Below are 72089 nucleotides of genomic sequence, written 5' to 3' on the forward strand. Positions count from 1 at the left end.
ACAACGGCACATACCACAGAACTATAAGGAGGCGCCCCGTCGATGTGACAAAAGAGAACTTTAGCCGTTTGGAAAAATATCTACGGTTATTGCGCTACTATTAAAAAAGTTAAACCGGTATTAAATAAAGGTGATCACGTCAGAATTGTGCGCTATAAGGGGGCTTTCACAAAGGGGTATGAACAAACCTATACGGACGAGATATAAAAAATTTACGCTGTAAACACTAGGGGCCTCAGGCCCCTTTATAAGTTGAAAGACCTGCCCGACAAGTTCATTGAAGGCTCGTTCTACCCGGAGGAAGTCCAAAAAGTAACCCTCAACAAGCTACGGGTTTACAGGATAGAAAAAATACTGAAAAAGAAGAAAGTTCGGGGGAAAACTTTGTGTTTTGTAAAGTGGATAGGATACCCTGACAGGTTTAACTCTTGGGTGCCTGAAAAACAGTTGATGAGTCTGTAAGCTATGGAGGACGGATCATTTTTTATCACGCTACCCTGCAACGCATCCGCCAAACTTTATCCCGAAAACAGCATCGCCGATTACACCACTAAGTTAGCAAAAGCGGTCCATCTTCGTGGTCCTTATGAAGTGGCTTTAGTGGAGATTCAGTAACCACATACGTGGGAAACCTTTGGCCCTGGAGATAGTGTATTCTACATCGCGCAGCACGACGAGCCGATCAGCAAGCTTTTTGTTTAATTGGGTTATTACTCCAATATGCACGAGCTCATCAAAGCCATTAATAGCAAACTTGAAATATATATATAAAAATACCTCCCGATCAACTGCGTCTAAGATACGACAATATTGACAGAACCGTTTATGTAATGAATTTACTATTATACAAGTTCATGCCTTGTGTGAAGTCGGGGAATATTTTAGGGCTGCCGGTGCATTTGCAAGCTCCGTTGCTCAAGAATGTAGACACCGAGCACACCGCTCTCTGCTACAAAGGACCCGGCTTACCTGTTTTAGAACATCATGCTGGTGGGGATTGCTCTAGTTTCATCAAAAGAGAAAAAAATTAATCCCGAAATTAAACATCAACTTGTTGGCGATAGTTACGCACAACTTTTAAGAACTGTCAAGTTAGTCACGTAAAAGTATCACCGCCCAGACTATATACCTGTTTGTAAACATCATTTTGACTCGGTTACAATATCGATACTCACGGATCAGGCTAAACCTGTTAAATTCAAATACTGTAAGACTATTGTCCCAGAGAGTTTACGGTAACCCGGAGGCATATGCGCATTATTACATAATGCAAGCGGGTCATGGTTTGGATGGATTTCACCGTACAGAATTCATGCAGGGTTCTGGCCTCGCCGGGTTATTTCGGAGTCTGTTCCGGCGTGTCGTTCCCCTATTTAAGAAAAGAGTGGAGCTTGTAAAGCCGCACGTGAAAACAGCCGCCCATAACACTGCGTCGACAGCCTTTATGGATCGTTTAAATAGGTCGACGCAAGGCCAGGAGGGCTCTGGTGTCGTACAAATACATAAAAAAAGCGTAAAAGAAAACGTGAACACGCTGCCAACTTACCAACTTTTATGAATTAAGTATCACAACCTAAGAGACGTTGCCGCCAGAAAACAAGAAGTCGTTCACCGAGCGACATCTTCTAGTCAGACGCTATGGCTTTCGTGCATGACACATCCGCCGAGTACGCCAAATCAGAGTTGGACATCTTTTAAATACCGCCTACTCAAACAAGCATTGAAAAATCACTTTATGTAGAGGTGCAACCAATCGCCTCAATCACTGACAATGCACCTTTGGAATTCTACATCCCGGGCAGTGGTGAATATTATTATGACCCTAATAATACATTGTTACACGTCGTTTGCAGAATCGTTAGTCCTGATAACACACCCATACCAGAAGGATCTCGTGTTGCACTTATTAACTACCCTATAGCGAGTCTTTTTAATCAACTGGATATAATGCTCGGCGACACGTTGATTTCAAGAAGCGACAAACTTTATATGTATAGAGCATATATAGAGGCCCTAATAAATTATAATTCACAAAATTTAGCGTCCCAATTTACAGCCGGTTTATTCTATAAAGACACAGCGGGACATCATGATATCTGGGTTCTCAACAAGCGTAATGTCGGTTTCAGCAAGAGAGCGCGGTATTCCGCACGCTCTAGAAGTGTGGAATTAATGGGACCCATTTACACCGATATATTTAATCAACCAAAGTTAATACTGAACGGTTTAGATCTAAAGATAAAATTGACCTTATGTTGGCTGAGGCGCCCCATTTTAAAGTAAAAAATACAGCACGCTTCCCTGTTTGTCAAAAGAGTACAAGTATTGCCTGCTGTAAGAATTGGTCACAGTCGCGCTCTGTTAACATCTAACGCAAAGTACTTGATCGATTGGGCGTCGCTTAAAGTGTATAGCGTACCTGCCGGTACTCGCATATCTAACCACGAGAACATTTTTCTCGGAAACCTACCAAAAACAGTAATACTAGAGTTTGTGGATAACGAATCATTTTCCGGGAGTTACCAAAGAAATCCTTTGTGCTTCAACCACTATAATGTGAATTATGCAGTCTTATATTTGGATGGTCAACAGATACCGGCAAAACCTTTTCAACCCAACTTCCAAGATGAATCAGCTGTTCGTGAATATATGGCCCTAGTACATATTTTGGGGAAACACAAGGCTTGTCCGTGGATTGGCATGAGTTTTTGAACGGTTACACTTTTATCGCCAGATCAAGAGCCCGGCGGTCATTTCTCTCTTAAAAACTGGCAATCTGAGAGCTGAAATTAGATTTGCAGAATCGATTGCGAACACAATTAACATGATTGCATATTCAGTTCATGAAAATATTATTTAAATAAATAATCGGCAGGAGGTATTATGATTTTCAATAAACATGAATAATTATGAGATTGCCTGTGTTATTAAAGCTGATATTAACGCCTGGCACATATTTAAAGGTGTATTTCTGTGCGATTTATTACCGGGGGGTAAAATAATTGACAGGCCCACGGCATACATTGTAAATACGGATAATTCGTTTCAGCGGGGGAAGCATTGGATTTTAATTATATTATACCCGAATGATGTATCATTTTTTTGGGATAGTTATAGTTTATCACCCGCAAATAAAAAATTTCCTGGCGACTTTATGCAGTTTTTTATATAAAAATTCTAAGACTATAAGGTATCAAAACAGACAAATACAAGACGCTGTCAGTACGGTCTGCGGCCATTACTGTATCTATATCTTACAATGTCTCATTAAAGGAATGTCTTTTGAAAATGTGTTAAAAATGTTCACTAACGATTTTAGAAAAAATTACTGTATTGTGCGTTCATTTGTAACAAAACGCATGAAATGCTTATGTATACGATGCTGTAATTACAATCAAACATGTCTGTCCCTACGGGACAGTTGTAAATAAGGAAGATTAATATAGCTTTATAAAACGGATTAAATTTGTCATTGTTTGATTTTTAATGCTATTATTATATTAAATTAATATCACACAATATAAATTTAATATTAAGCACTATAAATTTAATATCAAGCAATATAAATTTCATATCAAGCAATATAAATTTTAATATCAAGTACTATAAATTTAATATCAAACAATATAAATTTAATATCAAGCAATATAAATTTAATATCAAGCAATATAAAAGGGTAGGGGGTATCTGTATAAAAGGGGGCGTGGTACCTATCACTTTGCAGTTTGAAGAGACATATACCCCTTACCACTACTCACAGCCCAACGCGCTTTTCGCGTTCTGCTTTCTCAATTGAAGTGGCTTCAATGGTGTCGACACTGGGTATATATAGGTAAACAATTATAAAAGGCAAGTGGAAAAAGTGTTCATGGATTGGCCCAAACATCTGAACACAATGAGTAGACACATAAGGCAGATGGAAAATCAATTATCATGCCCCACCCCACCTGAGCATATTCCCCTCTCACCTGTGGATGGACTATTAATGGGCGCCGCTCGTTATATGGCGCATTTATCCACGCACATGCCTGTCCCCCGGCCCAGAAGAGGCAGGTCACGCGCAGCAGCCTGCCATCCGCTTTGTCACGGAGAGGAGGACGTGACATCACACAGTAAAACAGGCGCCCGGCGGCAGCCCTTTTAGGTGAGGGCAACTGGAACAGCTGAGGAAACACAGAAGGACTGGTAGAAAGCCAGCTGGGCGACGATATACATATACAGCCAGATCACATAAACTCAAATCGGGTGCATGGGGGATGACATAATTCCACTGATAATATATACATAAGAAATCATGTCATTAAATGAAAGAAGGAATCAAAAAGTCAAAGATAGTAGATAATGTACAAAAGTAGTGCAAAGATAATCATGGTTGCCACTGGATATACTTTGTATTATAATAGAGCAACTGAATAGATGAAAAAGATGAAAAGCAAAAATGAATGGCATGCATTAATTGAATGTCAACCCAATTAATAAAAAAAAAATATAAAATATCTTACTTTACCGATGAACGGCAATTAGACCCAAGTTTTTCCTATTTTTACACGAAAGGCTTTTCAACAGATATGTGCAACAATAAAAAGATAATTATATTTGTATTTCGCCAGTAATACATAGCAAACTTGACCAAAAATATCTCACTTTACAGCTGAACTGCATTTAGACACAAGTTTTTTTTTCTATTTTTACACAAATGGCTTTTCTACATATAAATGCATCAATAAAAGTAGAATATATATGTATTTCACCAGTATTACACGGCAAACTGGGCAATAAAATATCTAACTTCGCGGCTGAACGGTATTTAGGCACAAGTTTTTTTCTATTTTCACACAAAAGGCTTTTCAACAGATAAGTGCAACAATAAAAGGCGAAAATATTAGTATTTGCCAGTATTTCATGGCAAACTGGGCTATAAAATATCTAAGTTAGCCACTGAATGTCAATTAGACACAATTTGTTTTCTATTTTTACACAAAAGGGTTTTTTACAGTTAAGTGCAACAATGAAAGTAAAAAATATTTGTATTTCCCCAGTAATACACGGCAATTTGGGCTATAAAATATCTCACTGCACATCTGAACAGCAATTAGACCAACAGTTTTTTTCTATATATTTGCCTTTCATTGTTGCACTTATCTGTTGAAAAGCCGTTTGTGTAATAATAGAAAAAACTGTTTGTCTAATTGCCGTTCAGAGGTGCAGTGAGATATTTTATAGGCAAACTGGGCTGTAAAATATCTCACTTCACTAACGGCAATTAGACACAATGTTTTTTTCTATTTTTACACAAAAAGCTTTTTAACATATAAGTGCAACAATGAATGGCAAATATATTTGTATTTCAACACTAATTCACATTAAACTGGGCTATAAAATATCTCACTGCACCGCTGAGCGGCAAAGATATTTATCTTTTTTCCACTAATACACTCAAAAAAGGGCTTTAAAATAGATAACTGCACCGCTGAGCGGCAAATATATTTATCAATTTTTCAATAATACACTATTTTGTTGACGGACAACGGTTCACGGACCCATTCAAGTCAATGGGTCCGTGAAAAAGCACGGATGCACACAAGATTGGCATCCGTGTCCGTGATCCATAGCCGTAGGTTACTTTCATACAGACAGATCCGAAGATCCGTCTGCATAAAAGCTTTTTCAGATCTAAGTTTTCACTTCGTGAAAACTCATATCCGACAGTATATTCTAACACAGAGGCGTTCCCATGGTGATGGGGATGCTTCTAGTTAGAATACACTACAAACTGTGTACAAGACTGCCCCCTGCTGCCTGGCAGCACCCGATCTCTTACAGGGGGCTGTGATCCGCACAATTAACCCCTCAGGTGCCGCACCTGACAGGGTTAATTGTGCGTATCATAGCCCCCTATAACAGATCTGGGGCTGCCAGGCAGCAGGGGGCAGACCCCCTCTCTCCCCAGTTTAAATTTCATTGGTGGCCAGTGCCGCTCCCCTTCCTCCCTCTAGTTTAATAATTTGTTGGTGGCACAGTGTGCGCCCCCCCCCCGCCCCCCTTCCTCCCTCTATTGTAATAATTTATTGGTGGCACAGTGTGTGCCCCCCCGTCCCCCCTCATACTTACCTGCTGGCTGCTGCGATGTCTGTGTCCGGCCGGGAGCTCCACCTACTGGTAAGTGACAGGTCTGTGTGGCGCATTGCTAAATGAACTGTCACTTACCAGTAGGAGGAGCTCCCGGCCGGACACAGACATCGCAGCAGCCAGCAGGTAAGTATGATGCTTCTACTATTGTACTATTGCTAAGTAACCATGGCAACCAGGGCTGCAGTAGCGTCCTGGTTGCCATGGTTACCGATCGAAGCCCCAGTGATTAAACTGGGACTCCGATCGGAACTCCGCTGCCACCAATGATGGGGGGGGGGGGGACATTGGAGGCCGCACACTGGCCACCAATGTTGTTAATGCTATAGAGGGAGGGGGGGCCGATGGGAGGCGCACACTGTGCCACCAACAAATTATTACAATAGAGGGAGGAAGGGGGGTAGCGGGGGGGGGGGTGCACACTGTGCCACCAACGAATTATTACAATAGAGGAAGGAAGGGGGGGCAGGGGGGTTTAAGCGCACACTGTGCCACCAACGAATTGTTACAATAGAGGGAGGAAGGGGGGGGGGCAGGGGGGCACACACTGTGCCACCAACAAATTATTACAATAGAGGGAGGAAGGGGGGGCGGGGGGGCCGCACACTGTGCCACCAACCTATTATTACAATAGAGGGAGGGGGGGCCGCACTGGCCACCAATGATATTCAAACTGGGGAGGGGGGGGGGTCTGCCCCTGCTGCCTGGCAGCCCTGATCTCTTACAGGGGGATATAATACGTACAATTAACCCCTTCAGGTGCGGCACCTGAGGGGTTAATTGTGCTGATCACAGCCCCCTGTAAGAGATCGGGTGCTGCCAGGCAGCAGGGGGCAGTCATGTACACAGTTTGTAGTATATTCTAACTAGAAGCGTCCCCATCATGAATCGAAGCTGACGAAGTGGAATTTATTCCGAATTTCAGGAAAAATTTGATTCACACCGAATGCAAATTTCCTCGCACTTCATAGTAACGAATCACATTTTTCCTAAAATGGCTGCTGCACGTGTGAGGACATAGAGAAATTAAGTCTGTTAAGGCGGGATCACACATACTAACATGCATGCAGCCAATCAGCAGACATCCATCCCTGTGATGTCACTGTCGGATATGAGTTTTCATGATCTAACTCATATCGGACAGTATATTCTAACATAGAGGCGTTCCCATGGTGATGGGGACGCTTCAAGTTAAAATATACCATCGGATTGGAGAAAACTCCGATCCGATGGTATAAAAGGGACTCCTGACTTTACATTGAAAGTCAATGGGGACGAATCTGTTATCTGTTTGAAATTGCACCATATTGTGTCAACGTCAAATGGATCCGTCCCCATTGACTTGCATTGTAATTCAGGACGGATCCGTTTGACTCCGCACAGCCAGGCGGACACCAAAACAACTTTTTTTTCATGTCCGTGGATCCTCCACAAATCAAGGAAGACCCACGGACGAAAAAACGGTCACGGATCACGAACCTACGGACCCCGTTTTTGCGGACCGTGAAAAAATACTGTTGTGTGCATGAGGCCTAATAAGAACGGTTTGCTGGAATTACAGAGTTATGTAATGGCAATTTGTATCGCCAGTCGGAGCTGCAAGGTGTAATAGGATTGTTCCTATTAACCAAACTGTCACCTCCCCGACTGAACCCTGTTCAACAAAAATGCAGTGGAATGAGTCCTTGCTATCGTTTCTGTACACCTTGAATAATCTTTCCCTGCACTTGTAAATAATTTTTTTAGCACAATGACGATTTTTCTAGCACCGTCCCTAGCACCTGCAGACACGTCTCTCCCTGCACTAAGTACGCTGGTGAATGGCAGAATCTAAGATGGCTGCCGTATTTATACGGCAATGACATCACAGGGATGGCTGTCTGCTGATTGGCTGCATGCATGTTAGTATGTGTGATCCCGCCTTAACAGACTTAATTTCTCTATGTCCTCACACATGCAGCAGCCATTTTAGGAAAAATGTGATTCGTTACTACGAAGTGCGAGGAAATTCGCATTCGGCGTGAATCAAATTTTTCCTGAAATTCAGAACGAATTCCACTTCGTCAGCTTTGATTCGCTCATCTCTAATAGACATGGGTGGTATGTATGAACTCCTTACAACTTACAATTGTTTTGCAGACTATATTTTATGTGCTTTGGGACTCAATTTTTGCTACATCACTATTTGCTGCAAAGTCACAAGAAAGTGGTTGTGTGTTTTAATTATGTAGATTTTAAAAACTTAGAACCGGTGTGCCATCTAAGGTATAGATTTATAACATGTGAGTGATGACCATACTGTACACTATATCGCCTCTGATCCAGTGTTTCTAAAAGCTCTTTTTGAAGTATACACGTGTGGTATATATGAGCTTTGGCACACCTTAATATAGTATTTTTACATTTTTTTATGTGTAACCATCTGCATGGATGTGAGTTTAGCCAGAGGAGAGCTAAGGAGCAGCTTCTGACATGCAGCTAGATAGCCCAGGATCCTAGCTTGCCACCAGGAGAAGGGTTTGCCTTCTGAGAAACCTAGTTCCTTAAAGATGCAGTGCAGAGACAAGTTTATTTCAGCCAAACAGAGAGCTGAAGGGCAGAAGGATATTTCTACAGCAAGGAGACATATACCAGAGGAAGGTTTCCAGCAATAGGGCATACGGGCCTTGGAGTAAGCAAGAGAGGATCTGAGGAAAAGTGCAGCCTGATCTGTAAGTGTTTTTGCCCTCCGAGTATCTTGCAAAGACTTTGCTTGCCATTATTGTAAAACCTGCCTGTATTCAACCTTTTTACATGTGGAACTAACCAAAGAATGTAAATAGTTGAACTGTTCAGTAAAAGGAAGTTCTGGTTCACTGCAACTTGTGTTCCTCAATTATTACTACAATAAATCGGTGAGCCACCGTTACCAGCACTGGCGTCACAAACTTAAAGGGATCTTGCCACCGGCAGATTAAACCTACAACACCCAGGGCACCTCACCTACCACCCGGTTTGGTCCCTATACATAGAGAGTGCCCCAGCGGATCCATGTGCCAACCTCTCCATCACTGCTATATGCCTGCCCAGGGTATATAAAAACTGTGAGTACCAAAAACACCCTTGGTTAGTAACTACCCCTGTGACCTCACCATCGCTCACCCTGCAGGGCTGCGTACTGCATACAGGCCATTCTGAGATTGTTTTCTCGTCACATATTGTACTTCATGACACTGGTAAAAATAAGTTTAAAAAAACATTTTTATTTATAAAAAAAATACCAAATTTACCAAAAACTTAGCAAAATTTCCAAATTTCCAAATTTCAATTCCTCTACTTTTATAATAGATAGTAATACCTTCAAAAGTAGTAATTACTTTACATTCCCCATATGTCTACTTCATGTTTGGATCATTTTGAAAATGAAATTTTATTTTTTAGGGAGGTTAGAAGGCTTAGAAGTATAGAAGCCAAACCCAATTTTTAAGGACCAGTTCAGGTCTAAATTCACTTTGTGAGGCTTACATAATATAAACCACCCAAAAATTACCCAATTTTAGAAACTACACCCCTTAAGGTATACAAAACTGATTTTACAAACTTTGTTAACCCTTTAGGTGTTCCACAAGAATTGATGGAAAATGGAGAGGAGATTTCAGAAATTCACTTTTTTGGTAGATTTTACATTTTAATCCATTTTTTCCAGTAGCAAAGCAAGGGTTAACAGCCAAATAAAGCTCAATATTTATTACCTCAATTCTGTGGTTTACAGAAACACCCCACATATGATCGTAAACTGCTGTACGGGCACACGGCAGGGCGCAGCAGGAAAGGAATGCCATATGGTTTTTGAAAGGAAAATTTAGCTGAATTGGTTTTTAGATGCCATGTCCCATTTGAAGCCCCCCTGATGCACCCCTACAGTAGAAACTTAAAAAAGTGACCACATTTTGGAAACTACGGGATAAGGTGCCAGTTTTGTTGGTACTATTTTGGGGTACATATGATTTTTTATTGCTTTATATTACGTTTTGGCGCCGTTTTTTTATTTTATTTTTACAGCGTTTACCTGAGTGATTAGGTCATGTGAATTTTTATAGAGCAGATCGTTATGCACGTGGCAATACCTAATATGTCTAGTAACATAGTAACATAGTACATAAGGCCGAAAAAAGACATCCAGTTCGGCCTGTCATCCTGCAAGTTGATCCAGTGGTTCCCATGACGTAACAGTACGTCAAAGGTTGGGAAGGGGTTAGTTAAACCTTGTTTATTACAAAGTTATGTGAAGAAAAACATTGTTGTTAATAGTCCCTCAAGGCAGCTGCAATCATCGGGTTTTCTGCTTTCAGGAGATATAGTCAGGGCCATAAATATTGGAATATCGACATAATTCTAAAATTTTTGGCTCTATACAATGGATTTGAAATGAAACAAACAAGATGTGCTTTAACGGTAGACTGTCAGCTTTAATTTGAGGGTATTTACATCCAAATCAGGTGAACGGTGTAGGAATTACAACAGTTTGCATATGTGCCTCCCACTTGCTAAGGGACCAAAAGTAATGGGACAATTGGCTTCTCAGCTGTTCCATGGCCAGGTGTGTGTTATTCCCTCATTATACCAATTACAATGAGCAGATAAATGGTCCAGAGTTTATTTAATTTCAAATCCATTAAGGTGGTGTATAGAGCCAACATTTTTAGAATTGTGTCGATGTTCCAATATTTATGGACCTGCCTGTATATAGGTTTTGGTGGTGCACTTGCTTTTCAAGGTGTGTAGTCCCTGTGTTTTATAGGTTATTACTTCTTTAAAATTTCCAGCTTAAAACCATATTTGTAGTATTTCCAGTACTGGTGAATTTATGAAGATTTGAGCAAGCAAATTAATCCTAAGTGGATTGTATGAACTCTGCACATGTTTAATGGTTATTTTTAAGACGTGTGGTTGGAACGGATTGGGAACTCAAAGTAGCCCTGGAAAAATAATGTAATAGTGGCTCCATGTTGTGGGTGGAGCCAACTGGGTAGAAAGTGTGACCAAGCCAAGTATGTGGGGTCAGCAAAACAGCCTATTTCGCACCTTAGTGACAAATCATTTTTGTTATTTTCTCTTCATGTTCCAAGAGCTATAACTTTTTTTTTTTTTTTTAACCGTCAATGTAGCTGTAGCCATCATATCTCCAGAACTACCATATAAATTCTTGGAGCAGCTGTACCCATGTCTGATAAACCACTCCATACATTTCGGGGCTTCACGGGGCCTTAGATTTTTTTGTAACACCAAAACATGGCTTAGTGCCATTCATAAATGACCCTCATTATTCCTGAAGGTCCGAATGCACAGATTTCCTTATCTTACTTGATTTATTGAATGATGCAGTAAATTGCTAGCTTATAAAGGGCACTGACACATATAGTGGTCCTGCCGCATTTTTGGCGTGGTAAATAAATGCAAGCAGTGTTTGCAAAAATATACCTGCAATGATTGTACATTTTCTTCCAGTAAACACAGTAGACCTAAATTACATTAATCTAACTAGTTTTAATTAATGTAATTGTGTTTTCCCTTTGTTGGAAGTAAACACACCATAAATTCAGGTATATTGTTACAAAAACTGCATGTGGTTTGGTGCATTATTATTATTATTTTTTTGCTGCACCAAAAAAGAACAGCACAGCTGTGATGTGTACAGGCACCCTTTGACCTTCTCTAAACCTTTGAATGCAGTTGTCTAACTGTTCAATGTTTCAGTACTTTTTGCACAACTTGCTCATCTCTAACAAGAAGCTTAACAGCAAAATTCATAACAGGTGTTTGATCCATGAATCACCTAATACATTTCAATTGGTTCAATTAGTATTGGTATTTAAAGAGTCCTCCTCATCATGCTGTTCAAATTTTGACATCATGAGACCAAGACGACACCTAACAATTGATCAGCAGTAACTTGCCATTGTGAGGCTTCAAGCAGGATGTTCTCAGACAGAAGTGGCCACTGAGCTTAGAATGTCACAGACTGTCATCAACAGGTTACAACAGAGATACAGAGAGACTAGAATAATTGCAGAAAGGCATAGAAGTGGATGTCCTTTGGCCACATCTCACACTGATGAACGCTTCATTATGAACAATGCCATATGGAACCGGATGATGAATGCCACACAACTCCAGTCACATTTAAGGGTGGTGAGAGGCACCCAAGTGTCACGTCAGACCATTTGAAACCATTTACATCAGCATGGTCTTCATGCTAGTTGAACTGCAAGGGTAACTGACAACACCACCAGGCATAGGCATCATCGTCTTACATGGGCCAGGGAGCATCTATGCTGGATGAGGGACCAGAAAGTAAATTAATGCTGAGCAGAAATGAGTGCTATGCATCAGCCACAGACAAGCCTTTGGTGGTGGTGGTGTTACAGTGTGGGCAGGTGTGTCTAGTCAATACAGAACCGCCCTACACTTTTTGAATTGTACAGTGACAAGCCCATACTACTTGAATAACATCATTAATCCAGTCATTGTGCCTCTGCAGCCCTAATTTCATCTTCATGAATGACAATGAGCCAGCTCATCAAATTTCGCAAAATTAGGGAATGGCTGCAGGAGACTGGGGTACCACAAATAGAGTGGCCTGCACTTTCTCCAGACCTTAATCCAATTGAAAACCTATGGGATCAGCTGAGTCGCAGTGTAGAGGCTTTAAAGTCTGTACCCCAGAACCTCAATGACCTGAGGGCAGCTCATCAGGAAGAGTGGGATGCCATGCCTCAGCAGACAAAAAGTAAACTTGTGAACAGCATGATACATTGTTTTCAAGCTGTAATTGATGCTTAAGGCCACATGACAGGTTATTGTTTCAATAAATTGTTTGAGATGAGGAAATGGCCATTGCATGCTTCTACTTAAATGCCCTACTTTCATGATATAATATCTCTGTAGCATGAACTTTCTAAGTTTTCTGAAAGCCAAATCTCTCTCTCTCACACACAGTGGATTTAAAAAGTCTACACACCCCTGATAAAATGTCAGGTCTCTGTGATGTAAAAAAATGAGAGAAAGATAAATCATTTCAGAACTTTTTCCACCTTTAATGTGACCTTTAAACTGTACAACTCAATTGAAAAACAAACTGAAATCTTTTAGGTAGAGGGAAGAAAAACTATAAAAATAAAATAATATGGTTGCATAAGTGTGCACGTCCTCAAAAGGTGCTTCAACAAAGTACTAGTTGAAGCACCTTTTGATTTTATTACAGCACTCAGTCTGGGTATGAGTCTATCAGCATGGTACATTTTGACTTGGCAAGATTTTCCCACTCTTTGCAAAAACACTCCAAATCTGTCAGAAAGCGAGGGTATCTCCTGTGCACAGCCCTCTTAAGATCACCCCACAGATTTTCAATCGGATTCAGGTCTGGGCTCTGGCTGGGCCATTCCAAACTTTTAATCTTCTTCTGGTGAAGCCATTCCTTTGTTGATTTGATGTATGCTTTAGGTCGTTGTCATGCTGAAATATGAAGTTCCTCTTCATGTTCAGCTTTCTAGCAGAAGCCTGAAGGTTTTGTGTCAATATTGACTGGTATTTGGAACTGTTCATAATTCCCTCTAGCTTAACTAAGGCCCCAGTTCTAGCTGAAGAAAAACAGCCCCACTTCACTGTGGGTATGGTGTTCTTTTGGTGATGTGCAGTGTTGTTTTTGTGCCAAACATATCTTTTGGAATTATTTCCAAAAAGTTCAACCTTGGTTTTATCAGACCATAACTAGAGACAATACACTGGCTGCAGGGCAGGCCAGCACCTCCAAGGGCTAAAGAACAAGCTTGGGCCATGTGCCCAATTTGGAGACCCAGAAATTGCAGGGGCTGACCCCTGTCAGTCAGTTCGTGTAGGAGTGTGCACACCTAATGCCCCACCATGACGTACGTCCCCGTGATGTTCACGATCTAATTTGATATCTGCTCTATCAACTTTCGATGTTCTTTTATGCGCCTACGATGGTGATCACGGGGGGCGGGGAATCAGGGTTCCAGGCCAGAGAGGGAGCGTGAGAAAGAGAGACCACATCCAAGGGATGATTCATTTTTTCTAATTTAAAATTATAGAGTTGAAATATGGGAGAAATTATTAAAGCGTAAAAGTGTGAAAACTTTTCAAAGGTTAAGCATTGAATGAAAGGATGATATTAATTACTGAATAGTATATTACATTTTATTCCCTATGTATAGCAGGTGTTTATTCACGTCTAAAATTGTATAATGTCAACCCAAGAATGTAACAGAAAAATTATTGAAATTTATTAAGCTGTCAACTCGGTAGAGGAGGGGTATATTACACCCAAAAATTGGTGAATGTCACCAAAAAATGTAACTGACAATTTTTTTTTTAAACCTGTCTACTAGGTATAGGAGTGGTACATCACTCTCAAAAATTGGTGAATTTCACCGGAAAATGTAACTGAATATATATATATATTTTTTAACCTGTCTACAAGGTACAGTATAGCAGTGGTACTATACACACAAAAATTTGTGAATTTCACCAGAAAATGTAACTAACAATTTGTTTTTCCGGTCTACTAGGTATAGGAGAGGTACATCACACCCAAAAATTGTTAAATTTCACCAGAATATGTAACTGCCATTTTCTTTTACCAGTCTACTAGGTATAGCAGTGGTACTATACACCCAAAAATGTTAATGACAAATATACGGATGGAGTATAGTTAACACTCCTGTTTTCTGAGATTTCTGAGTTGTGTACTCTAATCTAACACCTTCAATTGCTTTTCAATGGCTTTTGTCTCAAGATAACGCAATGAGTTAAGAATAGAGTTGAGCGAACACCTGGATGTTCGGGTTCGAGAAGTTCGGCCGAACTTCCCGAAAATGTTCGGGTTCGGGATCCGAACCCGATCCGAACTTCGTCCCGAACCCGAACCCCATTGAAGTCAATGGGGACCCGAACTTTTCGGCACTAAAAAGGCTGTAAAACAGCCCAGGAAAGGGCTAGAGGGTTGCAAAAGGCAGCAACATGTAGGTAAATCCCCTGCAAACAAATGTGGATAGGGAAATGAATTAAAATAAAACTTAAATAAATAAAAACTAACCAAAATCAATTGTAGAGAGGTCCCTTAGCAGAGAATCTGGCTTCCCGTCACCCACCACTGAAACAGTCCATTCTCAGATATTTAGGCCCCGGAACCCAGGCAGAGGAGAGAGGTCCCGTAACAGAGAATCTGGCTTCATGTCAGCAGAGAATTAGTCTGCATGTCATAGCAGAGAATGAGGCTTCACGTCAGCCACCACTGCAACAGTCCATTGGCATATATTTAGGCCCAGCACCCAGGCAGAGGAGAGAGGTCCCGTAACAGACAATCTGGCTTCATGTCAGCAGAGAATCAGTCTTCATGTCATAGCAGAGAATCAGGCTTCACGTCACCCACCACTGTAAGAGTCCATTTTCATAAATTTAGGCCCAGCACCCAGGCAGAGGAGAGAGGTCCCATAACAGAGGATCTGGCTTCATGTCAGCAGAGAATTAGTCTGCATGTCATAGCAGAGAATGAGGCTTCACGTCAGCCAACACTGCAACAGTCCATTGGCATATATTTAGGCCCAGCACCCAGGCAGAGGAGAGAGGTCCCGTAACAGACAATCTGGCTTCATGTCAGCAGAGAATTAGTCTGCATGTCATAGCAGAGAATGAGGCTTCACGTCAGCCACTACTGCAACAGTCCATTGGCATATATTTAGGCCCAGCACCCAGGCAGAGGAGAGAGGTCCCGTAACAGACAATCTGGCTTCATGTCAGCAGAGAATCAGTCTTCATGTCATAGCAGAGAATCAGGCTTCACGTCACCCACCACTGTAAGAGTCCATTTTCATAAATTTAGGCCCAGCACCCAGGCAGAGGAGAGAGGTCCCGTAACAGAGGATCTGGCTTCATGTCAGCAGAGAATTAGTCTGCATGTCATAGCAGAGAATGAGGCTTCACGTCAGCCACCACTGCAACAGTCCATTGGCATATATTTAGGCCCAGCACACAGGCAGAGGAGATAGGTCCCGTAACAGACAATCTGGCTTCATGTAAGCAGAGAATCAGTCTGCATGTCATAGCAGAGAATCAGGCTTCACGTCACCCACCACTGCAACAGTCCATTGTCATAAATTTAGGCCCAGCACCCAGGCAGAGGAGAGAGGTCCCGTAACAGACAATCTGGCTTCATGTCAGCAGAGAATTAGTCTGCATGTCATAGCAGAGAATGAGGCTTCACGTCACCCACCACTGTAAGAGTCCATTTTCATAAGTTTAGGCCCAGCACCCAGGCAGAGGAGAGAGGTCCCGTAACAGAGGATCTGGCTTCATGTCAGCAGAGAATCAGTCTTCATGTCATAGCAGAGAATCAGGCTTCACGTCAGCCACAACTGTAAGAGTCCATTTTCATAAGTTTAGGCCCAGCACCCAGGCAGAGGAGAGAGGTCCCGTAACAGACAATCTGGCTTCATGTCAGCAGAGAATCAGTCTGCATGTCATAGCAGAGAATGAGGCTTCACGTCAGCCACCACTGCAACAGTCCATTGGCATATATTTAGGCCCAGCACCCAGGCAGAGGAGAGAGGTCCCGTAACAGACAATCTGGCTTCATGTCAGCAGAGAATCAGTCTGCATGTCATAGCAGAGAATGAGGCTTCACGTCAGCCACCACTGCAACAGTCCATTGGCATATATTTAGGCCCAGCACACAGGCAGAGGAGAGAGGTCCCGTAACAGACAATCTGGCTTCATGTCAGTAGAGAATCAGTCTGCATGTCATAGCAGAGAATCAGGCTTCACGTCACCCACCACTGCAACAGTCCATTTTCATAAGTTTAGGCCCAGCACCCAGGCAGAGGAGAGAGGTCCCGTAACAGAGGATCTGGCTTCATGTCAGCAGAGAATTAGTCTGCATGTCATAGCAGAGAATGAGGCTTCATGTCATCCACCACTGCAACAGTCCATTGGCATATATTTAGGCCCAGCACACAGGCAGAGGAGAGAGGTCCCGTAACAGACAATCTGGCTTCATGTCAGTAGAGAATCAGTCTGCATGTCATAGCAGAGAATCAGGCTTCACGTCACCCACCACTGCAACAGTCCATTTTCATAAGTTTAGGCCAAGCACCCAGGCAGAGGAGAGAGGTCCCGTAACAGACAATCTGGCTTCATGTCAGCAGAGAATTAGTCTGCATGTCATAGCAGAGAATGAGGCTTCACGTCACCCACCACTGCAACAGTCCATTGGCATATATTTAGGCCCAGCACCCAGGCAGAGGAGAGAGGTCCCGTAACAGACAATCTGGCTTCATGTCAGCAGAGAATCAGTCTTCATATCATAGCAGAGAATCAGGCTTCACGTCACCCACCACTGTAAGAGTCCATTTTCATAAATTTAGGCCCAGCACCCAGGCAGAGGAGAGAGGTCCCGTAACAGAGGATCTGGCTTCATGTCAGCAGAGAATCATTCTGCATGTCATAGCAGAGAATCAGGCTTCACGTCACCCAACATTGGAACAGTCCATTGGCATATATTTAGGCCCCGGCACCCAGACAGAGGAGAGGTTCATTCAACTTTGGGTAGCCTCGCAATATAATGGTAAAATGAAAATAAAAATAGGATTGAATGAGGAAGTGCCCTGGAGTCCAATAATATATGGTTAAGGGGAGGTAGTTAATGTCTAATCTGGACAAGGGACGGACAGATCCTGTGGGATCCATGCCTGGTTCATTTTTATGAACGTCAGCTTGTCCACATTGGCTGTAGACAGGCGGCTGCGTTTGTCTGTAATGACGCCCCCTGCCGTGCTGAATACACGTTCAGACAAAACGCTGGCCGCCGGGCAGGCCAGCACCTCCAAGGCATAAAAGGCTAGCTCTGGCCACGTGGACAATTTAGAGACCCAGAAGTTGAATGAGGCCGAACCATCAGTCAGGACGTGGAGGGGTGTGCAAATGTACTGTTCCACCATGTTAGTGAAATGTTGCCTCCTGCTAACACGTTGCGTATCAGGTGGTGGTGCAGTTAGCTGTGGCGTGTTGACAAAAGTTTTCCACATCTCTGCCATGCTAACCCTGCCCTCAAAGGAGCTGGCATTGACACAGCTGCCTTGGCGACCTCTTGCTCCTCCTCTGCCTTGGCCTTGGGCTTCCACTTGTTCCCCTGTGACATTTGAGAATGCTCTCAGTAGCGCGTCTACCAACGTGCGCTTGTACTCGCGCATCTTCCTATCACGCTCCAGTGCAGGAAGTAAGGTGGGCACATTGTCTTTGTAGCGTGGATCCAGCAGGGTGGCAACCCAGTAGTCCGCACAGGTTAAAATGTGGGCAACTCTGCTGTCGTTGCGCAGGCACTGCAGCATGTAGTCGCTCATGTGTGCCAGGCTGCCCAGGGGTAAGGACAAGCTGTCCTCTGTGGGAGGCGTATCGTCATCATCCTGCCTTTCCCCCCAGCCACGCACCTGTGATGGACCCGAGCTGCGTTGGGTGCCACCCCGCTGTGACCATGCTTCATCCTCATCCTCCTCCACCTCCTCCTCATCCTCGTCCTCCTCGTCCTCCAGTAGTGGGCCCTGGCTGGCCACATTTGTACCTGGCCTCTGCTGTTGCCAAAAACCTCCCTCTGAGTCACTTTGAAGAGACTGGCCTGAAAGTGCTAAAAATGACCCCTCTTCCTCCTCCTCCTCCTGGGCCACCTCCTCTTCCATCATCGCCCTAAGTGTTTTCTCAAGGAGACATAGAAGTGGTATTGTAACGCTGATAACGGCGTCATCGCCACTGGCCATGTTGGTGGAGTACTCGAAACAGCGCAACAGGGCACACAGGTCTCGCATGGAGGCCCAGTCATTGGTGGTGAAGTGGTGCTGTTCTGTAGTGCGACTGACCCGTGCGTGCTGCAGCTGAAACTCCACTATGGCCTGCTGCTGCTCGCACAGTCTGTCCAGCATGTGCAAGGTGGAGTTCCACCTGGTGGGCACGTCGCATATGAGGCGGTGAGCGGGAAGGCCGAAGTTACTCTGTAGCGCAGACAGGCGAGCAGCAGCAGGATGTGAACGCCGGAAGCGCGAACAGACGGCCCGCACTTTATGCAGCAACTCTGACATGTCGGGGTAGTTGTGTATGAACTTCTGCACCACCAAATTCAGCACATGCGCCAAGCAAGGGATGTGCGTCAAATTGGCTAGTCCCAGAGCTGCAACGAGATTTCGCCCATTATCACACACCACCAGGCCGGGCTTGAGGCTCACCGGCAGCAACCACTCGTCGGTCTGTTGTTCTATACCCCGCCACAACTCCTGTGCGGTGTGGGGCCTGTCCCCCAAACATATGAGTTTCAGAATGGCCTGCTGACGTTTACCCCGGGCTGTGCTGAAGTTGGTGGTGAAGGTGTGTGGCTGACTGGATGAGCAGGTGGAAGAAGAGGAGGAGGAAGCCGAGAAGGAGGAGGTGGCAACAGGACGCAAAGAATGTTGCCCTGCGATACTTGGCGGCGGAAGGACGTGCGCCAAACAGCTCTCCGCCTGGGGCCCAGCTGCCACTACATTTACCCAGTGTGCAATTAGGGAGATATAGCGTCCCTGGCCGTGCTTACTGGTCCACGTATCTGTGGTTAGGTGGACCTTGCTACAGATGGCGTTTCGCAGTGCACACTTGATTTTATCGGATATTTGGTTGTGCAGGGAAGGCACGGCTCTCTTGGAGAAGTAGTGGCGGCTGGGAACAACATACTGTGGGACAGCAAGCGACATGAGCTGTTTGAAGCTGTCTGTGTCCACCAGCCTAAATGACAGCATTTCATAGGCCAGTAGTTTAGAAATGCTGGCATTCAGGGCCAGGGATCGAGGGTGGCTAGGTGGGAATTTACGCTTTCTCTCAAATGTTTGTGAGATGGAGAGCTGAACGCTGCCGTGTGACATGGTTGAGACGCTTGGTGACGGAGGTGGTGGTGGTGGTGTTGGTGGTACATCCCCTGTTTGCTGGGCGGCAGGTGCCAACGTTCCTCCAGAGGCGGAGAAAGAGGCCGAGGCGGCAGCAGCAGAAGAGGCCGAGGTGGCAGCAGCAGAAGAGGTAGCAGGGGGAGCCTGAGTGACTTCCTTGGTTTTAAGGTGTTTACTCCACTGCAGTTCATGCTTTGCATGCAGGTGCCTGGTCATGCAGGTTGTGCTAAGGTTCAGAACGTTAATGCCACGCTTCAGGCTCTGATGGCACAGCGTGCAAACCACTCGGGTCTTGTCGTCAGCACATTGTTTGAAGAAGTGCCATGCCAGGGAACTCCTTGAAGCTGCCTTTGGGGTGCTCGGTCCCAGATGGCGGCGGTCAGTAGCAGGCGGAGTCTCTTGGCGGCGGGTGTTCTGCTTTTGCCCACTGCTCCCTCTTTTGCTACGCTGTTGGCTCGGTCTCACCACTGCCTCTTCCTCCGAACTGTGAAAGTCAGTGGCACGACCTTCATTCCATGTGGGGTCTAGGACCTCATCGTCCCCTGCATCGTCTTCCACCCAGTCTTGATCCCTGACCTCCTGTTCAGTCTGCACACTGCAGAAAGACGCAGCAGTTGGCACCTGTGTTTCATCATCATCAGAGACATGCTGAGGTGGTATTCCCATGTCCTCATCATCAGGAAACATAAGTGGTTGTGCGTCAGTGCATTCTATGTCTTTCACCGCTGCGGAAGGGCTAGGTGCATGCCCTTGGGAAACCCTGCCAGCGGAGTCTTCAAACAGCATAAGAGACTGCTGCATAACTTGAGGCTGAGACAGTTTCCCTGGTATGCATGGGGGTGATGTGACAGACTAATGGGGTTGGTTTTCAGGCGCCATCTGTGCGCTTTCTGCAGAAGACTGGGTGGGAGATAATGTGAACGTGCTGGATCCACTGTCGGCCACCCAATTGACTAATGCCTGTACCTGCTCAGGCCTTACCATCCTTAGAACGGCATTGGGCCCCACCATATATCGCTGTAAATTCTGGCGGCTACTGGGACCTGAGGTAGTTGGTACACTAGGACGTGTGGATGTGGCAGAACGGCCACGTCCTCTCCCAGCACCAGAGGGTCCACTAACATCACCACGACCATGTCCACGTCCGCGTCCCATACTAGATGTTTTCCTCATTGTTATGGTTCACCACAACAACAAAAATATTATTTGGCCCAATGTATTGTATTCAAATTCAGCGGGATATAAATTTGAGGCCTAGTATTTAGGCGCTGGGTGACCGGTATGGATTTACTAACAGAATTGGACTTGGAAATGCACAGTAGCGTGTGTGTGAAGTTATTCTGAATGACCCTATGTGCACCTTGAATATTATATACCCTTTTAGGGATAGATTTCAAATAGCTCTGATATAGCAGAAACCACTAAATTATGAAATTGCTAAATTGGGAATTGTATTTCAACCCAGAACAAAAAATGTGCTTTGACGGACACTAAATAACTTTCCCAGCCACAACAGGACAGCGGTAACGAGAGATTTAGCGGGATATAAATTTGAGGCCTAGTATTTAGGCGCTGGGTGACCGGTATGGATTTATTAACAGAATTGGACTTGGAAATGCACAGTAGCGTGTGTGTGAAGTTATTCTGAATGACCCTATGTGCACCTTGAATATTATATACCCTTTTAGGGATAGATTTCAAATAGCTCTGATATAGCAGAAACCACTAAATTATGAAATTGCTAAATTGGGAAATGTATTTCAACCCAGAACAAAAAATGTGCTTTGACGGACACTAAATAACTTTCCCAGCCACAACAGGACAGCGGTAACGAGAGATTTAGCGGGATATAAATTTGAGGCCTAGTATTTAGGCGCTGGGTGACCGGTATGGATTTGCTAACAGAATTGGACTTGGAAATGCACAGTAGCGTGTGTGTGAAGTTATTCTGAATGACCCTATGTGCACCTTGAATATTATATACCCTTTTAGGGATAGATTTCAAATAGCTCTGATATAGCAGAAACCACTAAATTATGAAATTGCTAAATTGGGAATTGTATTTCAACCCAGAACAAAAAATGTGCTTTGACGGACACTAAATAACTTTCCCAGCCACAACAGGACAGCGGTAACGAGAGATTTAGCGGGATATAAATTTGAGTCCTAGTATTTAGGCGCTGGGTGACCGGTATGGATTTAGTGACAGAATTAGACTGGGATATGGCCAAAAAATAACCACACTATTGCTGGTTAAATGCACTTGGTGACGGGCGCAGCTTGCCCCTGATGTAGTATATGGCCAAAAAATGAAGACTATTGCTGGTTAAATGCACTTGGTGTCACAGCTTGACCAACCACACTACTGAGGGTTAAATGCACTTGGTGACGGGCGCAGCTTGCCCCTGATGTAGTATATGGCCAAAAAATGAACAGACTATTGCTGGTTAAAATGCACTTGGTGTGATAGCTTGACCAACCACACTCCTGAGGGTTAAATGCACTTGGTGACGGGCGCAGCTTGCCCCTGATGTAGTATATGGCCAAAAAATGAACAGACTATTGCTGGTTAAATGCACTTGGTGACGGGCGCAGCTTGCCCCTGATTTAGTATATGGCCAAAAAATGAACAGACTATTGCTGGTTAAATGCACTTGGTGTGATAGCTTGACCAACCACACTACTGAGGGTTAAATGCACTTGGTGACGGGCGCAGCTTGCCCCTGATTTAGTATATGGCCAAAAAATGAACAGACTATTGCTGGTTAAATGCACTTGGTGTGACAGCTTCACCCTGATGTAGGCTTTAGCCAAAAAACAACCACACCATTGAGGGTTAAATGCACTTGGTGACAGGCGCAGCTTGCCCCTGATGTAGTATATGGCCAAAAAATTAACAGACTATTGCTGGTTAAATGCACTTGGTGTGACAGCTTGACCAACCACATTACTGAGGGTTAAATGCACTTGGTGACGGGCGCAGCTTGCCCCTGATGTAGTATATGGCCAAAAAATGAACAGACTATTGCTGGTTAAATGCACTTGGTGTCACAGCTTGACCAACCACACTACTGGGGGTTAAATGCACTTGGTGACGGGCGCAGCTTGCCCCTGATGTAGTATATGGCCAAAAAATGAACAGACTATTGCTGGTTAAATGCACTTGGTGACAGGCGCAGCTTGCCCCTGATTTAGTATATGGCCAAAAAATGAACAGACTATTGCTGGTTAAATGCACTTGGTGTGATAGCTTGACCAACCACACTACTGAGGGTTAAATGCACTTGGTGACGGGCGCAGCTTGCCCCTGATGTAGTATATGGCCAAAAAATGAACAGACTATTGCTGGTTAAATGCACTTGGTGACGGGCGCAGCTTGCCCCTGATTTAGTATATGGCCAAAAAATGAACAGACTATTGCTGGTTAAATGCACTTGGTGTGATAGCTTGACCAACCACACTACTGAGGGTTAAATGCACTTGGTGACGGGCGCAGCTTGCCCCTAATTTAGTATATGGCCAAAAAATGAACAGACTATTGCTGGTTAAATGCACTTGGTGTCACAGCTTGACCAACCACACTACTGAGGGTTAAATGCACTTGGTGACGGGCGCAGCTTGCCCCTGATGTAGTATATGGCCAAAAAATGAACAGACTATTGCTGGTTAAATGCACTTGGTGACGGGCGCAGCTTGCCCCTGATTTAGTATATGGCCAAAAAATGAACAGACTATTGCTGGTTAAATGCACTTGGTGTGATAGCTTGACCAACCACACTACTGAGGGTTAAATGCACTTGGTGACAGGCGCAGCTTGCCCCTGATGTAGTATATGGCCAAAAAATAAACAGACTATTGCTGGTTAAATGCACTTGGTGTGGCAGCTTCACCCTGATGTAGGCTTTAGCCAAAAAACAACCACACCATTGAGGGTTAAATGCACTTGGTCGCAGCTTGTGCTGGCGCACCACAAGACACAAAATGGCCGCCGATCACCCCAGAAAAATGTGACTGACAAACGGTCTGGGCAGCCTAAAAACAGTGAGCAATTGAGTATCAGCATCTCAATGATCCACAGCTGCAGATCGATCAATAATCAAGTACTTTGGAGGAGTTAATCTGCCTAATCTCTGTCGCAGCCGCAACCTCTCCCTACGCTAATCAGAGCAGAGTGACGGGCGGCGCTATGTGACTCCAGCTTAAATAGAGGCTGGGTCACATGGTGCTCTGGCCAATCACAGCCATGCCAATAGTAGGCATGGCTGTGATGGCCTCTTGGGGCAAGTAGTATGACGCTTGTTGATTGGCTGCTTTGCAGCCTTTCAAAAATCGCCAAGAAAGCGTCACAAAAGCGCCAAGAAAGCGACGAACACCGAACCCGGACTTTTACGAAAATGTCCGGGTTCGGGTCCGTGTCACGGACACCCCAAAATTCGGTACGAACCCGAACTATACAGTTCGAGTTCGCTCATCCCTAGTTAAGAAATTTGAGTTAAGAGCTGGAGTGATAACCCTGCTACATCTGTATTTATATTTTTTTAACCGGCCTAACAGGTATAGCAGTGGTACTATACACCTAAAAATTGGTGAATTTCACCCGAAAATGTAAATGACAAAGTAGTGAAATGATATAAAATAAAACACGTACAAAAACAGAATTAAAAAAAATTATTTATGAGGTGGAGTTCCATATGGAGTAGGAGTTTGAGGAGGCGGTGGACATAGCGGTGTAGGTGGAAGCGGGGGGTGGAGGAGGATGAGGTAGCCAACACAGGTTTTTGGTTTTAATTAAATTTTTTTAAATTAGGGTACACCCCAAAATATATAAAATACAGACATGAGCAATTGCGCTGTAGTATAACAATGGCTGGTTAAGGCCGGTATACATGTCTATTCTGCACAAGGTACGGAAAAGTCCTGAGGGATCCATGCCTGGTTCATTTTAATGAACATGAGCTTGTCCACATTGGCTGTGGACAGGCGGCTGCGCTTGTCTGTGATGACTCCCCCTGCCGTGCTAAACACACGTTCAGATAATACACTGGCTGCAGGGCAGGCCAGCACCTCCAAAGTGTAAAGGGCAAGCTCAGGCCATGTGCCCAATTTTGGGACCCAGAAGTTGAAGGGGGCAGACCCGTCATTCAGTACGTGTAGGCATGTGCGCACAAACTGCTCCACCATGTTGGTAAAATGCTGCCTCCTGCTAAGACGTTCCATATTAGCTGGTGGTGCTGGTTGTTGTGGCGTGCTGACAAAGCTTTTCCACATTTCGGCCATGTTAACCCTGCCTTCTGAGGTGCTGGCGGTGCCCCAGCTGCGTTGTCAACCTCTTCCTCTGTCTTCGCCTTGTGCTTCCACTGTGCCCCCGCTGTCAGGTGGGAATGTCACCAGCAGCGCGTCCACCAGCGAGCGCTTGTATTTGCACATCTTACGATCACGCTCCAGTGACAGAATTAAGGATGGTATGTTGTCCTTGTAACAGGGATCCAGCAGCTTGGCCACCCAGTAATCAGCACAAGTTAGAATGTGGGCAACTTAGCGGTCGATGCAGAGACACTGCAGCATGTAATCGCTCATGTGTGCCAGGCTGCCCAGAGACAATGAAAAGCTGTTCTCTGTGGGAGGTGTATTGTCTGTGTCCTCTGTATCCCCCCATCCACGCACCAGTGATGGCCATGAGCTGGTCTGGGTGCCACCCTGCTGTGAACATGGTTCCTTCTCATCCTCCACCTCGTCATCCTCCAGAGCTGTGCCCTGGCTGATACAATTGTGTACCTGGCGTTTGTGGGTGCAGGAACCCACCCTCAGAGCCACTTGGGAATGACTGGCCAGAAACCCTACGAAATGATCCCTCTTCCTCCTCCTCCTCCTGTGCCACATCCTCTTCCATCATCGCCAGGAGCGTTTTTTCAAGGAGGCATAAAAGTGGGATAGTAATGCTGAGAACGGCGTTATTGGCACTGGCCATGTTTGTGGAGTACTCGAAACAGCGCAACAAGAAACATAGGTCTCGCATGGAGGCCCAGTCATTGGTGGTGAAGTGGTGCTGTTCCATCGAGCGACTCATCCATGCGTGCTCGCACGGTCTGTCCAGCATGTGCAAGGTGGAGTTCCACCTTGTGGGCATGTCGCATATGAGGCGGTGAGCGGGAAGGCCCGCATTTTATGCAGCAGCTCTGACATATCTGGAAAACCAGAAGCGGAGAGAAGAAAACCAAGAAATTTAATCTCCGGAGCCACAAACACACATTTTTCCAGTTTAGCGTACAATTTATTCTCCCGCAGAATCAGCAAGACCTGACGTAGGTGGTCCAGATGAGTCTTGAAATGAGGAGAAAAAAAATCTAATTTCTACATTAAATGATAAAAAATGCTGTTCACAAAATGTTGGAAGACGGCCGGAGCATTCATCAAACCAAAGGGCATAATCAAATTCTAGAAATGACCCTCAGGGGTATTGAAGGCCATCTTCCATTCGTCCCCTTCCCTGACCCCGACTAGGTTGTAAGCCCCTCTTAAATCCAACTAAGAAAAAACTTTAGCTCTAATAATCTGGTTGAACAGGTCCGGGATCAGAGGAAGCGGATATGGGTCACGAATTGTGATACGGTTCAGCTCCCTGAAATCCAGACAAGGTCTTAAAGAACCATCTTTTTTCTCAGCCTTTCTCAGGCTCTCAGAGATATAAGTACGCATAGCGACTCTTTCAGGTTGGGAGAGATTGTATAAACGTGATTTTGACAGCTTGGCACCTGGGATGAGATTAATAGGGTAGTCGTATTCCCGTTGAGGGGGCAACTCCTGGACACCACTCTCGGAAAACACATCTGAAAATTCTGAGAGAAAAGATGGTACAGTCTTGGTAGAAACCTCTGAAAGAGACGCCGTGAGGCAATTCCCTCTGCAAAACTCATTCCAACCATTTATTTGCCTTACTTACCAATCAATGGTGGGGTTATGTTTAGTGCGCCAGGGTTGCCCCAACACTAGAGGAGTTGGTAATCCGCTTAGGACGAAACATGACATATCCTCAACATGAGTCACCCACAGTCAAATGGATATTGTGAACTATGCCCTTTAACGATTTTTAAAAAAAGTGGAGCGGAATCATTAGCAAAAACAGGTATATCCTTTTCCAAAGTGCATACCTGGAAACCATGCATTATTGCAAATTGATTATCCATGAGATTGACAGCTGCTCCACTATCTACAAAAATCTCACAAACAATGTTCTTGCTGTCTAGCGACACCCTGGCAGGTAGGAGAAAATGGGAACTACAAGCAAACGGCAAACCTTAAATTTCTGCATCAACCTTGCCAATAGTAGCAAATGGAACGTTTTTAGAGGGTTTTTTCATTTTTTTTTTTTTTTATTACCCCCATGAATCTCCTAGAGGGGCAAACATTAGGCAAATGATTTATACCCCCAAAACTGAAACAAACCCTCCTCTGAGAGCTGAATACTCTACCATCAGAGGCAATCAAACCCAGCTGCATGGCCTCCTCCTCAGAGGGGATTGAGACAGACTGAGACCCCTGCGCACTGAATGAGACAGCCCCACTGTCTTTGGGCTGAATATGACAGGAATAAGTAGTCTCCCCTCTCTCTATAAGACGCCTGTCAATACGAACAGCTAGAGACATGGCAGATTCTAACGAGGCTGGTCTCTCATGAAAAGCAAATGCACCTTTCAATCTTTCCGAAAGACCATGGCAAAATTGACTTCGGAGTTCAGCATCATTCCAACCAGTATCAGCTGCCCATCTCCGAAATTCAGAATAATATATCTCTGCGGACTGTTTACCCTGGCATAAAAGATGCAGTTTAGATTCAGCCAGAGCAATACAATCCGGGTCATCATATATCTACCTCAGGGCTACAAAAAATTCATCCACCGATCTGAGGGGCCGTGCCCCCACCGGCAGCGAAAAGGCCCAAGACTGAGCATTATCCCTGAGCAGCGAGATGATGATCCCCACCCTCTTCTCCTCATCACCAGAGGAAAGGGAAAGTAGGTGAAAATGGAGTTTGAAAGCCTCTCTAAAGCGAACAAAATTCTCACTACCCCCGGAGAACGTATCCGGAAGCGAGATCTTAGGCTCGGAACAAACTCCATGAACGCCAGCAGAACCGGTCACCTAAAACTGAGACACAGTTTTACGGAGATCTGCTACCTCCAGCGAAAGACCTTGTATGCGGTCGATCAAGGCTGAAACCGGATCCATGCTTAAGACTATTACGGCGGTTTATAGTGTCACGGATGATGTTGCAGATAGCTGGAACTTATGAATAAACGTCCGACTGGCTTGATCCCAAACTAAGGAGCATATAGGTGAGCCCTATAAAACCCTAAGAGCTTTCCCTGACTGCTATGCCCGTGCAAGGGTCTCAATGGTAGACAATTGCATGCCCACGTACCTAAGACTGTGTGACACCTGAAAACCATATAATAGTGAGGGGACACGACCACCGGCTCCCTGCACTTAAAACGGACAGAGTCAGGGTCACCTAGAATTAAGCCAGCAAGGAAACAACAATACATTAAAAGACTTATATGACCAAACAGCAGCAGCAGCCTTCAGCAGTGAACACTTCATCACAAAGTAGTATAAACCGCAAAGTGAGGCAGTATAGGAGGGAATATAAAGGGAGACGATTAGTCTAAATAGGTGACACCTGGGAGAAGGAAAGGAGATGATAAAGTGAAACCAAAACAAAGAACGTCATGCAAGAGGTAAAGGACGTCTGCCAGACCTTCTTACAAAACTGGCGGTGACAACGGTTTGAACCAGTGTAGGCCTGAATTCAATATTAGTGGACTAAATGGTGGTATTTCAAATGCCTGAATCAAACCCCTGTATGTAGAGGGTGTATCTCACACTGTCTGAACCAGTGTAGGCCTGAATTAAATATTTATTTGCCCAAAATGGCTGTATTTCAAACGGCTGTATTTCAAATGCCTCAATCAAACCCCTGTATGTAGAGGGTGCAGTGGCGCACCTACAGGGGGGGGTCCAGCGGGTCTGGACCCCCCCTAGAACAACCAGCCCAAATTTTTTTTTTTCATCCTCCAGGGCCGCACCACAGGCGGCGCGGCCCTGGATGTAAATTGCGGGCATTTGCGGCGGCGGTGGTGGGGGGCCGTAGGAGATGAGCGCTTCCATTGTGGAAGCGCTCATCTCCATATCTAATGCATCTATATCGCTGTCCTTAGGACAGCGATACAGATGCCTGTGCTGCGGCAGAGCAGGGGAGGGAGAGGCGTGTCCCTCCCCTGTTCTTCTGATAGGCCGCAGGCACTAATGCCTGCAGCCTATCAGAGGCCGGCTCTAGCAGCGCGATGACGTCATCATCGTGCTGCCTGAGCCGGGCAGCACACAGCAGGGACACAGACCGGAAGAGGCTGCTGGAGGTAAGTATCAGTGTATTTTTTGTTGTTGTTTTTTTGGAGGGGGGGAGCTGGCACTATGGGGGCACTAAAGGAGAGCGGGCACTATGGGGGCACTAAAGGGGAGAACGGCACTATGGGGGCACCAAAGGGGAGCTGGCACTATGGGGGCACTAAAGGAGAGCTGGCACTATGGGGGCACTAAAGGGGAGAACGGCACTATGGGGGCACTAAAGGGGAGCTGGCACTATGGGGGCACTAAAGGGGAGAACGGCACTATGGGGGCACTAAAGGGGAGCTGGCACTATGGGGGCACTAAAGGGGAGAACAGCACTATGGGGGCACAAAAGGGGAGAACGGCACTATGGGGGCACTGAAGGGGAGCTGGCACTATGGGGGCACTAAAGGGGAGAACGGCACTATGGGGGCACTAAAGGGGAGCTGGCACTATGGGGGCACTAAAGGGGAGAACGGCACTATGGGGGCACTAAAGGGGAGCTGGCACTATGGGGGCACTAATGGGGAGAACGGCACTATGGGGGCACTAAAGGGGAGCTGGCACTATGGGGGCACTAAAGGGGAGAACAGCACTATGGGGGCACAAAAGGGGAGAACGGCACTATGGGGGCACTGAAGGGGAGCTGGCACTATGGGGGCACTAAAGGGGAGAACGGCACTATGGGGGCACTAAAGGGGAGAACGGCACTATGGGGGCACTAAAGGGGAGCTGGCACTATGGGGGCACTAAAGGGGAGAACGGCACTATGGGGGCACTAAAGGGGAGCTGGCACTATGGGGGCACTAAAGGGGAGAACGGCACTATGGGGGCACTAAAGGGGAGAACGGCACTATGGGGGCACTAAAGGGGAGCTGGCACTATGGGCGCACTAAAGGGGAGAACGGCACTATGGGGGCACTAAAGGGGAGAACGGCACTATGGGGGCACTAAAGGGGAGCTGGCACTATGGGGGCACTAAAGGGGAGAACGGCACTATGGGGGCACTAAAGGGGAGCTGGCACTATGGGGGCACTAAAGGGGAGACTGGCACTATGGGGGCACTAAAGGGGAGAACGGCACTATGGGGGCACTAAAGGGGAGCTGGCACTATGGGGGCACTAAAGGGAGCTGGCACTATGGGGGCACTAAAGGGGAGAACGGCACTATGGGGGCACTAAAGGGGAGAACGGCACTATGGGGGCACAAAAGGGGAGAACGGCACTATGGGGGCACTGAAGGGGAGCTGGCACTATGGGGGCACTAAAGGGGAGAACGGCACTATGGGGGCACTAAAGGGGAGAACGGCACTATGGGGGCACTAAAGGGGAGAACGGCACTATGGGGGCACTAAAGGGGAGCTGGCACTATGGGGGCACTAAAGGGGAGAACGGCACTATGGGGGCACTAAAGGGGAGCTGGCACTATGGGGGCACTAAAGGGGAGCTGGCACTATGGGGGCACTAAAGGGGAGAACGGCACTATGGGGGCACTAAAGGGGAGAACGGCACTATGGGGGCACTAAAGGGGAGCTGGCACTATGGGGGCACTAAAGGGGAGAACGGCACTATGGGGGCACTAAAGGGGAGCTGGCACTATGGGGGCACTAAAGGGGAGAACGGCACTATGGGGGCACTAAAGGGGAGAACGGCACTATGGAGCATCTGGTGGTACTTTTTTTTGGGTGGCACTTCTTACTGGCACATTATGGGGGAGAGGAGCACTATGGGGCATCTGGTGGCACTATAGGGGCATTATTTGGGGGCACTAAGGGGAAGTGGGGGCTCTAAAGGGGCCTTTATTCTTATTGGCACATTATGGGGGCATTATGGCATTTGGTGGCACTAAGGGGACATTTTTTACTGGCACATTATGGTAGGCACTATGGGGGAGAGGAGCACTATTGGGGCATATGGTGGCACTTAGAAGGGGCATTTTTTACTGGCATATTATGGGGGACACTATGGGGAAGGGGGAGAGGAGCACTATGAGGGCATTTACTGGGGCACTATTTAGGGGTATTTTATACTGGCATACATTATGGGGACATTAGCTCAACAGCGGGCACTAAGCGGGGGTATTTCATGTACTGTCATATTGTAGGGAGAATTATTAGTACTAGAAGGTATTATGCGGAGCTTTGCTAATACTGGGGGGCTATGAGGAACATGATTACTAGTATGGGCACTATAGGGGCATTATTACTACTAAGTGTGCTCTGGCAGAGAATTATTTCTATTTTGGGGAGCCCTGTTACTTTGGGGGCACCCTGCCACGTTTCAGCTTAGCACAATAATTTTTGGGGGACAATATCTTTATACTATTAGTGTCTGGGCGCAGTTATTTTTTTAGAGCACTGTGTGCCAATAATTGTTGAAGGGGGCACTATCTGTGTGGTAGTAGTATTTCCAGGGGGACTGTTTCTGCAGTATAGTATTGGGGGCACAGCGGGCACAGTATTGGGGGTGGCAGGAAAGGGTGTTCAGAAGAAGATGGAAATGTGGGAAACTAATGTCTGTTTGTTAATCTCTGCAGAGACGGGAGATGGCTGAAAAATCATCATGGCGGTCTGGTCTGAATGGAGAAGATGAGGAAAGAGAACGTCTACAACAAAGGTGACATCACTGGATGTAAGAGTTATGAGGCGCTATGTAGGAGATAAGATGCTCCGGGTCCTCCCCCTGCCATTTGCAGAAGGAGGATTCAGAGCTGGGTGAGGACGGCCAAAGGGGGCAGCAGTCCACGGGCTGGTGGCAGATGGTGGGGGGGGGGGCCACAGGCCTTGAGCAGGGTCTGGGGAGGGAGGAGAGCGGAGGAGCTTTCTGGCTGTAGTCTGCTGTTTATTGTATAATGTGAAGCTGGCAGTGCAGCCAGGACAGACCCTCCCCCTCTCTCCATATGGTGTGTAGAGACAGGCCGCAACTATGTCAGCTGTACAGTGTTTGTTGGGAGTGGCCTATTATATGTAGGAGGGGCTTTTAATAATGGGCGGGGCCAAAAAATTATTGATTTCCTGCTGAGCTTTTAGGATCGCCAAGTAAAAGAATCAGCACAACACACTACACCCCCTCCCTGCAGTTTTAAATATAAAGGGGGCTTTGAAAAATTGAATTAGCACAGCGCACTACCATGCCACATTTTTTTGCCTTTCGGACCCCCCCTAGACAAAATTCCTGGGTGCTCCCCTGAGAGGGTGTATCTCACATTGCCTGAACCAGTGTAGGCCTGAATTGAATATTGGTGCACCAAATAGCAGTATTTCAAATCTCTGACTCTAACCCAAATGTATTAAGGGTGTATCTCACAATGATATCTGTCAGAACTATTGGGTATGAATAAAGTCCATAAGTATAAGGCCTATATAAGAGTATGGACATGAGCCTAAGGGACAATCATTTTGTCTTATTTTAAAAGGCAGGATGAGATTATTTTTTTTACTCTGAAATTGCTAACCTAAGGTTTACGATATATACCAAAGTGTTTACCTAAGTCTGTTTTGTGAGAAGGAGATGTCCCAAGGTCTAATGAAATGTATTTGCCTAGATAAGACAATGTATTAGAAAGATGCTGAGTTCTGATGATTTTCAATGAATAGAAGGACTCTAATCTTTCTTTGTGGTTTTTATATTAATCAATGTAGGAGTAGATTGATTTTATATTATCAATTTTAATAGGCGTACCGAATATATAGTATATATATATAAGAGTATGGTCCTTATAGCTATATTCAGTTTTAAGATTAGAAACGAGGTACAAATTCCTCTGTCATTTTTAGAATCTCTCTCAGGCTAACACACAAATTAATTATTTCTTTCCTTGAGATTTTCTTGAATGGAGAAATGTGGACACAGGTGATCATGAACAAACCCTGTCGCTTCCAAGAACAATGAATTGAGAAAGCCCTGTTTATCTTGATTTAATTAGGTCTGGTCAAAAGATTTAAGGATAAACCAGGTGGTTGACGAAGTATAAAAGCCATTGTCTATTCAAGATCTTCTCAAGGTTTTGTCTGAAACCTTAGATAACATTTATTGCTAGTATATTAGATAAGAGAAAGAAGTGAGTGGTTCGATTTTTTTTGTTTGGAATACTAGTGCCATCTAGTGTTAGGGTAAAATACTAGAGGGAGGTTATATTGATTATTAAGTGAGGTCACTAGTTAATGATAAAACTTGGCCAAGCCCTTTCTAAGATAGGATAAAAAGATGGTATGGGCTGACAGAAAGGATCGATCTCTAGAGCTCCCTAGCTCTCCCTCTGAACATCATCAAAAGACCAGATCCAGCCCTGACCACCATCAGTCATTGGAGGCAGCCATCTTAGATCCATTGAAACTGATTTCTGCTAGCTGACATTTTGGTATAGTATAACCTTACCTATATTTTATAGGATAATTAATTAATATAATACATATCTATATATATATTCAATTAACCATACTTTGTGTATAGTATCTGTTTTGGAATAAGATTGGGGATGTACCTGCAGCATCATCCTGAAAATTAATCCAATACAGGGAGATTGAAAATATACTAGTGAAAGCACGGTATTATCTCCAAGGAACTGAATTCAGTTCTAGACCAGTATGGTTGATAATATATATATATTTATATAGATAAAAGATAAACCAGATTTGGGTTTAATCGGACATTTGTCGGCTGAGAGAAATCAAGTACTAAATTGAGTTTAAATATAATTGAGGGGTATTATTATAAGAAGGAATAATTGTATATATATATGTTCTCAATTATTTTTGTCTTTATCACTATTTTGCATATCATTGATTGAATTTTATTATCACCAATTTTATTATATATATTATTTTGCGCTATAAATTGTATTAATAAATTACATATATATTTTGTCTGTAACTGGGTTTTGTCTTCAATTCAACGCAGATCACAAGCTTGTTTTAGCTTGATATTTATGATAATAAGTTAGAATCTCCTTTATTACCGATTTTAATTTATTCACATAAATAATATAGACTGTCAATCGGAGACAGCATAAATATTCCGACATTAATCTGGAGGTTCCACCGAGATCTGCTTGTAATAGAAACAAAATTTTGGGGTGCAAAATATATATTTGATAAAGTTATTGTGGTACTTGTAGTGCAACAAGTAAAAATATGTCTGATAACAATGGCGAGGCTAGCCAAGGCATGCAGGCTGCTGCTGCAGTGGTAAAGACTGATATGCATGATAGAAAGACTCAAGAATTAATTGAATATATTGTGATGGGTCATATGCATGACAGGTTGGATATTAAGAGAGAGTTAAAGGATTGGAGGGTTGAATTGGAAAAGAGAGCTGTAGAATATGCAGATGATGTCTGGTCTGATAAATCCCGGTTTGCTGATTATCTCTGTCACATTTCCCAAGCTAAACATAAGAAAGATAAGGATTCATTAATCCTTCAATCTTGGCCTGAATTTGTATATTTAGTTATTGAAATAGCAAAGCAATTAGAAAAAGCAAAATATAAAAATGTTGAACAGACATATGAAATTGATAAATTTCAAAAAGATCTATCTGAAATGGAAAATAAGGCGGCCTTGGTTTCTGGTGAATTAGCACAATGGTCTGCTAAATTATCAGAATATAATGACAGAGACAATTAACAGCAAGAGGTTATTAGGACTCTGGAATGGAAATTAAGTCAGGCTACTAATCAACTGTCTAAATGTCAATTGTCTATGGTGGATCTAGATGAGGAATGTAAAAAGTTGTATAAGGACAATAGAAATTTACAAACAGAGTTAGATAACCGGGATCTTGACCCTCTTCAATTCAGACAGCCTAAGGATTCTAATAGAGTGAAGGTAAAATATTCCAGGGGGGAATCAGATGCAGAAAGTAAATATGACAACCCCTTTAATGGAGAAGAATTAATGGCTCTGAGAGAACATTCTCTTCCTAAATTAAGACCGATTTCACCTCCTAGGTCCTCTAAAAGTTCAGTACAGAGATCTTATCAACCCATGATAGATACTACTAAAGTGATCAAGTTTCTCAAGGAAACTGTGGGTCAATTTGCTAAAAAGGGATCACCCTCCATAATAAGTAATTTGGAAATATATGAGGAGGCCATGAAAACTTTACATTTAGAACAGGACATACAGAAACTTGAATTTATTACCTGGGTATTCGAACCAAAACACCGGTATTTCTTTAATTCCCTTAGAGATATGGGTAGGGATTCTTGGTCAGATGTGGTCGCAGAAATAAAAACTGAATTTGGTCCCTATAAGTCCGCTACGGCTGCAAGGAGGGCCTTATATACCCTGAAATGTAGACATAATCAAAGTCCCAGGGAATTTTTGTCAGTCCTCAAAAATGCCTATAGTTTATCCGAAAAAGATCCCAATTTTGAAGGTAGTGAATTCATCCAGTTATTTTATGACGCTTTGCCCAATAAAATAAAATTTATTTTGGCTAGGGATTACCATCCCAGAAAGACTCTGAATTGGTTACTCACTGAGAGTACAACTCTGTACGCTGCAATACAAAATTGTGATGAGTCTCCTGATAGAAAATTTAAATGAGCGAGTGAGGAAATAGCAGAAACTCACATAAAAAGAGATCAGGGAAAATTTGAAAGCCCTAAAAGAAGTTATGCTGATGTGTTAAAAACTCCTAGACCTTCCCAGCCAAATAAAATTCAGCTTAGGCCAGATGGGAATAATGGTCCAAATGTTGCTGAAAAGAACCCAAACCACCAGAAGGAGTTTAGAAATAGACGGTTCCCTCCTTTTCAAAGATATCAAAATAATTATTATAGGGGATATCAACGTAGGCCAGAAAGGGCTCAAAGTGGTTCTGAGTCAGATGGTTTTGGGAGATCACAATCATATCGGTACCAAAATCAATCTCCCAAAGATTATGGGAGAAAGAGAAGTAACCTATATGATCGAATGGATCAAATCCAAGATCAGTTTGGTATGTTGATGCAACGGATGGAGGAATTGTCTAAAACAATCACTGCTAACCCTAAAAATCCTTTTTTAGGGGTAACCCCTCCTGTAGAGAATCCTCCCCAAATATAAAGGGGGAGAAGCAGGTAAGTATGTCAAATGTTGCAGAGGTTGATGATTTAAATGTATGTAAAGTGGAGCAATCTAATATAATTGTCTTTCCCTTTAAAAGGAATTTAACCCTTACAAAGCCACATGGCAAGGGGGAGGGGAAACCTGTTTGTTCTGTCTTACAGCACACAAAGTCTTCAGCTGCACAGAAGAAGGTATACGATCCTGCTAATAAAAGGAAGGAGGAGGAGTCGAGGACAAGTATAATTGCCAAGCAGGAAAACAATTTCAATAATCATGCCAAATATCTTTGTTCCATACAGGAAATAGATAATAGATATTATATGAAAGTTGAATTATTTGATAATTTCTCGCCAATAATAGCCTTGATAGATACAGGTAGCCAAGCAACTTTATTATCTTTAAAGTATTTCCAACAATTGCAGGATGTATCTTCTAACAGGTATAAGTTAAAAAGTTTTAATGCTAACCTGGTAAGTGTCTCAGGCAATGCCCTCAAGGTTTTAGGTAAAGCTTGGCTGGATTTTAAAGTAGGAAACAAAGTAATTAGCTATCCTACATTGATCGTGGATATGCCCATTGATAGATTAATTATTGGCATCGATTTCCTGAAAAGATTAAGTCCAGTTATTGATTTTGTTAATAAGGTGATATGGTCTCAAGTGAGGATGCCCATTAATTATGAACAATCACAATCCTATCACAATAGGCGTAACTGCCATGTGATAGAGGAAAGGCCGGATTCAATTGAGGTACATTTCCGAAATAGCCAAGTCCCTGATGTCTCTTTCCTGCAAATCACTCCAAATTCCACTAGAGGTGAACAAGAAGATAACACCATATGTGTGTCTCCTGAACGAGTAAAAGATGTCTTTTTGGAAGGGGATGTTCTTACAATCCACCTACACCCAGAAACGACTGACCCTACTGGGTTTAATGGTCACGAACAATTCCTAGTGGGAATGGAAAAGGTGGATGATGAGATGTTCCCAGTACAGGTGAATGACTTAGGAAGAACAAAGAGGGCTAAATTGGATTTGCGCCATGAAAACAGTTATATTAGTAGGGATCTACTAAATCAAGTGGCCAATTCTAAAGTGATTCGATATCCAAATCCACAGGATAATTGGATACATGACTTAGATAATGATTCTGATGATCATAATATAATTGCAAAATGTATATTAACCATTTCTATTGCAGGAAAATCGGCTACTCATTTATTCCTGGTGCTTGATGAACCCAGATATCCTATGTACATTGGCAACGATATTTTACATCGTTTTGCTATCCATGTGGATATAGTGAATTCCACATTGTGGACAAGATTAAAAGGGAATCCTGATGGTTTTATGGATGAACATGAAGCACTCAAGTCATCCCAGACACTGCCTTATGCAGTCAGTGTATTAGTGCCACCAGATATAATCATCCCTCCAGGTACTAATAATTTCCTGTTACCCATTCAGGTGTCAAAAGGCCAAAAATTAAAGAATGGTGATGCATTGATATGCCTATCAAACAGAATGCAACTATTAGGTATTTCAGTAAATCATACCCCTATGGTGAATTTACAAACCTTTAAAACCCAAATAATTGTGAACAATGGTATGCCAAATGAAGTTCATTTGTCTAAAGACACTATCATTGGTATGGCATTAGATTCAGATTATTATACTTTTGGGTTTCAGAATATAATTATTGGCCTAATACCTGAATCGTATCTAACAGAAGAACAATTGGTTGAACAAACATTTTATTCTTCTCCTGAAGGATTGTTCACCATTAGTTCAGTATATCCTTTTAATCTTGAAGAAGGTACCTGTAAGGTAGAGGAATCATACAATCAATGAGCAGGAAGCCCAGGAATATCATGAGTTTGCTGAAAAAGCAGGTAAGTCAAATCATGACCTCACTGACAGGTTGGAGGAAACCTATGAAATAGGTCAACCAGAAGTTTTCCCAGGGTTTATGGAAATGGTCCAGCAACAAATCTCATTAGCTGATGGATGCTCCAATGACCCAGAGCGACAACAACTAAAGGAAGTTCTTTTAGAATTCAAGGATATCTTTGCTAAAGATTCCTTTGATTGTGGTCTGACTGACATACACATTGCCAGGATCCAGACTGATCCTGAGGCACCTCCCGTTTATATCAAGCAATATCGTCTTCCACTAGCTTGTTACGACTCGCTAGCGGAAATAATCCAAAATCTCAAGGAGAGAGGTATTATAAGACCAGTGCACAGTTCTTATAACAATCCTATTCTTGGAATTCTTAAACCGAATGGTCAATGGCGTTTATGTGCTGATCTTCGTCAGCTAAATAAACGTGTATATATGTCCGGCTGGCCCATGCCATATATAGACCAATGCTTGGTACAAATGCAAGGCGCTAGGATCTTTACCACCTTAGATTGCGCTCAGGGATATTGGACCATCAAAGTGAGCCCTGAAGATCAATACAAATTAACCTTTACTTTTGGTAAAAAACAATTTGCCTGGACTAGACTACCGTTTGGGTACATAAATTCAGGTCAAGAATTTGCGGTGTTTTTACATAAGGCTATGCCTGATGCCACAGAAAGAGGGAATTTAACTTATGTAGATGACATTTTGATGAAAAGTACTTCATTTGACCACCATATCCAAGAAATTAGGCATGTACTGAATCAGTTGAAAGAGGCAGGTGTGAATTTTTTTTTACAGAAAGCCCATTGGTGTCGAACTAAGGTAAATTTCCTTGGACATGAGGTTACCTGTGAAGGCCTGAATCTCCAGAAGAAAAAGGTGGAGGCTGTTATGAAATCTAAAACACCTACCAACATTAGTGAATTAAGATCATTTCTGGGTATGATGAATTACTCCCGTAAATTCATTGATAACTATGCTGAGATTAGTAAACCATTGCTGACATTGTTAAAGAAAGGTGTACCCTGGACATGGGGGGAGGATCAGGAACAAGCTATGTCTGAGCTTAAAAGGAGACTCACCCAAGCCCCATGTCTAGCTTATCCAGAGGGGGGTAAACCCTTTTATCTGGAAACTGGTTTTACAAATCTTAGTATTAGTGCTGTCCTATGCCAAAAGCAGGATAAATTGCATAAAGTTATAGCTTATGCAAGTAAATCACTGTCACCAGTAGAAATAAAGTTTAGCAACTGCGAAAAAGCTTTACTAGCCACAGTCTGGGTGCTTCAAAACTTTAGAAGTTTTGTACAGGGTGAGAAAATCATTGTTGAAACGGCCCATCAACCCCTACAATATCTACAGAGTGATAAAATTAGGGATGGTAACTTGTCTAACAGCAGGATCACTGCTTGGACCTTGTCTTTACAAGGATGGCCGTTGGAAGTTCAGTATAAGCAAAATAAAAAGTGTCCAGTAGCCCAAGGACTTGCTGAACTGCATGATTGCGCCGCTAATTCTCAAACAGAAGAGCTGGTAGATGATTTTCTAGAGGAACAAAAATCTTCCCCTTACAAAGTGTATGAAGACGACTATTGCTCTCTACTCCCCTGTGCGTACATAGATGGTTGTGCTTACCACACCATTTTAGGGGACGAAAGAAAACTAGTGACAGGAATTGGTATTACGTGGATAGATGGGTGCCCGAGTATTTCAATAGGTTACAGTATTGGTGCTAAGAGTAGCCAGGTAGCCGAATTAGCAGCTGTCTACCAAACCGTTAAAATTGCTATAGAGCACAATATAAAGGAATTCGTCATAGTTAACGATTCAAATTATGTGCGGAACAGTTTTGTAGAATATATGCCCACATGGAAGAGGAGTCATATGTTACGGTCCAATAACAAACCAGTGAAACACTCCAAGTTGTTTTGTGCCATAGATGAGCTAGTCCGAAATAATGATCTAACCATTTATTGGAAAAAGACTAAAGGTCATTCCAAAACCCAAAATAAAGATAAAGAGGGTAATGACCTAGCTGACAAACTAGCCAAACAAGGAGCCATAAATGGTGATCATGTGAATATAGATCATCTACTAGAGATGATTCCCATTGACGCTATCACTAGACAACAGGCTAAGGCCCAAACTGAAAATAGTACAGTTCAGTGGAGCCAAGAATCTTCTAGTGAGGATCTGATCAAAAGCCAGAAGGAAGATCTTATATTGGGAATCTTCTATAAACATATTGAGGATCCTAATAATAATCCCATATCGGAGGATAATTATACCCAAAAAGAAGACCTCCGATTACTTATGAAATCCAAATCCCAATTTAGTATTCAGGATGGGTTATTAATGAGAACCTCTAAAAATGGTATTCAGCAGTGGGTAGTTCCTACTACATTTAGAGGTTTAATGTTACAGCATGCCCATGATGCACCTACAGCTGGTCATCGTGGAGAAAAGATTACATATGAGTCACTACGTGATTATGCCTACTGGCCTCATATGTTAAAGGATGTCCAGAGTTATTGTCAAGGTTGTTTGGTATGTGCGCAATTTCAATCGCAAGGTCCTAAACATCGTGCTCCACTTCAGAAGAAAGGTTTTTCATTACCATGGTCTGACATCCAAATCGATTTGATTGGTCCTGTTACCCGGTCATCCCGAGGAAATAAATACATGTTAACCGTCACTTGTGTGTTTACAAAATGGGTAGAGTGTCTACCGGCCCGCAATAACACAGCCGAGACCTGTGCATTTTTGTTGATTAACCATGTATTTTCCAGATTTGGGTTACCGTTAAGGATTGATTCAGACCGTGGATCACACTTTGTAAGTGAGGTAATGGCGAAGATGTGGAAGATGTTGGGTGTGAAGAGAAAATTACACATTGCCTATCGTCCAGCATCTAGCGGATCCGTTGAGCGCTATAACCAGTCTATTGTCAACATCCTTAAGAAATATGTTAAGGAGTCGGGTAAAGACTGGGATATAAGGTTACCATTAGTACTCATGGCCATTAGAGCTACTCCAAGCACGGCTACCCAGATGTCACCTTTTGAGCTGATGACAGGAAGAAAGAATGGTACTTCCTCAACATCTGTTATATCGCACATCAGATCATAACCTGATCAATGCAGCCACGACACATCAGTATGTGGAGGACCTTCGTAAGTATCTTCAACACGCGTTTGCTTTCGCGCAGAAGAATCTTGAGAAAGCCGCCGTAAGTAACAAAACTTATTATGACTTGAAAACTACCAAAAAGGAATATGAGGTAGGAGATAGAGTATATCTCTATAACTTTGCCCGGGATCGGGTAAAAGAAAGAAAATTTCTCCCATCATGGAAAGGTCCGTATGATGTAATTGATAAAATATCGCCTGTAGTTTATAAGATGAAAATTAATACCAAAAATGGTTTCATCGAGAAATGGGTCCATGTAAATCAATTGCGAGTATGTCATCCGAGATCACAACTGAGAATCATAGAAGATGACGCTGAATAAGAGAATGAATAAGGATGCGTTAATCTGATTTCTCTCAGTTCACAGATGTTCAAATTCTGGTGTTTCCATATAAAGCATTTTACATAGCAACGCTAGGGAAACTGTATATCTCAAAAGAAAAATATATATATATATATTGTATTCATACTTTTATTTTCTTTTATAGAAAAAGGATGGGCGGAACCAGACGTGTTTCCTGGCGATGATGATGACAACAAAGATACAGATATCGTGCAGATGGTGTTGATTCGAGAGGTCCAATTAAAGACGGAACTAATCATCAACCCAAATCTACAGTCGTGTTTCAGATGTCCCAGGATTGTGAATGATGGCTAAGAAGATTGTACTTCAAGAATCTTTGCGAAATTGGATCCAAGGACATTCATTGGATGAAGATACCGGATATCACTATTTTAGCTTGGGAGAGGAAACAAATTGGTACATTATGCATGGGAACAAAGTCACAGTCACAATAATGGCATGATTGGTGCCAAGTTTTGCATTTTCTTACATGCTAAAACCATTGGACACAGGATCTCTGTGATAATATACTTTTCCAGGATTGACTTTATGATGCGACAAAAGACTTGATAAAATATTGATGAACATGAAAATTCTTCCGACCTTCTCCCAGTTAGGTCTTAAGGGGATCCTTGACTAACGTGGGAACGGTTGCCATGCAGATTTGTTGCTGGTGGCAACGTGTAGTTTTTGGTTTGCACATGCAATTCCCCTTTAAGGTGTGCCTCCATGCTGTTTGGTGTGCTAGGGGTTAATCTTCTTGTTAGTGGGGATTAAGGTGTGTCTTGAATGTGGCCGCAAGCTTGATTTATACCTGTTGCTTGCAGGCTGGGGGCAGTGGTTCTACAGACTCGTTTGGTGATGGAGCTTCTGCTCCTTGCCTGGGTGATTCTGCCCAGTCCTTGAGGGCCACCTTGTTGAAAATAAATTGTCCTCCCTTTTGTACCCTGCTTGTACCTTTACCCTCACTTGTTGTATGTGTGGTGTGGATTTATGTTCTAGGTGTGTGTAGCGTTTTGTTGGTTGTTACATGTCTGGGCTGTTGTTGGTGTTGGTTCCTGCATGTATGCTATACGTCACCCGGTATGTTGATATCTCCGTGAGGGGGCTGGTTTCCTGGAGGGGTGAACCATAGGCCTACGTATATGCAGCACTGCTTGGGGCTGCCATGCACTGTGTGAGCGTGGAGGGCTCTGGCAGAGTTGGCATGCTGGATTCCTGTGTGGGTTGTTTTTTCTGTACCTGCTGTTTGCTCATGTTCGTATACTTATGCACGGGTTCCAGTTGTGGAGGCTTCGGCAGGTAAGTGATTTGTCTTGTTGTTCCTACCTGCCGATCCTCTAGCTGTGTATGGGCTTCCCTTTTCCCTGATGCTAAGCCATTTGAGACTCCTGTTCATCCATGTCTGGGAAGAACAGGTCGTCTTTCCCCTGCTCCTATGTGAGGGATTATCAGGGCGACTCAGAGCCATAGGTATCCTGGTATAAGCCGTCCTACCATCCAGGTCCGCTAATACGGTGAGGCGTTAGGGTGAGGATTAGGGACGCAATAGGAGGTGACCTGCTCCCTGATTTCGGCATCCTGGCCTAGTTGCTATTGTCATCCCTGTACATTGTACGGTGTGTGTGTGTGTGTGTGTGTGTGGGGGGGGGGGGGGGGTTTCCCCTACTCCCCATTGTGATATAATGTTGCTGTAGGCCTCTTGGTAGCCTCCCAGACCAGTTTTCTTCTTATCTTTTCATCAATTTTGGAGGGACGTCCAGTTCTTGGTAATGGCACTGTTGTGCCATATTTTCTCCACTGTCTTCACTGTGTTCCATGGTATATCTAATGCCTTGGAAATGCTTTTGTGCCCTTCTCCTGACTGATACCTTTTAACAATTAGATCCCTCTGATGCTTTGGAAGCTCTCTGTGGACCATGGCTTTTGCTGTGGGATGTGACTAAGACCAACTAGAGCAGCTGAACTTTATTTGGAGTTAATCACTTTAACCACTTCGCCCCCAAGCTTAAACACCCTTAATGACCAGACCACTTTTTACAATTCTGCACTACACTACTTTCGCCATTTATTGCTCGGTCATGCAACTTACCACCCAAATTAATTTTACCTCCTTTTCTTCTCACTAATAGAGCTTTCATTTGGTGGTATTTCATTGCTGCTGACATTTTTACTTTTTTGTTATTAATCGAAATTTAACGAAATTTTAGCAAAAAAATGAAATTTTTCGCTTTCAGTTGTAAATTTTTTCCAAAAAAATGGCATCTATATATACATTTTTCTCTAAATGTATTGTTCTACATGTCTTTGATATAAAAAAAATGTTTGGGTAAAAGTTATAGCGTTTACAAACTATGGTACAAAAATGTGAATTTCCGCTTTTTGAAGCAGCTCTGACTTTCTGAGCACCTGTCATGTTTCCTGAGGTTCTACAATGCTCAGACAGTAGAAAAACCCCACAAATAACCCCATTTTGGAAAGTAGAAACCCTAAGGTATTCGCTGATGGGCATAGTGAGTTCATAGAACTTTTTCTCTTTTGTCACAAGTTAGCGGAAAATAATGAATTATTATTATTATTATTTTTTCTTACAAAGTCTCATATTCCACTAACTTGTGACAAAAAATTTAAACTTCCATGAACTCACTATGCCCATCATGAAATACCTTGGGGTGTCTTCTTTCGAAAATGGGGTCACTTGTGGGGTAGTTATACTGCCCTGGCATTTTAGGGGCCCAAATGCGTGCAAAGTAGTTTGAAATCAAAATCTGCAAAAAATGTCTCTCACCCAGCATAGGTATATGTAAAATGACACCCCAAAACATATTCCCCAACTTCTCCTGAGTACGGCGATACCACATGGGTGACACTTTTTTGCAGCCTAGGTGGGCAAAGGGGCCCACATTCCAAAGAGCACCTTTTGGATTTCACCGGCCATTTTTTACAGATTTTGATTTCAAACTACTTTGCACGCATTTGGGCCCCTAAAATGCCAGGGCAGTATAACTACCCCACAAGTGACCCCATTTTGAAAAGAAGACACCCCAAGGTATTCCGTGAGAGGCATATTGAGTCCATGAAAGATTAAAATTTAAAAAAAATTTTTTTGTCACAAGTTAGTGGAAAATGATGATTTTTTTTTTCCTTAAAAAATCATCATTTTCCACTAACTTGTGACAAAATTTTTTTTTTTTAAATTTAAATCTTTCATGGACTCAATATGCCTCTCACGGAATACCTTGGGGTGTCTTCTTTCCGAAATGGGGTCACATGTGGGGTATTTATACTGCCCTGGCATTTTAGGGGCCCTAAAGCGTGAGAAGAAGTCTGGAATATAAATGTCTAAAAAAATTTAACCATTTGGATTCCGTGAGGGGTATGGTGAGTTCATGTGAGATTTTATTTTTTGACACAAGTTAGTGGAATATGAGACTTTGTAAGAAAAAAACAAAAAACAAAAAATATCAATTTCCGCTAACTTGTGCCAAAAAAATGTCTGAATGGAGCCTTACAGGGGGGTGATCAATGACAGGGGGGTGATCAGGGAGTCTATATGGGGTGATTACCATTCAGACATCCGTATGTGCTTTGCGGATCCGATCCATGGATCGGATCCACAAAACACATACGGACGTCTGAATGGAGCCTTACAGGGGGGTGATAAATGACAGGGGGGTGATCAGGGAGTCTATATTGGGTGATCACCACCCTTTCATTGATCACCCCCCTGTAAGGCTCCATTCAGACGTCCGTATGTGTTTTGCGGATCCGATCCATGGATGCGTGGATTCATAAAACACATACGGACGTCTGAATGGAGCCTTACAGGGGGGTGATCAATGACAGGGGGTGATCAGGGAGTCTATATGGGGTGATAACCCGCCTGTAAGGCTCCATTCAGATGTCCGTATGTGTTTTGCGGATCCGATCCATGGATGCGTGGATCCGTAAAACACATACGGACGTCTGAATGGAGCCTTACAGGGGGGTGATCATCCCGTATAGACTCCCTGATCACCCCCGTGTAAGGCTCTATTCAGACGTCCGTATGTGTTTTGCGGATCCGATCCATGGATGCGTGGATCTGTAAAACACATACGGGCGTCTGAATGGAGCCTTACAGGGGGGTGATCAATGACAGGGGGGTGATCAATGACAGGGGGTGATCAGGGAGTGTATATGGGGTGATCACCCCCCTGTCATTGATCACCCCCCATTATGGCTCCATTCAGACGTCCGATCCATGGATGTGATATCGCCGTGTGCTCCTTTGTCTCGTTCTCACAACCGAAAACGACCGCCAGAAGTACAATCGGGAAATCCCTGGTGTAGTGTGCGTCGATGTGTGCGCAATTCCTCCAAAATAACATCACAGAGACGTTCTCAAGTAGGTTCCAATAATGTGCCTCCCTCCCAGCGGCTAGGCGTGGTTTATTTATACCAGAAGATGGGAGGTGGTCTTACAATTATGACCAATGAGGAGACAGGTTATGGTATGAAGTAATTGGCTGGAAGGCGGTCTTACAATCATGACCAATGAGGAGACAGGTTATGGTATGAAGTGATTGGCTGGAGGGCAGTCTTACAATCATGACCAATGAGGAGACAGGTTATGGTATGAAGTGATTGGCTGGAAGGCGGTCTTACAATCATGACCAATGAGGAGACAGGTTATGGTATGAAGTAATTGGCTGGCGAAGATGTGAATGATCGCGCAAACTTATGTTCGCGCGTTCACACACATATTCGCGCCCTTTCCGTTGCCGCGCTTATCCTCGTGGATGAAGAAACCCCCGCTTGACGGTCCCTATCCCTCCCCCCTCAGCCGGCACTGGTATCCTGCAGTAATACCAGGCTGGGCACAAATCAGCTACAGGTCGGGACGACCGGACCATCGTGTGAAAGTCTCTGCGGACCATCGTGCGAAGGCAAACAAATCTGCGCATCTCCATAGGATAGATGGCGACCATACAGCGAACAATAATTTTTCCACAACAGTTCCCCCCTTTTTCGCCATATGTCGTCATTTCAGCGGCTTCCTAACACTACAGTCACTAAAACCAGACCTCTAAAGGGAATAAACATGTAAAAGGGGGACATGCTACACTACAAATGAACTAACAAGAGGAACCTGGCCTATCATTCTTGGGCCTCTTCGGTTGCTTGACCGCGACGTCCGGTAAGTGTCGTGACAGTGAAAAGTCTCTAAAGTGTCTCTAAGAAAGAAATGCCTTCAAAGGGAAGGGTGATTGTCCATGACAGGTCCTCCTGGAGTAAGAATCTGGTTGCTCCAGGCGATGGTTCTCTGCGATCATAACGTGGTCCTCTGAACGGCTCCTCTCGACTCGATTCATCAAGCAGCAGGTCATTCTCACCGCCACATAGAAAAGAAATAGAAAACACAGCAGTAACAAGACATACACTCCTATTTTCTTAAGCCATGATCCTATAGAGAACAACATATCACCGAAGCCCCCCAGACCTTTAAAGGGGTTCCAACCTTCATCTGCAATCACACGTGCTTGCCCCTGGAACGCCTTAACTTTATCTAGATGGGCCTGAATCTTGTCACCGGTATCTTCTACCCAGGTGCAGCAATCCTCCCCGATGAATTCACAGAAACCCCCCTTTTCAGCTAAAAGATAGTTGAGGGCCATCTTCTCCTAGAGGAGAAGAGTTTTTAACTGTCCCTGTTCGGAGGAGACTTCTCTCATGGCTTCGACTGTCTCGTTGAACATCTCATCCACTATGGTAGAAAATTAGTTCAGCCGTTTCATAATTTCTATACCCCATCCGGTCCATGCCGGAAACCATGCCCAAGCACGGTCCCCTGCAGAGAACAGCTCCCTCCTAGTCCTTCTTCCCATACTCACCCTCCTATGCACCATCAGATCCTCGAGGCCATCAGCAATGTAGGAGGTGGGGACTAACCTGACTAAGGAGCATGACCCTCTAGCATTTGTGGGAATGACTCTGTAAGCAGCCTGCCCACACAAGAAGTAATAGGGCCCAGTTAGAGAGACCCAAAGGTCATTAGGGTTCCGGTTACGGGAGTTGAGCAACAGCTGGATGGATAAAGGGATTGCTGCACCGTCCTGAATGTCACACCCTCCCCCCCCCCCCCGCAGATATAGTCGTGTCTGGTGGTTAGGTTGTTACGATCAGGGATTCTATGGTCGATATATGGACAGTGATCCCAGATGGGCACTTGGCCCGACCAATGGACTTAGCTCCAAATCCAGAGCTGATATTAAAACAAATCTGGGGTCGCCCTAATCGCCCGGATACCCACACGGGTCTACTAAGCCTACTACAAGTCTCAGGGCTGAAATCAAGACCATAAGTGACGTTACCATCTAAGAATGTATGGTTGAACTCTAAGGATAGGTGACGCTCCATAGATTTACCTAAAGGGTTGATTTTTCTCATGCCCACCCTGATGTCATAAAGGGCATGAACTGCAGCCATGGCCGGGAGGCTCTGACCCGGAGGTGGTTTGGAGCACACCCAGCAGTTGGATCTATTTGCAGTCTTTGCTAACTGCAAATGCATTCTGAATAACAGATTCGGATGTGACTCCTCATAACATTTTCCAAAGTGCATTAGACAGGAAAAATAAAGGAATACGAGGTACCTGATCATTGCGCTTTGTGGTCCAGTAGTTTCCTGTAATGGCTGGCATGGATCCATCCGTCACGTTCCTCGACCTTGAGGGAGGTTGGTGTTGTAATTAGAACCTGGTATAGCCCGGTATATCTAGCCTCCAGTCCCTGGTGCTGATGTTTTTTAACGACCACCCAATCGCCTGGTTGTATGGAATGCAAACCAGTTATAGATTCTGGATCAGGAATAGATTCATAAACTCTCTGGTGTATCTTTTGGAGTTCCCGTTGAAGAGACTGCACATACCCCGTCAGCTGAGAGTGTAAAGATGACAGCTGCTGGGGAAAGTACAACCCTATCTTTGGTCTACTCCCGAACAGAATCTCATATGGGGACAGCCCATGAGGCCGTTTTGGTGCATTGCGCACAGAGTAGAGAGCAATGGACAAACACTCGAGCCATGGTTTACCCATGTCAACAGAGATTTTAGAGATCTTGTTCTTGATAGTACCGTTTAGTCTCTCCACCTTGCCACTGCTTTGGGGATGGTAAGGAGTATGGAGACCCTGATTGATGTGGAGAGCCTCACATATCTCCTTGAAAACTTGTCCCGTAAAGTAAGTCCCCTGGTCGGATTCAATTGTTTCGGGTACTCCCCATCGACAGACAACCTCAGAAAGGATCTTTTTGGCGGTCGTTGTGGCATTAGCTTTATTAACGGGCCAAGCCTCCGGCCATCCAGAAAACATGTCTACACAGACCAAAGCATACTCGTGGGGCCCACTCTTAGGCATGTTGATGTAATCAATTTGGATTCTCTGGAAAGGGTATTCAGGTTTTGGGGAATGTTTATTTGCGGTTATAGCCGGTCGTCCAAGGTTGTGTAAAGCACAGACCAGGCAAGCACTAGAAAATTTGGTGGCTGTGGTGGAGAATCCTGGAGCTATCCAGTACTCTTCCACTTGAGCACACATGACAGTTTTGGACTGGTGACTGGGGTAGGGAGCTAAATGGGCCATCATTGGATACAATACTCTTGGCAAGCACCACTTACCACCGAGTCCCCAGATCTTATCAGCCCCCTCCGTTGCCCCAAACGCTGCCCATTTCCGCTTCTCTGAGTTCTCTGTCTGAGCCTGCAACTTCTTGAACTCATCCAATGACACATCAGCGGGTTTAGCCAGCATTAGTGTCAGGGGAGGGGGGGTCTAGGGCTCCTTCTTTAGCAGCCAGATCTGCCATTGCATTGCCCCTAGCTTCCATGGTGGTCTCTGTGGTATGAGCCTTGACCTTTTAGATAGCCACTTCTAATGGGAGGGTAAACGCTACGAACAATCTATTGATTACTTCGGCGTGCTTCACAGGTTTCCCCAAGCTAGTGAGGAATCCTCTGGCCTTCCAAATTGGACCGCAATCATGGGCTATTCAGAAAGCGTACATTGAATCAGTGTATACATTGATCCTTAATCCTTCATGTTTCTCACAGGCTCTGGCCAATGCGTGTAATTCGGCCTCTTGGCCCGACATGTGGCTGCTGAGTGAGCCTTTTTCTACTATTTTGTTGACTGTTGTTACACCGTAGCCCGTGTGAGGCTTACCATCTGATGTGTAATACCTGGAGCCATCTACAAAAAAATGTATTGCTTCCGGAAGGGGAGCTCCCTTGACAGGGCTAACTGCTTCTGTCTCAAGCTCCATGAGCTCGAGACAGTTGTGATCTTCTGCGTTTTCAGTCATGGTCGTGTTAGCGTCGGTCGCAATCCTTTTGTCCTCCCTCTCTTCTTCCGAGTCTGATTGGGTCGGGAGAAGAGATGCAGGATTGAGGATGGTACATCGTCTTAGTGTAAGGTTAGTAGGGGTGAGGAGAGCCAATTCATATTTGGTCAAACGGGCGGCCGAAAGATGTTTGGTTTGGACCTGGTTAAGGATCTCTTGGACAGACTGTGGGGTGAAAAGGGTCAAAGGGGAATCTAAAACTATATCACCTACTTTGTGCAATAGTACAGCGCAGGCTGCTACAGCTCGGGCGCACCCAGATGACCGGATCCAGTTCAGTTGAAATGTACATGATGGGTCTATACCTGGATCCGTGTAATTGGGTCAGTACCCCAGTGGCATGCCCTTTACTTTCGTGACAGAAAAGGGAAAAGGGTAGGTTGTAGTTGGGAATACCTAGTGCCGGGGCTCTAGAAAGTTCCTGGATCAGATCCTGGAGGGTTGACTAGTTTTCATCAGTTAATTGAAATGATGTTTGTGACGGAAGAGCATAGAGAAGACCCAGTTTGGATGAGATGTTAGGGATCCAATCTCTGCTATAAATGATTAGACCTATAAGGGCTCTCAACTGTCGGGCATTACGAGGTCGAGTAAAGTCTCTGAGAGTCTCTATACGTTGCATTGTCAAATGTCGGGTTCCTTTTGAGATACAGTGGCCTTGAAAAGTAACCTTCTCCATACAAAACTGCAATTTCTCCTTGCTAGCCTTATTCCTAGTGGATGCCAGATGGTTAAGCAACGAGATGGTATGCCTATAGCATGACTCCTTATGTGGGCAACAAACCAGCAAATCGTCCACATATTGCAACAGGGCGACCTCCGGATTCTCTGGCACCCACTGATCTAATACCACCTTTAACTTACAACTGTATTCTGACAGGCTAGTCATGGACCCTTGTGGTAACCGGGTCCATGTGAGTTGTTTACCCTGGAATGAAAAAGCAAAGAGATATTGACACTGGGGATCCAGTGGTACAAAGAAAAAGGCATTGGACAAGTCGATGACACTAAAGTACGAAGCCTTAGGAGGGATGGAAGCAATTAATGTGTGAGGATTAGGCACTAACAGGGCATCACTGACAATTATTTTGTTAATGGCTCTGAGATCATGGACTAGTGACTTCCTGGCCCTTGGCTGATTTCTTTGCCACCGGAAATAGAGGAGTGTTACATGGGGATTGAGTTGGGGTCAAGACCTCGATTTGGAGATACCTGTTGATCTGGATTTTGATGCTGTCCATCTGCGTTATGCTCAGCGGGTACTGCGGTAATCTTGATAATACGCAATCGGGGTCAATCCGTATAGTGGCTGGAGGTACCGGCAGCAGGCCGATGTCATACTTGTCAACCCCCAAAGTTTAGGATCTACCTTGGCCAGCACGTCCAGGGGCACAAAGTTACCAGGTTCTCCAGTATACGGAACTGCCACCACTGCACACAGCAGCTCGTCTGTGAGTGCACTAGTAGCCACAACACCCTCCGGGGTATAGGAGATTTTGGCCTGAATTTCTGACAGAATGTCTGCCCCCAAAAGGTTAATAGGGACATCATCTGAGATCAACAAAGATCTAATTGCCTCTGTGTGTTGGCCTAACTTACAGTGCAATGGTTTAGTCTCTCTGAGAGTCACTGATTGACCTGTAAGTCCAACGGTGGGGGTAGTCTTGCCAGAAAGTGGAATCCTGCCTCTGAGGTCTTGGGTTTTTAGGACAGTTCTGGCTGCGCCGGTGTCAATGAGGCAGGATAGAGGGTATGGCAATTCCTCAAGAAACAGATTGACATGAGCTGACAACGGTTTGCCGTTTCCCTAGCGGGCTGAGCTGTTGGGCTGTGTAACAGCTCTGATGTTCTGGGTATGTGCGGGATCGAGGATGAAATGGTAGATTCCCGGAGGGCCATCCATATTGCAGTACGATTTCCCTGGGTTTGGTTTATGTGCATAGGGCCGGTCAGGGGTGGTCTTATGAGGTTTGGGAGAATCCTGGTCCTCCTCATCCTCATACTCTGGACAGTGGCGTGCTACATGACCTCTCTGACGGCAAAGGAAACAGACAGGACTAGGATATTTGTTCCCTTGGTTTCTCCTTTGCCTAGGGTGGTTACTCTGGGCAATTAACTGAAACGCTGTCATGATTTTGGCTGACTTGGTCTCCTTCCTTGCATGCAAGTCCAGCTCTATGGCCTGGATCGTTGCCATGAGGGAGTGGAGGTCAATGGAGTGAGCTTCTGGCCGTGCCATCATTAACCTATCCCTCAATTTAGGCACTAATCCAGCCAGGAATTTGGCCTTCAACATCAGGTGAATTGGAGATATGAAGTTCAAGAGAGTAGAGGGATGGCACTCAAAACATCTGGGTTGTATGTATGAATATATTTATTAAAGGGTGGCTAAATACGCCTGATGTAGTAAAAACTGGTAATCAGAAAATTGTATCAAAGTTGTAAAAATACCATTATAAAAATACACTTATAAAAATACATATGTGTAATAGCAATGAAAAAAAGGCAAATTGTAATAGCAGTAGATCAATATAAAAACCTGTTGGGAAAAGAAGGGGGATACAAGTCCTAAAAATCTGTAGGAGAACCTGTCTAAACAAGGAAATGTTCAGTCTCAGGTTATGATTTCTGGTGGAAAAAAGTTGATAACGTATCCTAGTAAACAATGTCCTAGTATACCATAAAATTAATGTCAATTATCCTGATATATCATACAATATAAATTTGTGAAGAAATCATGCCGAGAAAAAGGAGAAAAGGAAGGAGTGTCTTTATAAACCTGTAGAGAGAAATAAAGCTTCCTTTGAGAAGTAATATATAAAATAGATATCTCCTTTAGTATTGGAAATAATCGCATCCGATTTGGTATATGGAGTTATTAGTGCACTGTGGAATAATCGACTTCTGCTATGAAAGCAGGTACATTACCCTCCTGGTGGCCGTCAGTGAATCGGGGAGCGGCTCCTGCCTGCAAGTCGGCGTCCACGTGTGCCGCTCGCGCCCGCTGTACGATCCGGCTGTTGGTTGCTGTTGTTGTCGTCACTTCCAGTGATGTCACATGCGTGTGAAAAATCACCCGCTCGATTCAATGTCGGCTAACACGTGGAGATCAGTGGCGGGAAGAGACGTTGTAGCTTCACAGGAGGGAAAATGGGCTCCGGAGCTTCTCTTTAATTAGTTATAGGATTCTTTTGTTGGTGCTAGCTAGTTCCAACAGACTGCCTCAATGCCCCATACGCGTTTCGGAGCGTGCTGCTCCTTCATCAGTGGGAATGAGTAGCCCATTGTTTCTTGAGAATTTATATGGATCTAATTGGATCCAATTAGTAATTGTAGGAGTGGTCAGATTTTTTTTCTCTTTTTTTCTTCCTTTTTTCTTTTTCTGGTGTTGAATAAATTGTGTACTGAACCTTCAGGAACAGGATTAGGATGGATACCATATCTCAATAGATTATATATATTGTGTTCCAAGTCTGGCACAATAACCTGATGTGACAACTTGATAAAAGTAAAATACTAAAGATACAAAAAAATACTAAAAAAATAGGAGCATAGTACAAATGAAACTGCACATATTAATATCAATGAATGCATAAAAACGGTGTGGGATGAGAAATTATGAGATGATATGGATGGATAATAATAAATAAGGATAAAGTGTGTATATGATAGTATTGTGTTCTCCTCTCTATAGTTAATAGTTATGTGTATGTGAGTGATACATTGCATCCTAATAGTTTCCAGATAGGTTGTGGATGGGGATGAATTGGAGTAGCTGATAGGGAAATATGGGGAGGCCCTCCCCACCCATGAAGAGGGGTCGTAGTGCTGGTAGACAGCCTGACTACGATCCCAGTTCCTAGGGGGGGCACCCCGCCAAAATCTATGTGATGAATATGCTCCAATTCTGACTTTTTATAAGAAGCCAAAGATTTCCATCTCAGCATTGAGACCTCTCGGAATAATTGTGTTAAATTCAAATATTTTCCTGGATTCGGACCTAGACATGGCAGCTATATGGTTGCCGCCTCTCCATTGGCGTGAGATTCTCTCTATGGCTGTGTAGGTGAGTGTTGATGGATCGCAGTGCCAGTGTTTGTGAATACTCATCTCTAGTTTTTTGTAGTGTGCATTGTATGGTAGGATTATTCGGGGAGTATCTTCCTTTTTGATCGTGGTTGTGCTAGTTTCGTTTCAAAGAACTTCGTTCTGTCCATTGCTCTTACTTTCTCTAAAGATCTGTCTATAACTGTCGTCGGATAGTTTTTTGCTAGAAATTGTTTCTTTAGATGTTCCGGATTGGAGATATGGGTTGTGAATTATCGGGGACATCTGGACCTGCCTCGAACCCTGCATCTGATACCCCTTGTTTTAATCTCTGCCAGTAGACTGAGGCATCCTCATCTGGACCTTGGATTGCTGTCATGAACTGGAAGGGGGACACAACACTCTATATGGTAGGCATTTTGTCTGTCAAGTGTTTGCACAATTCCTTACCCCCCGTTGTGAGTTGCTCATGTGTGGTTATACCACACCTGGAAATGATGTCATCTGCAACATCTTCTCCTACAGCAGCTCTGAGGATGCGTGCACAATCTGCTCCACTCATCCCATAGCTCAGCTGATTTACATTCATTTTCTTGGCGAACCCACACAGATTAGTCCTGTGATCCGGGAGGTCATTCAAGATCTCCCTGATCTCCCCTGCGGTAAAAGGTACGTGCCAGGTGATACGGCTCATAGTGTTTTGTCCGGGGGGGTCCCTCACATTCTTGTACCCGGACTGGAAATACCCCGGGAGGTGTTACAGCCTCAGCGGGAGGCCTATTAGAAGGTGGTAAGTCGCTGGATGGGGGTTGGAGAGGCTCTGCCACAGTCACTGTTTCCCCCATATTGGCCAAAGACGGATACAAAGGCTCTATTTTTTGAGGACTAGCTGTTGGCTCAGAGTCCGGGGCTCTAGGAGTCGGTTCAACTGGAAGTGTTTGCCTGTTCAGGCTTGCATCTAATTGCCACAATTTGGTACTGAGTAGTCTCCGACTACCATCAAACATGACTCCATAAACCTCCCTGAGTCTGGCCCTCAACTGTTCCTCTCGATAGCGCCTATAATCCCCCTCCGGGCTCTGTTGGAAATCATCCCTTTTTAAATCCGCTTTGCACTCTGGTTTGGGTTTATTGATTATGGAGATGCCTCTGGCTTCACATAGTGTGACTAAATCGGATTTCCCAAGGTGTCGGTAATCTGTTTTATGAGAGACATCGGTTGCCGGTCCCTGAGTTGGTGGTGAAGATGGAGACAGAGCGGCTGAGGCTGCTGGTATGGCCTGTGTAGCCAGTAGGTTTAAGCCTGCCTGCAGCTCGGTCTCATCCCTGGTTTTATTAGACTCCGTCGTTTTAGTTGGACTGGAGTACATGACAGTGTTAGTTCGCACTGTCTGGGACTTTTGAATGCCCTGTTGCTGGAGCTCGATGGATTCGTGCAGCCACAGTTCTGCCTTCTGGAGGGAACCATGGCTTTGGAGTCTAGTGGGGAATTCACAGACAAACTTTTCACAAATCCAGACCTCAAAGGTCCCTTCTTTGGGGATGGTCCACTCTGAACCTACAGTCCATTGGTGCCAATCTTTGAGGGGCTTAACAACTCCTCCTCCATAGATGGATTTTATGTGCTGCTTGGCTGTCCTATAGTCAGAAGTGGTACCCTTCTGCTCCCTATATTTTCGTAAACCCATGTTGAGCCTTCTAAAAGTAGGTGCGTCCACCTCCAGTGTCCCGCGACAAACACCTGGACGGCTGCTACTCCCCTTCGTTTGCCTCTGAGTTGCCCTAGGGTTTCTGGCACCGACACACAGACTCCGTTCACCCTAGTTGGACCTCAGGAAAAGGAGTAATCAGTGTGAGGAAAAGGGCTCTTGCCGACACACGGCGGCCCTCTGAGTCTCCTAATGAGATATACCAGCCTCGGTTTTGGCTCTGAATAGTGACCTGACCACAGGATAGGGCTTCCAATTGACCTGGAGTGGAAAAAGGGGTGCACAGAGAACACACAGTACCTTCTGTGGGGACGAGGGGTGCACAGGAAACAAACACACAGTACTCCTGTGGGGAATGGGGTTACTCGCACAGCTATTGGTATACCCAAGTGATATATATCACCTTGTCTCCTTAAAAAAAAATGCTCATCAACTCACTTTCCTTTGCCGATATGATTCTATATAGTCAAGCTGAACAACACACAAAGCCCTTTTTGCAGTGACTGATCAAAAACCTCTGCTCAGCAGCAACCCTTGAATTCAGACAGTAGTTCCCACACAATATCATGAGACCCCCAGTAATCCTAACCAAATCATATATATATATATATATATATATATATATATATAGAGAAAGAGAGATATAGAGCGAGATATATATATATATATATATATATATATGGAGAGAGAGAGATATAGAGATATATCGAGAGAGATCTATATATATATATATAGAGAGAGAGAGACATATCTATATATATATATATATATATAGAGAGAGAGAGATATATAGCTATTGTGGGGATTCGCTCTGGTAGGCAGGGTAAGCGGACGCAGTACAGAGGCAAGAACACGGTAGTAAAGCAAAAGTCAGTGTTTATTCACACAACAAGGGAAAAAAATAACACAAACACTTGGCAGAGTCCTGGTGTTAATTCACACCACAGAAATTCCCCATGTTATTCCACATAGCCAAAGTCCACAGAACTCAAAACGAACACGTCACCTGAATATCCACAGCAGGCTTTTAGGGTGCCTGGCTTCCAGCTGGTGGCTCTCATGCAGCTCCCCAAGACACAGAGCCTTCACAGCACCACTTTTACTTGGAGGAACATACCACACCCAGCTGAGCTGCTGGCTGGGTTTTTAAACCCCAGCCCAAAACCTGGCCTGGACGTGGGGAACAGCCACCCACCCTTCTCTTTGGCTGCTCCCAATAAGAACCGGCCCGGATCGGCTTTTCAGCCACACTAAGAATAAACAGTGTCAGCGACCACTGGCTGCGGCTGACACATAAAATAACCGGTTCTTATCTCACCGAGGCCAGGAACCTCGGTGACACGTACCTTCCGTCAATGACGGACCCTTGCACCTTCCTACACTATATATAGAGAGAGATATAGATATAGATAGAGAGAGAGAAATATATATATATATATATATATATATATATATAGAGAGAGAGAGAGAGAGAGAGAGAGCTATATTCCGAAACAGTTTATAACAATACAACAGTTAGTGTACAACCAAACTAATCAAGATGTCTGCCAAACCCACAGTCTTCACATACACACAATGGAAAATGGCCGACAAGCACACATGGCTTTCACACACACAATGGAAAATAAAATGGCCGACAAGCTCACATAGATAAAAGTTAAAAAGTTACAGCAAAAACACAATACTCTGTACTGCTCAGCAAACACAACACAATCTCACCATACAATCTCTGTACAATCAGCTCAGATCCACCAAAAAACTACACAACGGAAAAGCACGTACCACAACAAACCCCCTGTTTAGATGCTGATGGCAATATCTGCCTGCTGTGGTGTTAAACTATAAACAGCCGACCTTACACACAAAGCCCTCTGTTGGATCTCCCACCATAGATCCTTTTGCTCCAGCAGAGCTCTGACCCGCCCTTTACAGTTGAGAAACCCCCACAGCAGTTATGCAAACATGCAACAAGTATCTGGGCAGCTATTATTGGAAAAACATCAACCACATACACCAAAAGGTTCTTTTAAGTAGATTTTTTTTCCTGGTATCAGCAGATTGGAGTACACAGATTTCAATTCACAAAGAGCAAAACTTTCTAAAAAATGATAGTGAGGAAAAGGATTTTCTTACCTTATGCCGGCGTTTTTTGCTTTTTTTAAATTAAGTTGTGTCTCCTTTAAGCTCTGCTGATAACGGGGAAAAAAATTAGCTTTCTTAACTGTGCTTGCCGTTCTCACAACCGAAAACGACTGCCAGAAGTACAATCGGGAAATCCCTGGTGTAGTGTGCGTCGATGTGTGCGCAATTCCTCCAAAATAATCACAGAGACGTTCTCAAGTAGGTTCCAATAATGTGCCTCCCTCCCAGCGGCTAGGCGTGGTTTATTTATACCAGAAGATAGGAGGCGGTCTTACAATCATGACCAATGAGGAGACAGGTTATGGTATGAGGTGATTGGCTGGCGAAGATGTGAATGTTCGCGCGTTCACACACATATTCGCACCCTTTCCGTTGCCGCGCTTATCCTCGTGGATGAAGAAACCCCCGCTCGACGGTCCCCATCCCTCCCCCCTCAGCCGGTGCCATGACACTGGTATCCTGCAGTAATACCAGGCCAGGCACAAATCAGCTACAGGTCGGGACGACCGGACCATCGTGCGAAAGTCTCTGCGCAGATGCGAACGCAAAGGCGAACGAATCTGCGCATCTCCATAGGATAGATTGCGACCATACGGCGAACAATAATTTTTCCACAACAGATGCGTGGATCCGTAAAACACATATGGACATCTGAACAGAGCCTTACAGGGGGGTGATCAATGACAGGGGGGTGATCACCCCATATACACTCCCTGATCACCCCCTGTCATTGATCACCCCCCTGTAAGGCTCCATTCAGACGCCCGTATTTGTTTTACGGATCTGATCCATGGATGCGTGGATCCGTAAAACACATACGGACATCTGAATGGAGCCTTACAGGGGGTGATCAATGAAAGGGGGGTGATCAATGACAGGGGGGTGATCAGGGAGTCTATATGGGGTGATCAGGTGTTCATAAGGGGTTAATAAGTGACATGGGGGATGTAGTGTAGTGGTGTTTGGTGCTACTTTACAGACCTACCTGTGTCCTCTGGTGGTCGATCCAAGCAAAAAGGACCAGGTAGCAGGTATATTAGACGCTGTTATCAAAACAGCGTCTAATATACCTGTTAGGGGTTAAAAAAATTGCATCTACAGCCTGCCAGCGAACGATCGCCGCTGGCAGGCTGTAGATCCAGTCTCTTACCTTCCGATCCTGTGAAAGCGCGCGCCTGTGTGCGCGCGTTCACAGGAAATCTCGCCTCTCCTGAGATGACGCACGGATGCGTCCAGGAGGAATGAATCAACCGCCTCCAGGACGCATCCGTGCGTTATGCGCTCCTGGGGGGGTTAAATGATGGCAGGTGTATGCTGACTCCTATTTAACATGATTTTGAATGTAATTGCTTAATTCTGAAGACAGCTACATCCCCAGTTATAAGAGGGGGTGCAACCACATTATTTTAGTTTTTTTCTCTCCACCTAAAAGATTTCAGTTTGTTTTTCAATTGAGTGGTACAGTTTATAGGTCACATTAAAGGTGGAAAAAGTTCTGAAATGACTTATCTTTGTCAAATTTTTTTACAGCACAGAAACCTGACATATTAACAGGGGTGTGTAAACTTTTTATATCCCCTGTATATATATATATATATATATACAGTACAGACCAAAAGTTTGGACACACCTTCTCATTCAAAGAGTTTTCTTTATTTCCATGAGTATGACAATTGTACATTCACACTGAAGGCATCAAAACTATTAATTAACACATGTGGAATTATATACATAACAAAAAAGTGTGAAACAACTGAAAATATGTCATATTCTAGGTTCTTCAAAGTAGCCACCTTTTGCTTTGATTACTGCCTTGCACACTCTTGGCATTCTCTCGATGAGCATCAAGAGGTAGTCACCTGAAATGGTCTTCCAACAGTCTTGAAGGAGTTCCCAGAGATGCTTAGCACTTGTTGGCCCTTTTGCCTTCACTCTGCGGTCCAGCTCACCCCAAACCATCTTGATTGGGTTCAGGTCCGGTGACTGTGGAGGCCAGGTCATCTGGCGCACCACCCCATCACTCTCCTTCATGGTCAAATAGCCCTTACACAGCCTGGAGGTGTGTTTGGGGTCATTGTCCTGTTGAAAAATAAATGATGGTCCAACTAAACGCAAACCGGATGGAATAGCATGCCACGGCAAGATGCTGTGGTAGCCATGCTGGTTCAGTATGCCTTCAATTTTGAATAAATCCCCAACAGTGTCACCAGCAAAGCACCCCCACACCATCCCACCTCCTCCTCCATGCTTCACGGTGGGATACAGGCATGTCCAGTCGTTCACCTTTTCTGCGTCACACAAAGACACGGTGGTTGGAACCAAAGATCTCAAATTTGGACTCATCAGACCAAAGCACAGATTTCCACTGGTCTAATGTCCATTCCTTGTGTTCTTTAGCCCAAACATGTCTCTTCTGCTTGTTGCCTGTCCTTAGCAGTGGTTTCCTATCAGATATTCTACCATGAAGGCCTGATTCACACAGTCTCCTCTTAACAGTTGTTCTAGAGATGTGTCTGCTGCTAGAACTCTGTGTGGCATTGACCTGGTCTCTAATCTGAGCTGCTGTTAACCTGCGATTTCTGAGGCTGGTGACTCAGATGAACTTATCCTCCGCAGCAGAGGTGACTCTTGGTCTTCCTTTCCTGGGGTGGTCCGCATGTGAGCCAGTTTCTTTGTAGTGCTTGATGGTTTTTGTGACTGCACTTGGGGACACTTTCAAAGTTTTCCAAATTTTTCAGACTGACTTACATTTCTTAAAGTAATGATGGCCACTCGCTTTTCTTTACTTAGCTGCTTTTTTCTTGCCATAATACAAATTCTAACAGTCTATTCAGTAGGACTATCAGCTGTGTATCCACCTGTCGCAACCACATTTATAAGGCAAGAAATCCCACTTATTAAACCTGACAGGGCACACCTGTGAAGTAAAAACCATTTCAGGTGACTGCCTCTAGAAGCTCATTAAGAGAATGCCAAGAGTGTGCAAAGCAGTAATCAAAGCAAAAGGTGGCTACTTTGAAGAACCTAGAATATGACATATTTTCAGTGGTTTCACACTTTTTTGTTATGTATATATTTCCACATGTATTCATTCATAGTTTTGATGCCTTCAGTGTGAATCTACAATTTTCATAGTCATTAAAATAAAGAAAACTCTTTGAATGAGAAGGTCTGTCCAAACTTTTGGTCTGTACTGTAATATATATATATATATATATATATATATTAGTTATGCTAAGATGGTGCACAAATTTCGACAGAGGGGATATCCCACTCGGGTGATTCACAAACATCTAGACAGGGTTAGACATCCACAACAAACTAAAACCACATCTAATAAAATGGATCGGATCCTATTTATATTAACCTATTCTGAACAGATACCAATATCAGTTGCCAATATTATTCAGAGACATTGGTTGATCTTTAAGAGTAACCTACCACAGATTGAAGCTTTTACTGTACCCCCTTTTCTATCTTATAGGCGCCCTACCAATCTACGAGATAGATTTGTACGGGCTGACATTCCTACTAGAGGTTGGGTGCAGACCTATATTGGAACTCGTAGAAAGGATGTTTCCCTTGTTTGAATTGTGTAAACTGATCATTTATGATCAAAGGGGACAAATTAATTCATCCAATATCTGGGACCCAATATGACAATCGCCCCTTCTTGACGTGCGATAGTGCATATGTTGTTTATGTGCTTTCGTGTCCATGTGGTCTCCTATATGTTGGGGAGACCACATGTGACATGAAGACACGTTTAAGCAAATCACCTCTTCTCCATAAGACGTAAAAGGAAAGATTTAACTGTTCCAAAACATTTTGTAGAAGCAGGACACAATGAAAAGGACCTTAAATTTATGATTTTGGATCAGATTATCTTGTCAAAGAGGGGAGGCGATCGGACATTGGCTCTCAAACGAAGGGAGCTATACTGGATCCATATCCTCCATACTCTGAGACCATTTGGTCTGAATGTTGAATTCAAATGGAGTGTGATGTAATTGGTTGTACTCTACATGTCTTGCGTTTCTTTGCTGGGTTCTGCTCTGGTATTGTGATTACAAATGGTGTCACATTTTGCCTTCAGAACTGCCTAAATTCTTTGTGGCATTGATTCAACAAGGTGCTGATAGCATTCTTTAGAAATGTTGGCCCATATTGATAGGATAGCATCTTGCAGTTGATGGAGATTTGAGGGATGCACATCCAGGGCATGAAGCTCCCGTTCCACCACATCCCAAAGATGCTCTATTGGGTTGAGATCTGGTGACTGTGGGGGCCATTTTAGTACAGTGAACTCATTGTCATGTTCAAGAAACCAATTCGAAATGATTCGAGCTTTGTGACATGGTGCATTATCCTGCTGGAAGTAGCCATCAGAGGATGGGTACATGGTGGTCATGAAGGGATGGACATGGTTAGAAACAATGTTCAGGTAGCCCGTGGCATTTAAACGATGGCCAATTGGCACTAAGGTGTCTAAAGTGTGCCTAGAAAACATCCCCCACACCATTACACCACCACCAGCAGCCTGCACAGTGGTAACAAGGCATGATGGATACATGTTCTCATTCTGTTTACGCCAAATTCGGACTCTACCATTTGAATGTCTCAACAGAAATCGAGACTCATCAGACCAGGCAACATTTTTCCAGTCTTCAACAGTCCAATTTTGGTGAGCTTGTGCAAATTGTAGCCTCTTTTTCCTATTTGTAGTGGAGATGAGTGGTACCCGGTCGGGTCTTCTGATGTTGTAGCCCACCTTTCTTTCCCATTCTGACATTCAGTTTGGAGTTCAGGAGATTGTCTTAACCAGGACCACAACCCTACATGCATTGAAGCAACTGCCATGTAATTGGTTGACTAGATAATCACATTAATAAGAAATAGAACAGGTGTTCCTAATAATTCTTTAGGTGAGTGTATTTTACTTTGAGGATTATTTTGTTGGCTGCATGTATATGGAAATTTTGGGAGTGGTGGTTCAAGTTCATTTCTTAAATTGGGTATGGGGGTGACTTTGGGTCAGATGACGTTCGGCATGGACGTGTCCTACGTCTCTACCCCATCATATGCTCGTGGTGGTGATCATGCATAATGATACAGCCACAGGGCCCCCTCTGTTTTATCCTTAATGATTTTCATATACTTGTGGTGAGGAACATGTATGGTGCTATAGCCATGTATTAGTTGTGGTAGAGGCTAAAGGCAACTGACAAGGAGGAGCGCCTAACTGCTGCCCTATGCTGGCTGAGTTGTGCCCGGAGCCAGGAGCGTGGGTAAGCCTAGAAGGGGGCATACCCTAAAGGGGACTTGAACGAAAAAAGAAATGGGGGGTGGGTGTGAACAGGAAGCGCCCAGAGGTGACGGGAACCGGCGCTTATGAGGGGTCAGACGCCTCTCCCACAAATTCAGGCTGACATTTCAGCCTTCCAACTTGTGGTAGAGGCTAAAGGCAACTGACGAGGAGGAGCGGCTAACCCCTGCCCTATGCTGGCTGAGTTGTGCCCGGAGCCAGGAGCGTGGATAAGACTAGAAAGAGGCAATAATGAAGCAAGGAGCCTGGAATAGCGGTAAACAATTTAATTCGCCCTCAGAGCACGAGATTTCAAAAAGCCTGGGATATCTCGACATTCGGGTTTGAAATGTACCTAGCAAAACAAGAGGACCACCACCACCCCATTTTTTGGATCACATGGGCCGGGACCCTGTTTTTAGAAGCTGCCGAAGCTCCCCCAATACGGAATGAGTGACCGGTGATGGTGTGGGTTATACCCGAGACCTGGTGCCAGGGTCCTGATATGGGATATGAACTGGACAGATGACAGAATACCTTTGCAGAAAGGCAACAGCGGGCAATCATGGGGAGCGTCTTGCAGCAAAGCCAACAATTGTTAAAGGACCTTGACCGGACACCAATCATTGGAGGTTCTGAAAAACTTGACCTCGGTGGGAGATCAGTGCTGGCTGGTTTTGGTGGAAGGTAGACAGAGGACTGTGGAGCATAGAGCAGTGCTGGATTCTGGCTAAGTACAGTTTAATAGTATTATAAGATTGCTTGAGGTGGAGATGACAATGGGCGATGAACGCCAATATGTAGGAGATGTCATCCAGGGTACCTTGCGGGTGAGAACTGGAGAATTCCTAATACATTTTAAGGCCGGCTTGGTAATTCCTGGTGGTTTTGGAGGAGAGAGAATGTTGTACTAGGTTCATGGCGTATGAGAGGAGGGATTCTAATCCATCACCGGGGAATTGAAGGCTGGGGGTGGGCACCCCGTGGGGGCTGCTTCTGGCATCACCTGGAAAAAAAGGGAGTAATTAAAGTGGGACAGAGCATCCGCTGCTACGTTCTCAGCCCCTGGGATGTGTCTACAAAAAAATATGAAAGTTATGGGACAGGGAGAGCCACACTAATTTGAGGAGGCGGGACATTACCTTAAGGTATTTCGTCCTGCCTTTCAAGATAATGTCGACCAGAGCTTGGTTGTCAGTGACAAACATCACAGGCGCATTGGCCCACTGATGTCCCCAAACTTGGGCGGCCGCCACAATAGGGTAAAGTTCCAGGAGGGAAGAGGAGCTCAGACCTTTGGGATCTGACTGGACTTCCCCGGGCCACTGACCAGCCATCTAATGGGAACCAAATATAGCTGCGAACCCGCGGGACGCAGCCACATCAGAAAAAACGGTGGGGGATGAAGGCCCCCAAGAAGGAACAAAGAGGGAAATGCCGTTCCACCAGGATAGGAACAGCGACCACATGGCTGTGAGCTGTGCGCTGCGATTGGCCAGCGCTGCAGCCTAGGAGAAGGAGACGCCCACAGGACAAGGGCAGACACCGCCTACTATAACTTACAGAGCGAAGATACCGGAGGGCATAACGGGAGAATGGAGCGGCGCCCAGGGATAATAGTAAGCGCAGTGAGCTACCCGGGCGCCGCTCTACATGTCAGCATACTTAGTTCACATTGTTTTTACAGGTGAAAGGTCCTCTTTAATTGCTTCATCAATAGAGGAATATTGTATCAAGAACTCCTCTGATGGAATGAGTGAATTGAGACTAGGTGTGGTAGAAGCATGAGGAGCGGAAAGGTTGTAAATTAAACGCTTTTTATTAGATCATTTTTTGGAGACCAGACCGATAGGGTTGATACGCCAGGAAGAAAGGGGATAACTTCAAGCGGGCCAATGAGGAACCCTTTGTCGACCTCTGACTGGAGCAATTCATCAACTGCCGCCGGGTCCCTAGTGGCAGACAGCAAGTTACCTGCCCTCCCAAGACATCTGAGGAAGGGCAATAAGGCCTGTATGGAAGCTTTCCGTAAAACCAGACAGCAGGAATTGAACAAACTCCCTGTCATGATGATCCTGCAGAAGGACACCTAGTAAGTCGATATTAATGTCGGCTAGTCAGGACTTCTTGGCAGACCTCTTGGGATAGGCGGAACGAGGGTGAGCCCTGAAGCACAAGGAGCAGATGTGGAGAGCCCTGCAGCCGCTGAAGGCACATCCGCCCGCGTTGAAGTTATTGCAGACCTAGCTTCTACCCAGGTACACTATAGGGCGACCAAGCTTTTCAACCCCGGGGGGTCTGGAAGGGACCTATCCTGGATGGGGTTGACAGTGTTGGGCACCAGTCGGAGGAGTGGAATATGGACTGGCACACTGTACATGAAGGAGCCCTGAGACCCGCAAAGTGGCAGCAGAATAGCTCCATGTATATGTTGGCCCAGTTGTTGACAAACTGGAACTGAACCAGTGCAGCCGCAGCCTTTGTAGAGAAAGAGCGGTGGTAGTCGTAAAACGTCAAGCCGTCATACTTATGACCCAGGTCGGTGACAAGGTAGAGATAAGTGTCTAACTCCTCCCTTCTTTCAGGCTGAGCCAGCATGAACTCGGGGATGGAAAGCTTTCTATTAAGCCCCGCGTCCTTGGCCTTGAGCACGAGTGAGACATAACCACAGTTAATGACCCTGTTTTGGGGAACATCTTGTGAGGCAATGAGGATGTACGCCAAGTTCACATCCTTCCCAGCCAAAATATATTTTTTGGTACTGTCTGGAATGAAATGGGAAGGTGGCTGAGTCTGTTAGTACCTGACAAAAAGACCTGAGAAGCAGTGGGAACGGCCGGAGGGTCTAACGCTTTGGGGAGCGCGGGGGCCCAGGATTCCAGCACCGTCACCCTGGACTGAACGTCCGCTACCGCGCTGACCAGGGAGTCAATGGTGGACTGTAACTGGGACAGCGACTGCTGAATGGACGTAATCCCCGACTGGTCAACCGACGGGCTCGGGCTGGTTATCACTAGTTTGTACAATTCCACCTTACGAGCAGAAGCCGGGTGTGGAATCCTTCATCTGCTGAGTTCTGCAATCAGCTTCGGGATCGTCCAACTTCTCAAGGACATGGTGCCGGACTGGCCTGAAACTGAAGTTTCTGGGACAGACATGGTGTCCTCCACGTCCGAAGCCCGCAACATGCTTAACCTGCAGAGAAAGAGGCACCTCTATGTATGAACGGAAGGTAGAATGACCAGAGCTGGGAGGAGTGAGGCCTGGGGAAAAAACGGGTGACGTATCTGAAGTTGCTAGAGAAGACCTGTGAAGACGTTTAGTGAGCCTGACCTAGGCAAAGTGTCGGATGAAAGCGACCGGCTAGAACCTGGAAGAAAAAGGAGGACATGCAGACTGACCAGACCCCTAACCAAGGCCCAACCGGTAAGAAGTAGATGGAGCGAAGCCTGAGAGTGTCGGGTAATGAGAGAGCGTAGAGAGCTAGAACCTGCGTGAGGCAGGGGATAGAAGAACCGGACAGGAGATGGAACAGAACTTCTAAACATACGAAGGAGCCAAGCCTGATCGTGCCAAAACAACAAGCGTGGACAACAGAGACAGCCAAGGAAGAGCCAGGTGAATCGTGCGGACTAAATTCGGTGTGGCAGGTGACAAGAGTGAGACCGAACCTGAACAGAACCACAGGAGGTTGTGGAGCGACCCCTGTGCCCTAGAAGCCAGTGCCGAGAGAGAGACTGGGTGAACCAAAAGAGTGATCGTTGAACGACGACCCGTGGAGCCTAGGCGACCCAAGGTAAGGACAGGTGAACGAAGGTGACAAATGAACACGGCCTGTGTGAAGAAGCAACCTGGGCGTGCCTAGACAAGTGGAGCAAGTACGAACCTGACCCAGACTGAACCTGGAAGTGCTGAATCTGAGGTGAGGACAGCAGGAGCGAAGACGGACGGACGGAGACTGATCGGATCAGGGGAAGTGGCACAAGGTAAAACCCAGAAATACCACACCAACGTGGCCAAGTGGCGGATAGAACTGGCAGTGCCAGGATGAGGTGAGTCAGAAGGGATCGGGCTTGGCGAACCAAGCATAGAAGTGCGGACAGGGCCTGGGCGTACCAGGAGGATGACAGCCATTGAGGAGAGCCAAAGCCTGGACGAACCCGTCCGACAGTGACAGAACCTGGGACAACCAGGATGGGTGAGACATGCAGGGAGAGACAAGACCTGGACGTACCAGGCAGACATAGGTGAACAGAGCCTGGACGTACCAGGATGAGACTAACAGTGTGATAGACAGAGTCTGGGCATACCAGGCGCACTAGTGTGGACCGAACCTGGGCGTACCAGGAAGAGACTAACAGTGTGATAAATAGAGCCTGGGCATACCAGGCGCACTGGTGAGGACCGAACCTGGGCGTACCAAGATGAGACTAACAGTGTGATAGACAGAGCCTGGGCATACCAGGCGCACTGGTGCGGACCGAACCTGGACGTTCCAGGAGGAGGTTACACAACAGAGGAAACCGAAACTGAGCGTACCCGTTCACAGGATCACAGAAACCGATCGTGCCAGAAGGACGAGACAACTGAAGAGAGGACGGCCTGGGCGTATCAGGCCACAAAGGTAAGACGAGCTTGGGCGCCCAGGGAGAAGCAGAAGAGAGAGACAGAGCCCTAAGTTTACTGACACCTAACCCTGCCCTAGGAGAACCCTGCAGCACCAACAGTAAGCTGGCTACAGCAGGAGCCAGGAGACCGGCAGACACAAACAGAGGGGCTGAACAGGCCCCTACGGAGGATTCAGGCGCAGAGTGAGGAGATCGCTACCCACAAAGGGGAGCCGACACACAGAGCAGATAGCGATCCTTGGTGTGCGTTCCACGCTGGAACGCACACCGTCTCCACAATCGGAAGTAGCGCTGACAGTGGGGGACAAGTGGGCGCCAGCCGGAGGCACCCTGTGGCGGGGAAGGGAACGGGGAGAATTTTTTACCCGTCCTGCTGGAGACGCGTGAAGGCGACGTACAGGCGGTGTGCCGGCAGAGTGCAGGCCGCGTGAAGGCTCTAGGTGCGGGAGAGATGGTGAGGCGGCTCCTGACCCGGAACTGTGAACAGTAAGCGCCAAGAGGTGACGGGAACCGGCGCTTATGAGGGGTCAGAAGCCCCTCCCACAAATTCAGGCTGACATTTCAACCTTCCAACATATTGGTTCTCTCCCCTTTTGTTTGTTTTACAAATCATTGAGCCATGATAACTCCAAATATATATCCTGAGTACAGCGGTTTTATTTATGTCTTTATTTATTGGATTTAGACATTTAAAATGATCTATATTTATTGGTTGTTTGACCTTTTTTCTTTGTGCTTAGTGCTTCACTGTTTCTTTATATGTGACTGTTGTGTCCAGTTGCCACATTGGTGGTCGCTTCACCTGCGTGGTGGGGTCAGTTGATGCTATGGCGACAACGCTAGTTTTCTTACTGGTGATTGTGGCCTATTGACGCTGGCTCCTCCCCGTCGGCTTGGCGTATTCAGGCGCTCCTCTGTGTGCTCTTGCGATGTCTGCTCGGGTCATGTGGTCAGTCATGTGATTGATCATGTGGCCGGGATGACGTCTCCTGATCCCGGTAGTTTGGAGTGTGATTGCTAGGCTCCTGGACAAATGCAGTCGTGCTCATAGGACGCAGAACTTGGCGTCGCACTTTGTCCCCGCTGTGTAAGTTCTTTTTATGTAGATTTACAACAGCTGTTGCCAGGGGAGGACAGAGACAGCAGAGGGCCCCTGTGCAAAGAATGTGCCTGGGCCCCCTCCCCAAACCACACATACAGACATATATATATATACATAGAGTTGAGCGGACACCTGGATGTTCGGGTTCGAGAAGTTCGGTCGAACTTCCCGGAAATGTTCGGGTTCGGGATCCGAACCCGATCCGAACTTCGTCCCAAACCCGAACCCCATTGAAGTCAATGGGGACCCGAACTTTTCGGCACTAAAAAGGCTGTAAAACAGCCCAGGAAAGGGCTGCAAAAGGCAGCAACACGTAGGTAAATCCCCTGCAAACAAATGTGGATAGGGAAATGAATTAAAATAAAAATAAAATAAATAAAAATTAACCAATATCAATTGGAGAGAGGTCCCATAGCAGAGAATCTGGCTTCACGTCACCCACCACTGGAATAGTCCATTCTCAGATATTTAGGCCCCGGCACCCAGGCAGAGGAGAGAGGTCCCGTAACAGAGAATCTGGCTTCATGTCAGCAGAGAATCAGTCTGCATGTCATAGCAGAGAATCAGGCTTCACGTCAGCCACCACTGCAACAGTCCATTGTCATATATTTAGGCCCAGCACCCAGGCAGAGGAGAGAGGTCCCGTAACAGAGAATCTGTCTTCATGTCAGCAGAGAATCAGTCTGCATGTCATAGCAGAGAATCAGGCTTCACGTCACCCAACATTGAAACAGTCCATTGGCATATATTTAGGTCCCGGCACCCAGGCAGAGGAGAGAGGTCCCGTAACAGAGAATCTGGCTTCATGTCAGCAGAGAATCAGTCTGCATGTCATAGCAGAGAATCAGGCTTCACGTCAGCCACCACTGCAACAGTCCATTGTCATATATTTAGGCCCAGCACCCAGGCAGAGGAGAGAGGTCCCGTAACAGAGAATCTGTCTTCATGTCAGCAGAGAATCAGTCTGCATGTCATAGCAGAGAATCAGGCTTCACGTCAGCCACCACTGCAACAGTCCATTGTCATATATATATAGGCCCAGCACCCAGGCAGAGGAGAGAGGTCCCGTAAAAGAGGATCTGGCTTCATGTCAGCAGAGAATCAGTCTGCATGTCATAGCAGAGAATCAGGCTTCACGTCACCCAACATTGGAACAGTCCATTGGCATATATTTAGGCCCCGGCACCCAGACAGAGGAGAGGTTCATTCAACTTTGGGTAGCCTCGCAATATAATGGTAAAATGAAAATAAAAATAGGATTGAATGAGGAAGTGCCCTGGAGTACAATAATATATGGTTAAGGAGAGGTAGTTAATGTCTAATCTGCGCAAGGGATGGACAGGTCCTGTGGGATCCATGCCTGGTTCATTTTTATGAACGTCAGCTTGTCCACATTGGCTGTAGACAGGCAGCTGCGTTTGTCTGTAATGACGCCCCCTGCCGTGCTGAATACACGTTCAGACAAAACGCTGGCCGCCGGGCAGGCCAGCACCTCCAAGGCATAAAAGGCTAGCTCTGGCCACGTGGACAATTTAGAGACCCAGAAGTTGAATGGGGCCGAACCATCAGTCAGTACATGGAGGGGTGTGCACACGTATTGTTCCACCATGTTAGTGAAATGTTGCCTCCTGCTAACACGTTGCGTATCAGGTGGTGGTGCAGTTAGCTGTGGCGTGTTAACAAAAGTTTTCCACATCTCTGCCATGCTAACCCTGCCCTCAGAGGAACTGGCCGTGACACAGCTGCCTTGGCGACCTCTTGCTCCTCCTCTGCCTTGGCCTTGGGCTTCCACTTATTCCCCTGTGACATTTGGGAATGCTCTCAGTAGCGCGTCTACCAACGTGCGCTTGTACTCGCGTATCTTCCTATCACGCTCCAGTGCAGGAAGTAAGGTGGGCACATTGTCTTTGTACCGTGGATCCAGCAGGGTGGCAACCCAGTAGTCCGCACACGTTAAAATGTGGGCAACTCTGCTGTCGTTGCGCAGGCACTGCAGCATGTAGTCGCTCATGTATGCCAGGCTGCCCAGGAGTAAGGACAAGCTGTCCTCTGTGGGAGGCGTATCGTCATCGTCCTGCGTTTCCCCCCAACCACGCACCAGTGATGGGCCCGAGCTGCGTTGGGTGCCACCCCTCTGTGACCATGCTTCATCCTCATCCTCCTCCACCTCCTCCTCATCCTCGTCCTCCTCGTCCTCCAGTAGTGGGCCCTGGCTGGCCACATTTGTACCTGGCCTCTGCTGTTGCCAAAAACCTCCCTCTGAGTCACTTCGAAGAGACTGGTCTGAAAGTGCTAAAAATGACCCCTCCTACTCCTCCTCCTCCTCCTCCTCCTGGGCCACCTCCTCTTCCATCATCGCCCTAAGTGTTTTCTCAAGGAGACATAGAAGTGGTATTGTAACGCTGATAACTGCGTCATCGCCACTGGCCATGTTGGTGGAGTACTCAAAACAGCGCAACAGGGCACACAGATCTCGTATGGAGGCCCAGTCATTGGTGGTGAAGTGGTGCTGTTCCGCAGTGCGACTGACCCGTGCGTGCTGCAGCTGAAACTCCACTATGGCCTGCTTCTGCTCGCACAGTCTTTCCAGCATGTGCAAGGTGGAGTTCCACCTGGTGGGCACGTCGCATTTGAGGCGGTGAGCGGGAAGGCCGAAGTTATGCTGTAGCGCAGACAGGCGAGCAGCGGCAGGATGTGAACGCCGGAAGCGCGAACAGACGGCCCGCACTTTATGCAGCAGCTCTGACATGTCGGGGTAGTTGTGAATGAACTTCTGCACCACCAAATTCAGCACATGCGCCAGGCAAGGGATGTG

This window comes from Bufo gargarizans, chromosome 7 (genome assembly GCF_014858855.1).
Source record: "Bufo gargarizans isolate SCDJY-AF-19 chromosome 7, ASM1485885v1, whole genome shotgun sequence".
In the NCBI taxonomy this organism is placed as follows: Eukaryota; Metazoa; Chordata; class Amphibia; order Anura; family Bufonidae; genus Bufo; species Bufo gargarizans.